At 39.3% G+C, this 72,089-nt stretch overlaps 2 protein-coding genes across 3 annotated transcripts; both read left to right on the top strand.

The window, feature by feature from the left end:
• The first annotated feature begins 16,675 nt into the window (after positions 1-16,675).
• Positions 16,676-60,183, top strand: Rip11 (Rab11 interacting protein). Of its 2 annotated transcripts, XM_071583997.1 has the most exons (13): positions 16,682-16,719; positions 16,787-16,849; positions 17,163-17,201; positions 17,320-17,428; positions 17,507-17,647; positions 31,293-31,459; positions 35,189-35,257; positions 35,959-36,140; positions 40,413-40,623; positions 44,914-45,168; positions 49,777-49,943; positions 52,339-52,505; positions 54,290-60,183. In XM_071583997.1, the coding sequence occupies exons 2-13, from the start codon at positions 16,819-16,821 to the stop codon at positions 54,300-54,302; spliced, it is 1,551 nt and encodes a 516-aa protein (XP_071440098.1). In that variant the 5' UTR covers positions 16,682-16,719; positions 16,787-16,818; the 3' UTR covers positions 54,303-60,183. The 2 variants fall into 2 exon arrangements, with proteins under 2 accessions (XP_071440097.1, XP_071440098.1); XM_071583996.1 differs by having other exon boundaries at positions 16,676-16,849.
• Positions 60,184-69,875: 9,692 nt separating this feature from the next.
• LOC139687043 (transmembrane protein 45B-like) lies at positions 69,876-70,721 on the top strand. The gene has a single exon (XM_071584148.1). The coding sequence runs from the start codon at positions 69,876-69,878 to the stop codon at positions 70,719-70,721; it is 846 nt and encodes a 281-aa protein (XP_071440249.1).
• Positions 70,722-72,089: the final 1,368 nt, after the last annotated feature.

Here is a 72,089-nt window from a genome sequence, read left to right as displayed (position 1 = left end):
GCGACACCACCGCCGAACAGACGACTCGTCCATTACATTGTCTCCATACACCTCCTTTAATTGGCGATGAATATCACATGGGCGAACGTTTCTTGCATTGAGGAATTTAATCACTGCCCTCACTTCACAACTGGCGGCGTTCTCAATTTTTTTAAACATTGTAAACAATCACAGAAACAACACAGGCAATGCTAGCGTCACGCAACTTGGCTCAGAGAAGGCAGACAAGCCACTGAAGCTATCTGACCTCGTCCAGCGGCTACTCGCGTCGTCAGCACTTCATGCGGCACGAACGGGTACTACTTTCCGGATGACCCTCGTATTTCTGAAAGATTACTTTAAAAATTTGTCGCTAACATATGTGCGTATTTTCCCCAACAAACGAATTCATGCACGTCTCCAGTCGTTACCGAGCCAACCCTATGGTGGTTTGAAATGAACTCGTGGCAATCATTCGTCACAGGATTTGGCGGCGATGACGTTAAAGATTGCTCTCGTAACAGCGCCTTAAGCCCAACTCGTTGGAAAAAATTAGCCCATCACCCGTAAAATTCAGGAGAACGTGAGCAGCGTGTTCGAGGTACTTCTCCCCGTACACATGCTGGAGGACAACGAGGAAAATGAGCTGTCTGGAGTTCACGTTTGACTGGCGAGACATCGTGGACGTGAAGCATATGTATGGGCAAACGCATCTCCCTCTTGAGAGACGAAGTTACCTTTTCGGAATTTAGAAATAAAGGCACCTAACATTTAGGGAGATTTAATGTGTCAATGGTGAAGCATTTAGAATTGGAGGGTGATATGCTGGGAGAGTAAGACGAAAGAGTCGTGCATTATAGGTGATGTGTGTGATATAACAGTCCCAGTTCCTCTCGTAAACTAAGAATTTATTACAAACAACAGATTGACACCACCCTCTTTCATCGAAGGAAGAGTTTCCAGCAATGGTAACAAAGCTGCTACAAAGCATACTGCATGACTGATTTTCCTGTATCTTTACCATGGAAAAGGAAAGGAGACTAGTTCTAGATTAACTAATTCACTAAATTAACTGGTTCACAGCAAATGAAAATAAAGAAATCTCAACAATTGTACCCTTACAGGCATGTACGTCAAACTGGGGAAGAAAACAAGATTTAACCATTTCACGACTAATTATACCTAAAATAAAGGTGTCTCAAGATTGGTCCACTTTTATACTCAATGATGTATCATCTAACATTACTTTATTTTGAATAAATATACTTCCACAAAACTTCAATCGTGTTTATTTACTCTACCCTGGGATAACGAGAGGAAGAAGGATGTGGTGGGATCTTTTTGTTAAATAAATAGAGATTTATACTCGGAGGATTTATTTTAATAATATATTGTCCAAACTGTATGTATGTTTATTTTATTTCAATCGATCAATCAGTTTTTGAAATTTTATTTCTTCAAAATATGATGTATGCAAAACACAATCACATAGTCACACAGCAATCAGCTATGACGATAAATATTGATAGAATTGAGCTCTTACGACTAGTAGTATATAATAAATGAAAAACTCCAATAGCCTTAAACAGTTTACCTTTCAAAATAAAGTACAAATGAGATTAGTTGGCAAACGCCACAAGTTAAAGGATGGGGTAAATGGTAAATAAGGAAAGGGATAAGAAACGTGAATACGTTCTTCAATACGTTTTAGGTGATTACCTTTCTTATCCCTTTCCTTATTTACCATTTACCCCATCCTTTAACTTGTGGCGTTAGCCAACTAATCTCATTTGTACTTTGTTTTGAAAGGTAAAATGTTTACGGCTATTGGAGTTTTTTATTTATTCAATGACGATTAATGTTTCCCATATTTTAGTTTGGAGAACCCAATCGGCCAGTATGTGACAAATTTTCTTGACACAATGAAAACCACTCTTCACATGCAGTTCTACCGAACCGTCATCTTGTGTTACCACTTTTGCAAATGATGCACGACCACACAATCGCCAAGAATATTCCTACAGGTAAGAGTCCACTTAGGACCGCAGATCTTTCCAATCACTCATTAAACGCATAGTTATACTTCTTCCCATATTGTCTCAGCATTGCCAGCGTCTCATCCCTGAGACTGGTAATGTGAGCATCAAAATGCGCATTACGTCACTCCTTTGAACGTCGATTATACGAGTAGAACAGCCAACATGCGAGAAAATCAATCCCGCGTCAGCGGCTGGACGTCATTCATATATACACACAAACACCCCTTTTCCCATTTACTCAATGAACGTTATATCACCCCTCTAAACATTAAAAAATGGACTTTCTATTGCTCAATCTGGTGATCTTATCCGACTTCCGTACATATTTTTCCGCCTGACCAATTACCTTTTCAAGTCACCGGAGACTACGAGTTAAGCATTTGGATATCCTAATGAGACAATTCCACTGTTGGTATTCAAGTTAACCGAGTACTTAGAAGTTTTGGAGTAACACATGATTTGGACCAAAATAACTGGCACATGAAATTGTTCATAGAGACAAGGAAATATTCACACCTACGGAAACATAGTTATTAACCAACCCTTTTTGATTACCAATATCATGCCTATGAGCGTTTTAAATTATAGCATAGATTTTACCTGCTAGACACAGTTGTGTGACTGCTTCAATGGCTGGCCGCAAAATGACTGCATCTGGATGAAGTCATAAACGTTTTATTTTTATAGCATTAAATGGCATGGCCCTTAAAACTTTGGCCTTGAGTAACACTGAACATATTCTAGAAACTGCATATATTTTATGCATTCAAAACCAATAGTTCTTCCCATGGGGAGCTATGCTTACACACGCCCATTTTGTGTCTGAGCCCAAACTTTAGTTACATCAAATTAAATTCATCGCTTTCGTTTCATATAGAGAAGAATATTATAAACTGAAGTATACGTACTGCAGATTTTGAATTGGATTTACTAATAAGAAATGAATTTCCTGATTAAGGTTATGTAGTCTTTAAAGGTAAATGGAGGCTCTCGCAGGTCGGGGGATGGCGAATACTCCCACTGTAACCCTTATCGCCGCAAGGGGCGTCTAAAAGTCCGGGGAGATGACCCCGAACTCTTTACTGTTGCTTTTGAGTGGTCATCCAGCTGGTTCACGACCCACCCGACTGTTTGCTGTGCCGTGGGATCCTAGTGGATGTGTTTTCTGGCACCCAACCTGGTTTCCGACGCTCCACATGAACAAGGGAACAGTCCTCACTTTGGCCCCGGATAATGCATAAACCGGCGGCCGGGAGCTGGGTAGCACTCCCGGTCAGTCGGCTCCCGCCTCGCCTCCCCTCTCCGTTTGGGGGGCGAGTGCTGGGGTGACTGATTACTGTGCCGGACGTCAAAGATGCAAAGCTTTTGAGGGCCTATTCAATGTAGGTCCAGTCCGAAACCGGTCTCCCAAATGATATTGCTCTATCCTTTGGGAAGCTTTGACGTCCATGCCGGTTTGCGATGTGGCATCCCGAATGTACTTATGACTCCGTGGCGGGCGAGAAGCCACGGGGGTGAGCTATAAAATATCATCAGTGAATAAAACCTTCCTCCATCAAGAATATCCCTCTCTGATACGGGCGGGATAGTTAATTGTAATGTCGTCTGCAACCGCTATCAGTTGATGACGTTGACAGAGGTAGGGAGAGGCACCGAAGATGGTGTTTCCTTTCCTCACTCGTTAACTTTTGTTTGCTGCTGTTCTGGGGGCTCTAAAGTCTGACTAGAAATTACGTGATGGCACACTGCTCATTGAAACTGCTAACAACGTACATATTGAAAAACTTCTTGGAATGGGAGTCATCGCGACATCACTGTATGGGAAGAGTCACCACTCCTTGAATAAATGTGTCGGGAAGTCAACAGCCATCACGACTTATTGCATGAGGAAGGTGAGGAAATAGAAGAAAAATGTCCCAAGACCCAAAGAATTGTCCTTGAGTCACTACTAGAGTGAACGGTGAGGTATCGCAATAAACACGACGGCCGTTATCGTGAGGTTCGCCCACGACTGACTCCTCGATAAGACGTTCTGTCACTCCCATTCGTTTTTTTTCAATGCCAGCACTTCCGCCACATTACAACCAGATCTGAGAACAATTCTACGTGCGCGCACTGTGGAAAGGACAAGTATGAATACAAAAGGTGCACAACCTGATGATTTTATGTTAAATGCAGGGAGACGCACTTTTGTGTTCTCTTGCAGCTGCCCAAAGTTTATGGAGGAGTGGAAGTTCACGGAGGAAAGGGCGCTTGACATTTACTTGGAACAAGGGATAAAAACCAAGAACTAATAACCTCTACATTTTATTAGTCATTTGCTACATTAGATTTTTACCCATCTAAAATCAACATTAACATTTCAAAAAGTCAGAGATACGGCTAGAGAAAAATGCCAAAGCAGACATAAATGATATCTCGAAAGAAAACAAGACCCAGTGTTCTACCAAGAGCCCATAAAAAGCCTCCAGGGCCGGAGTTTTAATCAACAATCACGAAAAGACTCCGGAAAGGGAAAATCCTTTGAATTGGAGTCAACAGAAGAAGAGTAGAGCCTTTAGGAGGCCAAAATCCTCCTTATAAGGAGTAAGGTGAATAAATTCCGCGTCAAACGGAAATAAACGCCCCTTTGGCAAGGAGTTCTCAAGTTTTTAAATCTTTTATTATCTCTTTTATGACTAATTTATTGCAATGGCTTTTATCGGCATGAGGATGAGCTGGCTATTTTATCAGTGATTTTCATCCTTATATCTGTCTGCAAGAGAGTCATCTTAAAAATAAAGATAAGGACAGTTATAATGTTTTTAAGATTGTTAGTTGAGGATGACACTGTTGCGAGCCCAGGGTCGTGTTGCTGTCGCCATTCGGGAAGTGTTTTACACCTACCAGGAGCACATCGACCTACCATGTCAAACGGTGGTGGTGGGCGGTCATTTTCCAAAGAGGATCACGCTTTGTATGATGTACTATAAGGAGGATGCACCGGTTTCTCAAGAGAGCTTGGAAGCAGTCGTCCACCAAATACCAAAGCTGTACACCTTAAAGGGATTTTAACGCCCACGACTCCCGATGGGGAAGTTCAAAGCTGTTAACAACAGGAGAGGACGAATTTTGCCTACAAGTAGTTTCATCGAAGATTCTAATAGTTTAACTGAAAGATAAGGGAAAACCCGGATCAATTCATCACGTCCACCAGCGGCTTTTCCGCCAATGACTTGCCATTTGTTCGAGCAATCTGGCTGTAAAAGTGGTCAGTCAGCCGACAGTGAATTTTATGGGAGCGATAGCCTCCCCCCGTCTTACTCGCGAATGAAGGAGGCTCCATGACTCATTGCTAACGTACAGGCTTCCCACCGAGAGGGCCTGGGTTCAAATCCTGGAGACAACTTATATTTTTCAGGGGCATCCCGATCCCTACTTGAGGTGCTTTGTGGAGAGCACTTTGAGTGATTACGCCGTCCGTCGGATGGGACGTTAAACTGCGGACTCCTTGGCGCCTTTCAACTAGAGTAGACTAATACTAACGCCGGGTTTCTCTCCACCCTTCCTTCCTCATCCATCCCTAATGGCGCAGATGACCTCAGCTGTCGGTCGCCTCCCGAAAACAAAACTACTAAAACTCCATGACTCATTTCATCCGAGCTGAAAATAGGGATGCTCGCAAAACCAATTGGCAGGATTTCAACGGCTGTTTTAATTTTAAACATGACAACAGCGGCAACGCCTTAAAGAATATGAAGGTACTTACAACATACATCGTATCTGCAGCTACTCAAAATGCACCGAGGGCAACCGGTTTCAACCCACGACCCAGTTCCATGGTGGAACCAAGATTGTGCAAGAGAGATTCGGCAACGTAAGAGGACATGATGTGTGCCTTTAAAAAGTTTCCTATCAATTTTGGCAGCCTTTCGAATTTTGAGAGCATAAGCTTGCCAAATAGTTAAAGAATCAAAAAAAGTGTCCGAGACGGCATATGCGAATGGCATTAGCCACAGAACTCCAGTGTTCGAGGTCTGGGAAAAAATAAAATGTATATCCGGTTCCCACAGATTCCGGGTTTTATATCGACCTTAAAAATAGGCGCATGTGTAGTAAAATCTAAGAGTGCCATATCAAAAATACTTGTTGAACAAAATCTTCGAAACTTGATCTCTACGGCTTCGTAAAATAACATGTTAAAGGCGAACTCTAGTAGCCGTAATACGTTGACTTATTAATTATTATAAGTTAACTTATTACGGCTATAGGAGCTTTCCTTTAAATTTTTTACTTGCTGTACATATTACTCAAATTTGTAGCTCAGCGAACTACCACCAAAGCTTCGTATCCAGGAAACTTTGCACAGAAATCATGCACGAAGTTCATCCAGCAAAATCACGCATTGATTTTGCTGAACGAACCAACACTTCTTCGTGCAGCGAAAACTTCCGTTGTGGGAGCTACAGGCATCCATCTGTGATGCCAAGAACACCGGCCCAGGAGCTATCAAGGTCCATAGAGCATTCCTACAGAAACTCTCACAATCCATTGTGTTGGATGCACTAAGAACAACTAACCAAATGTGGTCAGAAGGCACTTTCCCTGATGCTTGGAGAGAGTTCCTATCGCCAAGTCGGGAAATGATAGATAGCCGGGAAAGGAACAGTTGGAGAGAAATGGAGACGCAAGAAGAATCTATGTGGTAAATATATCAGGCCAACCATCTTAGATGTAGACAGAAAATATGACGTAGAAGGGGATAGCTTAGACCCAGGAATTCTTAACTACAAGATAGATAGGGTAATGTGGGAATTGAAATCAAATGAAGCCGCGCAGATAGATTGCATCCCTGCGTAAATTTTCAGGATTTAGAAAAATATGAAAAGAAAACTTTTTACGTTTCAATGCGTTGCATTTACGATTAGAATTAATTTGGGCTGGATTTTTCGTCGGATCGGTGTTGGTTCTAATCTAAAATAAGGGGGAAGCATCCTCGTGTGCGGAATATAGAAGAATAAGTTTCATTTTCCATAAAGCTGGAATGATACTTGGGATCTCTAATAAGAGGATTGAGTGGAGGGCAATTGATCACCTAAGGGATAATCAGATGATGTTAAAAAATGGGGATGGTGAGCTTGACAGCATAGCAGAAATGAATCAATTTTTGTAAGGAACATAGTATGTAATTGGGATTTATAGATTTCGAGTAACGTTTGATGGAGAAACTTGGGTAGAATGAGAAAAGGTGTAAAAAATGTAGGAGTATATTCTGGAGTCATAGGCGAAGTATCCATAACCTGTTCATTTCTCAGACAGCTTCGGTGCTTGTGATACACGGAGAGTCGGGATGGGCAGTGGTTAGACAGGGGGGTAAGGTAGGGTTTTTCATCATTACCAATGCTTTCCAAAGTATATATGCGGAGGGGATGTTAAAAGAGGCATGAGGACATCCTGTGACGGCATGAAAGTTGGTGAATAATTCATGAATTTAGTCAGGTTGCCCGATGACGAAGCGTTGGTAAGTCAGTCAGCTTTAGGGGTTGCAGTAACCTTAGTTGAACACCTCAAAAAATCTGTTTTATAGGATGAGATAAAATGATCAAACTAAACAAATAAAAATGTTTTGATTTGTTAGAGAAAGATGGCTAAGTTAAACGTTAAAATAGGGGAACAAAAAATAAGCAAGTGGAACAGTTCACCTGTCTTGGAAGATGAAAGAATAAGAAAAATTATTTTCTGCCAAAAAGCTTGCACAAGGAGGAGAATTCATGATGAAAGGAGAGCCGAGTAAGGATTTGAATACAATGATCGTGGAAACAGAAAATGTGGAATATGGTTTTGTACTGCGTTGATAAATAGTCTTCGAGTAACATGATAAGTTTATGTCGGATACTTATGAAATCTGGGCATGGAGAAGGATGGAAAAGATAAAATTCGAATGAAAAATAAACAAACGAACGAGTTTGTTTATTTATCGTTCGAATTCGAGTATTAGGCATGGTTGGCGCGAAGAGATTATAGTTGGAAGAGTTCAAAGGAGGAATTAGCGATGGGCACAGAGCATTTTGATTGGCGATGGAATTTTCTAGACTGTGACAGAGGGGAGGGAAAGAGGTGGAATGCTTGCGGCATTAAAGAACAGTTTATCGCAGTGTTGGGAGTAAGTTTTTATCTTTCTAGGCGAGGTTTATTTCACAAATATAGTCGGATTATCCTGAGTTCATCTAAAACCTGCATTAAACAGACGACTTACAAATTATTATAATAGTAATGCTTTCATAAATTCTGTAATACGCCTTGTCCAAATGTGTTTGGATAGAAAATCGAAACGTGGGGCCCAAGTCTGTAAAAAGTTTCCCTCGAGAAAATCACTTCACGAATCTCCTAAGAAGAGTCGACTCTCCCGCTCGAGTATGGAACTTGTTTCTCCCGAGAGAGGAGAAAGATATAACACCTGGAGTTTCTGAGCTGAAGTGTGTAGCTCAGGAGGCAACTTCCGGGGGACTGACGGGAAATTTTCTCATGCCAGTCCGAAGATGTCTTCTTAAAGTTCTTTTTGGAAAAAATGTGTATATTGAGACAGTGGTTTGCCGATAAATTTCCGCATTTTAGGTTTTTAGACGGTTTGATGTAATTCACCCTTCAGCGAAATTGGTATAGATATTCCATAAGTAGTTTGCCTTAGATTGCAAAGTGCACTTACCTCATCTCTCACAAGGGGAAAGTGTTTTGATTTCGTGCCAATCTTCAGCCTGTTTTTTTAAAGGATGTTGATAGAATTTCCTTTTTTTCGTGAGCGCTAATTATGATTCGAAATGCCGAGCAGGAGGTGATCATCTCGATTTATAGTTAGTTATTGCCAATGCCAGAAACGAACGACAGTCATAATACCTCCAGCTCAAACGAACAATGTTGCAGCAGATGTAGACAAAGTATGCTCTTTCAATGTGAAAATTGTTCTTCTTCTATGTAACCGGGTCTCAAACCTGGACGTCTTTTTTTAACATAGCTCCGTGCATGCACAAAAAATGAAATATCCGGCCGTTTAAAATTTATAGTTTATTTTGTGTAAACGTGTTTCAATAGGAATTAACCAAATTCTCCATAAAATATAAAAGGTCATTGGTTATTTGTTGCAAAAAAGCTCTAAAAATAATGCAATGCAATACCATTTGGTCGTTAAAAGAAGTTGAAATTCTTTAGTCCCATCGTAAAAAGTACACACATGTAGTAGACCTTCATTAATTGTACTGTGTGACTCTAATCCCAAATGGGATGGACACACGAAACAGTTACAGGAAATTGTCAAAATATAATTCATTTAAGTCTTTTGAGCATGTTATTTCACCTAAGTACATCTCTCTTCAATCAGATATGTACTCCACCACGAATGTAAATAGAATTGGAGTATTAGAGAGCATTATGTAACTCACAACTCGCGTATCTTTCAAACGCTTTTATATAATCAAAATATCATAAAATCCCACGTAAAAAATCAGAATGAACAAACGTTTATTAAATTCAGTTTTTACATTCTTGGGTTTCCATCGTAAGGTAGATAGATAGAACAACATAAAATATCGCAGATGCTTTCGTTACAGACGAGCAAATAACAAAAATATCGTAAGTGTTCTGATTTCCCTCGGTGGTTAAACAATGGAGTATTGTATTTATTTAGCTGGTTTAGGTCACTACTTCTACATCTACATTGTACCTCGCAAACCGCCGTAAGGGTGTGCGGCGGACGGTGTTGGGTCACCACCCGTAATAGAGAATAAAACCGCATGCAAAACCCACAAATTCATGTCAATCTACACACATAAATCATATATATTAATGTAAAAATCTTTATAACTTAGACATATGAAAATAAAAATATCATCAACAAACTTGCGCATGGACCTACGTATAAGTATACCTAATGGTTTATTACGCTACGTTTAATCTTGTCCTGGCTGGTAAATTAAATTACTTTAATATTTCTATAATGATTTTGGTTTATTACTATTATTATTCCTGATTGTCTAGGGAAAGAATTAGTATTTGCGTCTATCTGTATCTACCTAAGTAGATCAGATCACAAATAGAAGTCTTGTGGTCTGATCTACGAGGGTCATCCGGAAAGTAGTACCCGTTCGTGAAATAAAGACACAAAAGTAAATATTAACAAACATAAAAAATTTTATTTGAAAGAGGATACTTTAAACTACTTCTCAACATAATCTCCAAGCAAATTAAGGCATTTGTCATAACGTGTGACAAGTTTCTGTATTCCTGCTGCATAGTCCTTCGCCGCCAGCTCATTGAGATACGCGAGGGACCCATCTTGCACAAATTTTTGCATAATGCAGATGGTGTTTAACAATTTCATGAACAATTGTTCGAGAAACATTGGGAAAATGCTCACAGATGTCATCAATTGTGACGCGCCGATCGTTCCTCACGAATTCGTCAACTGAGCTCACCAGTTGGTCTGTAATGACAGACGGTCTCCCCGAACGCTCATCGTCGTGTGTGTTCCCCCTCCCCATGTTGAAGTTGCGACACCACCGCCGAACAGACGACTCGTCCATTACATTGTCTCCATACACCTCCTTTAATTGGCGATGAATATCACATGGGCGAACGTTTCTTGCATTGAGGAATTTAATCACTGCCCTCACTTCACAACTGGCGGCGTTCTCAATTTTTTTAAACATTGTAAACAATCACAGAAACAACACAGGCAATGCTAGCGTCACGCAACTTGGCTCAGAGAAGGCAGACAAGCCACTGAAGCTATCTGACCTCGTCCAGCGGCTACTCGCGTCGTCAGCACTTCATGCGGCACGAACGGGTACTACTTTCCGGATGACCCTCGTACTTAGATCGGACCACCAATCACCTACACCAAACCATCAGTCTACTTAAGTAGATCAGGCCACAAAGATAAGAGGTTCAATAGAACAGTGGTTTTTATTTGCAGGAACTTACATAAGAATGAAATTATAACTTTTGAATATGAATTAACGTATAGGAGTGTGTACATATATGTATCATGCATATAATGCAGTAATCAACCTGAAGGCAGATTTGGCAGGTGATGGCAGAGTTCACCCAATACTAAGTGGGACAACGGGTGAAATTCACGCATAGTAGGGGAAGGGGGGACAGTTACTTTTGCTATTTTGGGCTATCCTATAAATATGACTTTCTTATGGATTTCCCAGGATAATCTGGTACTCAAAAACTATGGAGCTTGATCGTGTCGAGGGCTGCCAAAAGAGGCATGCCCGGGAGTCAAACCCGGGCACTTCGGCTAGTAGTCCAACTCCTTGACTACAGCAACCCTTTTATAAAGCCCCCGCAGATTTCAACGTAAATTACGTTTCCATAAGAGTTACTGCATCGGCCCGGCAACTCAATAGATCCGTGGTTCAAGTCCTGGTCAAGGAAATATTTTTGCACTTTTGATCCGCTCGATTCCACCTTCCCCACCTCTCTTGTGTATGTCTTTCATGTGTGTTCCTATCCATTTTCCTTATGTCTATATCCATGTGAATGAATATATATATGTATATATATATATATATATATATATATATATATATATATATATATATATATATATATATATATATATATATATATATACGAGAGGAATATAGAACACAACCAGGAGGTATTTGCCTGTTTCGTAGATTTCGAAAAAGCTTTTGATAGAATGAATTGGGAAAAACTAATGAGTATTCTGCAGAAAATAGGAATAGATTGGAAGGAAAGGAGGCTAATCCGCAACCCGTACTTGTCTCAGACTGCTCAGGTACGAGTGGGGAACGGGGAGTCCGGTTGGGCAGTGTTAGGAAGAGGTGTAAGGCAGGGTTGCCCATTATCACTGTTGCTGTTCAACCTGTATGCAGAGGAAATGATCAAAGAGGCGTGGGAAGAACTGGAGGTAGGGAATCAGTTAGGTTTGCTGATGACCAAGCTTTAGTTTGTCAGTCAGCCAAGGGGTTGAAAGCCTTGCTGAGTGAATTGGAAATTCAGTGCGATAGATATGGGATGAGAATCAATATAAATGAAATATAAGTTATGTGATTTACCGGAAAGACAAGGGCTAAGCTTAAAATTAAAATGGGAGGGCAAAAACTAGAACAGGTGGAAGAGTTTACGTATATCGGAAGTGTTTTGGAACAAAATAGTCCAATTGGTAGGGACATACGGAGAAGAATTGTGTAAGGCAAAGACGCTTTCTCAAGGACGAGGGAATTGATGACAGGGACGTTGAGTAAGTATGTTAGGAAAAGGCATGTTTTATTAATATTGATTCTCATCCCATACCGGTCGCACTGAATTTCCAATTCACTAAGCAATGCTTGCAGCCCCTTGGCTGACTGACAAACTAAAGCTTGGTCATCAGCAAACCTAACTGATTCCCTACCTCCAGTTCTTCCCACGCCTCTTTGATCATTTCCTCTGCATACAGGTTGAACAGCAACAGTGATAATGGGCAACCCTGCCTTACACCTCTTCCTAACACTGCCCAACCGGACTCCCCGTTCCCCACTCGTACCTGAGCAGTCTGAGACAAGTACGGGTTGCGGATTAGCCTCCTTTCCTTCCAATCTATTCCTATTTTCTGCAGAATACTCATTAGTTTTTCCCTATTCACTCTATCAAAAGCTTTTTCGAAATCTACGAAACAGGCAAATACCTCCTGGTTGTGTTCTATATTCCTCTCGTATATATATATATATAAAAAACCTAACTGATTTTACGAGTTCCCTACCGAATTTCATTCCTACCTCTAATTCTTCTCATGCCAAATGAATCAGTTCCTCCACATAAACGTTGAACAGCAGAGGTGATAATGAGCAATCCTGCCTAACTCCTCTGGCGTTGCCTTTATAAAGCTTCAACACTGCCCAACCCGGACTGTCCATCCCCCACTCGCACCTGCGCAGTCTGAGACATGTACAGGTTGCGGATTAGTCTCCTACCATTCCAATCTATTCCTATTTTCTGCAAAATATTCATTATTTTTTCCTAAGTCACTCTATAAAACGGCTTTTCGAAATTAACTAAACAGGCAAATACTTCCTGATTATATGCTATCGTATATTCCTCTTGATTAATTACTACAATGGCATCCATCACACGTGCCTCTCACCTACCTGAACCCAAACTGGTCATCCCCAAAATAATAATTTGCTTTGATCTCCATCCTGTTGTTGATTATCCTCAAAACCACTGTATCTGCGTGCAAAATCAAACCTATTGTTGCGTTGTTCTCACATGATGTAGCCTTTACCTTTTTCGGAATAGGAACTATCACTAATCTCACGAAGTCTTCCGGCCAGATTCCTTCCTCATAGATGCTGAGAATCAGTTCATGTAGACTCTTCCACCTACATCTTTCTAAACCTTTTAGAAGTTCCTCAGGAATGTTGTCGACTAAGTGGGCCTTTTTTGATTTTATTTCCCTTAATGCCCTTTCCGTCTCACCGTCGAGTATGCCTGGACCAAAGCTATCTTCATCTACGTCATATTCTCTTCCTAAGTTCCTTTTCATACAGTTCTTCTAAATATTTCTTCCATCTCTCTCTAGGATCTCTTCTGTTTTAATATTACTAAACCCAACTTCTCTCCAACTCTTTTAACATAGATTTTCCCTTCTTGCTTCCCATTAGGGTTTCAACCTTCTTGTATAGCGCACCAATTTTACCCTTTCTCTGCAAACTTTCCACATCTTCGCATTGCGGCTTCCACCGCGCTTCCTTTGCTCAATTTCTTGCCCGTCTCAATTTATTATTTAACTCTTTGTGCTTCCTTCTACCTAGCTCTGCATTTACATTTTCCATTTCCTTTTCTCAACCATCTTTCTAATCATCTCATCCGAAATCTTTGATCTCCTTGTTCTTTTCCTATTAACAGTCCCTTTAATTTATTTTGAAGCTTTCGAAATCATTTTTTGATATTTTTTATTTTGCGATTGTTCTCAGCTTCTAATCCTCACTCATGAATTTCATCTTGAGCTTGCTGATGCTCCTTCCTTCTCAGTCCAGTTATTGCTTCCAATTCAATTCCCTAACCAGCCCCCTTGGCTTTATCTTTTTGAATCGGACGCTCCACTTCATGAGTGCTAAATTGTGATTAGAGTCCACATCCGCACCCGGAAAACTACGAATTTTCCACGCTGTTCCTCTATCTCTGAGTAACCTGGAATTTTCCAAGTATACCTTTGCCTTTTTTGGTGCCTAAACCCAGTGTTGGTGATGATTAATATCTGTCTCCTAAAGAATTCAATTGCTTTCTCCCCGCGGTCATTCTTCGTACCTTGACTACTAGATCCAGCCTCATCACCATCTCTTCCTTCGCCTACCGTCGTATTCCCATCTCCCATCACTATCAAATGTTTCCCTGAAGCGCGATTATATCCTCCACCTAATCGTATACCCTATGGACTTGTTCCTCGTTATGATTACTGTGTGGCATGTATACCTGAACATTGACCAAGTACGTCGGTTCTGCTTTTACCTCTCTTAGAAATATTCTATCAATTGCTCGCTCTATGTTGACTACGCGTCTTCCTACCATTTTATTCAATATTATGGCAACCCCTTTTTGGGTCTATTCCCCTACGCGGTATTTTACTACATAATCATGTTTCAAGAAGAGAAGATCTGTGTTAACAGTTAGAGATAAGACGGGTAAGACAATAGTGGAAACTGAATATATCTAAGAGAGATGGAAGGAATATTTAGGAGAACTCTATGATAAGGCTAATAAGCTTAGATATTGAGAGAGAATATGACGTGATGAGGATAGCTTAGATCCAGGCTTACTCGACAGTAGGATAGAAAGGTTATTATGGGAAATTAAAATAAATAAGGACGTAAGGGTAGATATAATTCTTGCGAAACCATTAAAAGACTTGGGAAAATGTTGAAGGAAGAGTTTGTATGGACTAAGTGGTGGCATGTAGTAGAAGTAGTATTTAGGGGAGGCGACCAACAGCTAAAGCCTTTCGCGCCATTAGGGATAGACAGGAAATGATGAAGAGTGGAGAGAAACCTGGCGTCGGCATTGGCCTACTCTTCGCGAAAGGCGCCAAGGGGTCCGCAACTTAACGTCCCATCCGACGGACGGCGTGCTCACTCAATGCGCCCTTTACAAAGCACCTTCAGTAGGGAAGCCAGTGCGAAATCCACTGCACCATCTCGATCCATTGATAGCATTCAAGAGAGAGAAATTGGCCGGAAGGCTGTCAGATCAGTGTTAGTATCTATTCCCAAAAAAGTAAAGGCTACATTATTTGAGGACTACTGGATAATGACTTTGATTTTGTTTGCAGTGGTTCTCAGGATCATCAAAAAGAGGAGGGAGAGCAGGGAAAATGATTACTATGGGGTAATCAGTTTGGCTTTAGGTAGGGGAAAGGCACGCTCAATTCCAAAGCATTAATGAGATCACTAACCGAGAGGAATATACGAGAATATAATACGATCAGGTCGTATTTACCTGTATCATAGATTTCGAAAAGGCTATTGATACAGTGAATTGGGAGTATACTGCAGAATACGTATAAGAATGAATTGGAGGGAGAAAGGCTATTCCGCAACATGTCTCAGACTGCTCAGGTGCGAGTGGAGGACGAAGAGACCGGATGGGCAGAGTTAGCAGAGGTGTATGGCAGGGTTGCCCATTATCACCGATGCTGTTCAACGTACATGTGGCTCGTATATGTGGAGGAAATGGTAAAAGAGGCATAGGAAACCTGGAGGTAGGAATGAAATTTGGCGGGGAATAAATAAAATAAGTTGGGTGTGCTGGTGACAAGCTCTAGTTTGTCGGTCAGCCAAGATGTAGCAAGCATCGCTGAGTGCATTGGAAATTCAGTGCGATAGAATTAGGATGAGAATAAATATAAATACAACAAAGGTAATGTGGTTTTTCAGGAAGAGAAAGTCTAAGCTTAATGTAAAATAGGAGGGCATAAATGAAAGAACTACAAAAGTGTTCGGATTCGGTGTTAAGTCGTAAGTGTTTTGGATCAATGTGGCCAAAGTATGAGGGACATAAGAAGAAGAATTGCGTTAGGCAATGAAGCTTTCACAAGGAGAATATTGAAGAGAGGGGCGTTAAGTAGGAATGATAAGAAAAGGCTTGTTTAAACTTTCATACGGAGCGTAGTTATGTACGACGCGGAAACATGGCCATTGAAGGAGGATGATAGATCGGAGGTTTTTGAAATGTGGGGGTGAAGAAGGACGGAGTAGGTGAATTAACTAGAAAGGAAAACGAATGAGGAAGTGCTAGGTGAGGTGGGGGAGTCAAGAGAATTGTTGGGAAAAGGATAGGGTTTTGGATGGAATGAAGAGAAGAAGAAAGTGTACAGACTTGAAGAGGGGCTTATTGTAACATAGGATGTTGAGTTCGTTAATAGGAGAGAAAAGGGAATAGCCGCTGTACCCTTTGGTATTGGGTCCATCCAAAGCATACCTTAACCCATAGCGTATCTATTACAATTATATATACGATACATATGCACACACAGACATTTACACCCTGCGCTACCTTGCGGCTGCTGTTGGAAATATTTGCTGTCACCCATCTATCGGCGAATATAACGGGATACAGAGGCTTTCGTTCATGACTTGCACGACATCTATAATATATTTTGATAATTACGTGTAGTTGTTCGCGAAACCGTTCAGCTGTAATGATTGGAATGCAGCAGGTATTTCGGGGAAATTAATTAGTAATGATAATTTTAACACTTGGAATTTTAAGTTATTTTGTGTGAGGTTTCCTTTTATACACGCGGCGTTAGTCCAATATGTGGAGTCCAACGCATGTACAAGTAACAGGTAAATATTTATCCTGCAAACGTGGTAAAGTCTTATGACATATCAGCCGTAATCTTTAATATAACGTTTCCTGGTTTGCCTTTTTTCTCATCTGCAATGATTTGAAGAAATTAACTTTCTGCCTTTTGTTCCCGGTCGGAAGTCAATTTGAAGCACCGTGATTTTATTATTACTAACAAATATCTGTCGGTGTGCGATATCTTCTGACGATGTTATCTGTAGACAATAGCTGAATGTTTCGTGGTTAAAGCATCGTAAATTTTTTAATATATTCATTATTTTCCTCATCCATGTTTCTCTTTAATCATTTCAGTCCATCGGGCCCGAGGCCTGATCTCTAAAGGAAAGAATGGTACGATGAAGAATGACTATAAACAATGACCTACAGTAGAGCTAAGTCTAGTTGTGCAGCTTTTAGTTTATATCATGTAATGAATTTAATCATTGCTGACCTGCGTCATATATTTCAGGAACAAACGACGCATTTGTGACGATTGCGCTAGGGAAGTCTAAGTACAGGACGTCAGTAAAGGACAAGAGCTCGGACATGGTAGTGGAATGGCACGAAGAATGCGAACTGTAATTATATATGTATTTTATGAAAGGTGAACATCGCATGTTAAGTGCATTTCCGTAATGTAACTAATCTTTTTTTAGGCCGATTCCAAAACAGGGCAACACGGCACAAATAATCCTCACTGCCTTGCATCGGAATTTAATAGGCGTGGCAGATGAATTTCTGGGAGTCGTTAGTATTCAGTTGTCTGACTTGGACGTCTATGAGAGACCAAAAAACAGGTGAGACCTTTTATCTACTCACATTATTACATTATGGCTTAGATGCATTACTGTATATTCATTATTCCACTTCTTCATTTAAAAAAATCATTAACCAGGCTCACTCTTAGTTCTCTTGTATAATAATTTCGTTAGTCACCCGCATTGATACCTTATCACCTCATAAGTTGATGGTATGCCATTAAAATGCTTAAATGAAGTCCCCTTGAAAAACTCGAATTTTTTCCTACATGAATTTAATGGTTTCTCTGAAATGAGCCTCTTAAGCAATTTTAAATCCAAAGTAAGCCACAGGCCATAAAATATATTGTGCAAAAATTGTGGAACCTTAGGAAAATGAATCGCTTTGATGATGCACAATGCTAGCGGTCATGAAGGTGTGAGGTACATTTTTATTTCCTCATTATTATTTAATTTCTCTTTGCTACAACCCATACTCTTTTTGAATTTGAGTGTCTGTGCACTTTTTTTTAGCAATTATCTCTACTTAGGTAGAATCCCAAAATATGCTCAGTCTATAATGATATCTTTTGTTCTCAACTTCCTCCTAGTAGAGGAGAGTCTGACGATGATACATCAAAGAGGATGGTGGTGACAAAGAGCACAATTTCATTGGGGGAATATTAATTGAAAAAATTCGGGGAAAATATCATGAGGGGAAAACTTACAATTTGCTATTCGCTTCCAACATGCTATTAGCGACTAGGCCTTGCCCGCTTCAGTGACCTTGGGTCAGCTCGCAGCCCATCCATAGGCCCTTAAGTGGAAACGGCATTGCATTAATCAGGATATCCTATAAGTTTTTTTCATTTCAATGAAGGTAGTTCACCTATAATTGTAATTGCTTCCGCTCAAAAATTCCCAACATTTACCATGGCTAGTGACAGTAGCACACTGTATTATATCACTACTGGATCAATATGTATGATAGTTTTACAAAGTAAAACTTATCATATTTATCTTAATCTGTCACCTACTATGACACTATGCCTCCAGTTTTTTCCTCTAATATTTATCTCACATGGATGATCATTTTCCCATTCTGCTGAAGGGGTTTTCAGAGCTGTGATGCTTGAATGTCCTAAGTCTTTCTTCATCTTTGGTCCATCATTCCTGCTGTTGACGTTTCATTCATGCTGCAGGATGTATTTTAGGCTCAGAAATATGTTTTAAGTGTATTCATGCATTCATTCATTTACTTATCTGAAAATAAGGAGGAGTTCATATTTCAATGAATGATTGCTTGATTAGGGATCAAGGTGCTACGGTGGCTAATGCGCTGGCTTCCCACCCCGAGGGCTTGGGTTCCAATCCTGGTGGTGGCCAGATTTTTCAGTGGTATTCTGATCCCTGCTTGGGGTGTTCCGTGGCGAGCACTTTGAGTTCACTATCTGCCGGATGGGATGTTCAGTCGTGGACCCCTCGACACCTTTTGTTAAGAGTGGGCCAGTGCCGATGCCAGGTTTCCCTCTACCCTCCCATCCATTCCTGTAACATCCTACCACCACTAGATTACTCACACATTCCTTCTTACACAAATGACCCCTTCTGTTGGCCACCTGCCCCTACTGACTACTACCAATTATTGCATAATCCATTATGGTATGCATGACAAGGAGACCACAAAAGTTTCCAGTTCAACGAAAGCAATAGCTAGACTCTTGCTCACACTAGCGTAGCATTTTTTTTGTCACAGATTTTCAGCTCAGCCTTAAACACTTGGTGAGAAAACAACAAAAAAGAATCTAAACCATAAATGAAAAATTTTAAATTGTGCTGTGAAGTGTCAAACAAAAAATTGGATTAGAACAGTAGCAATTGTTAGAAGAAGGTTAACTGTACAAATGTCGGTATAGTAAACCAGTTCTGGGGTCACTGACATTGCATTTTCAAGGATGAAACCAAGAACGAAGGGTAAAAGTGATGAAGATAATTTCAGCAAGTACATGACCATTGCAGCTCTAGCATGGGAGCTCTGTGTAATCTCCAAATGTTGTACCACTTGGAGATTGAATGCTTTCAGTTGAACATTAATACCCGGGCCCAAGCATGCACTACCACCGTACACTGACCTTATAGCATACTTCAATTTGTGTTTCATTCCCATGCTCTGGGGTTTACTTTCATAGGAAACTAATTGTTATACTCTGCAGTATGTAGTTGCCTGTGAAGATACATCTCCAAAATCAGTATGGGAATTTTTAGCACTGTCATTACCCAAGATGTAAGTGTTGATTGTTGTTTTATGAGTCCTTGGGAAAAAATTGGAAAACAAAATAATTTGGGTGCATTTTTTTTTTTAACATGATCTCCTCATAGCTCGATATGCTTCCCAGTGTTTCGCCAACTTTTTTAAGCTGTCCCAAAAGTGCTATTTTGGAAGGTCGTCAAAATAGGCTTTATGTCGGTGATGTTTTGTGAATAATTTTTCACTTGAGCCATTTTTTAAAATTTGGAAATAAGAAAAGTCACTGAAGCCAAATCTAGTGAGTATGGTAATAATTTGAACTTTAATATCATAATTTAACGCCATGAAAACTGCTAGTGTGCACCTGTGCATTGTCTTGATGGAAGAGAATTTTTTCCATGCCAAATGAGGATATATTTCTTTTGATGTCTTCATGCAATCAGCGCAATAACAATATATAATAATCTCCATTTATCGTTTGTCCTTTTCCCAGTAATCAATGTAGATGATTCTGTGTGGCAAAAGACATGGGGCCACAACTATTTTGGGAACTGATTTGTCATTCCCTTTAAACCATATTATGGATTTTGTCAATCATTTTGCAAAAGTCACTTCCTCTGGACATCTCAAACGATGGTTCTCATTCGTTTATGTATAGCCACGTTTAAACTCATTTACCAAATTGTAAACAGTTGGCTTGAGCACACGGTATCATGAAAACTCAGTGAGGAAGGCTTGAGCATGGTGTATCTCAGCATGCCAGGCAGATCAAAAGCTGGTTTCTGGTGGCTGTTGTCACAAGGCTGAAATCAGTTCTAAATGATTATTTTTCTATAAAATCACAATATGGGATGCACAACCTCGTATGTAGAGGCTTACAAAACATGATAAAATTCACTTTTAAATTTAAGATATTTTCCACAGAAATTCTATGTTGACCATTTAATGCAATATTAGTTTTATTAGATGAAGTAAAATATGAAATGTTACTCTTTGTTCTGAAAAAAAATTTTTAATTGTAAAATAGTAATTGTTTGAATTTATAACTCTCCAGCAATTGGGTTCTTTTTCAACGTATTGTTCAAGTGATTTCAAAATTATACAATTAGTATACTTTGGGTAAATAAAAAAAACAGAAAGTGGATTTTAAAAGCATGATATTGCTACCCCTTTTTTATAAGGTCGATCGCTTTTAATTGATATACCCTTGGAATTTCTTGTTAATACTGCAGGTTGTGGCATAATAATAATCTATGTTTATATTTATGATCGTACATTGACGTAGGATAAGTCAAGATATTTGTTCAAATGCATGCGAGGTCTTATTATTTTCTTGTTAAAAGTTTTGTTTTGTGCATATTTTATAAAATTTGTATCATCATCATACATGACGGGCTAAGTGTTCGGAGATATATTTGTATGTATAGATGAATAATTTCTGAATATAAGTTACAAAACTGGTCTCGGTACTAACCCATTGGAGTACACCACTAATCATCGTGGAACCACCTGTTAGGGCAATCTTCATCATAAATAAATGTATTGCTACTCACCCCTACTCTGTCACCCTACCTGATTTAATGCCTTCCATTCCTACTTGAGCAAAACACTATGGCCACCGTTGCTTTTGATGTACCCTCAAGTTAATCTCTGGTACTTCCCTCTGCATGAGATATTTTTATCTTTAATTGCCATACGAATTATGCCACTTCCAATCAAGAGAGCATGTAGTCTTTCTTGCTACAAGATCATAAAGCCATTGCAGTTAAAGGAAGAACATTAGGGAAGAGCATTTATGTTTGTGATTGAGTCATTTTGGTGCATTTCATTTTGGCATAAGTCTTCTGAATTTGGCGAGTGAAAGGAAAGAATTTGATGTTGGCTTCCTTACATTTTATGCATTAATATTTGTCTTGGAAAAGCACCTAATTCATTGCACATAGTATGCGGTGATGATCTTTATATTTTGTTGTATGCATACTTATTTAGTTTGTTTACATTATCTCTGCAAAAGGAAGTTGATTTTTATTGAGGTTTTCTTGAAAATGAATACTCAGAGATGTAAAATTGCTTCATATTTTATTCATTCTTTTAGCAGAGGGTAAAAAATTAGCCATATGTTACATTTCAGTGTAATTTCAAGAATTCATTTAATGTAATCTAATCAAGTCGAATGTTTTTTTTAAAGTAAATTCTTAAGTTGCAAATTCATATCAAGCACTAATGCAGACTTTCTCTGCATTTATTTGCTGTTTGCAGAAAGTGTGAAACTTAGCTATCGGATGACTAAGGTTGGTTCCAAATTTCTCTTATTGAAATATTTTTTTTGGATAATTCTTCTCACAGAGCCTGCAGTAGTGACATGTTACATTGTTTTTGTTTGTTCTCCATAGTTAAATAATTTTCTTTGCTTGCTTCATGCTGTAGTGCACTCACTTAGGGACCTGTTTTGGACTAGTTGAAAAAATTTTGCCATAATTCAAAAAGGGAGAAGTATAAAACTCATCTTTGCAAAATCTATCAAATTGTGGTGACACCAGTATTGCATAATCATTATGGAGTTGAGAAAAAGCCTGCAATGTGTGTTTGTAGGGTTTCTAGATTTCAGTGGACATGCTGAATGAGGCATTTCCTTGATGAGACTTCATCTCCAACAGAGATGTCAGGCCCCCAGTATGAACTTTGCATTGCCACGGACACACTCAGTCAAATATTTTTGCACAGTGATTGTGCTTAAGCCACTAAATAATCGTGCAAAAGTGAAATTTTATCTCCCTCCCCGGCAAGTTTAGTATAAATTATTCTGTTGGCAAAAATTCCTCCATTAATTGCATGCTGTTGACTGTGGGGATCTCCGGAGGAGACAATGGCTATTGTTCCGTACAACCTGAGAAGACTTCGCTACAGTGAATTAGGGTTTTTGTTTTGTTTACCTTTTTTGCCTTGAACATTACACTTTATGAAGTAGTTGCTGTGTAGTCATGGTACTGTTTTACCATAGTCCATATTTCTCTGCGGTTAATTCTTATTTGGTAGCCTACCATTTAAGGTAGATTTAGGTTGGGCACAGATTGAACATTGCCACATTTATTGACTTCATCTAATGAAACAAAACCCAGCCCCCGCACTGCATTAAACCGTTCATCAATTCTGCTTATGTATTTCCTTTCTCCCAACATGATGTCCAGGATACCAGTTCTTTGCCTACCCCTTCCTTGCTTGCCTAACATTCTCCCCCCCCCCCTAATGGCAGTCTTCAACAGCCCATTGTTAATCAAAGAACTCTGCATCCAACTTTCCTGCTTCCTTTTCACTTCTCCCAACAAAGCCCTCTCCTCCTCCATCCCTAGCACTTCCTCATTGGTTTTCCTTTCTGTCCACTTTGCCTTTTCTGTTTTATTTCATCACCACTTTTTCCATTTCACCTTTTTCAGAAAACAAATTTCAAAAGCCTTCAAACTAAGTCTTTTATTGTGCTTCAGCAACCATGTTTCCATGCTATATATGCTGCATAAAACCATGTTCCTTATCAATATTTTAAGGAGGCTTTTCTCAGCATCCTCACTCAATATCCCTGTCGTCAATTCCCATGCCCTTGTGAATGCTTCTTGGCCTAAATAGATTTTTCTTCCTTGAAGATAGGTGAACTTTTCCACCTGCGCTAGTTTTTGTCAAATTTTAATGCCTTAACATTTTGCCCTTTGTCTTGCCGTCAAGTTTACTTGTATCTAAATTATTAATATCCAGGTGGTATTCTCTTTCTAGGTCAAAGCCTGCTGGCCTTATGTCTTTACCATACAAATCTTCTATATATTCTTTCCATCTCTCTTGAATTTTTCCTGGTTCTGTCAATAAGGTTGCTGACTTATCTTTGATTGTTTGCACCTTATTTCACACTGCCTTTGTAAAATTTGCACATCCTCTCACCGTGCCTTCCACTGCTTTTCTTTTGCCCCACTAGTTTCTCACGCGAGTTTATTATTTAACTCATGGTACTTCCCTCTACCTTCCTCTTGTGTTTACATTCCTCCATTTCCTTCTCTCAACTATCCTTCGAGTCATCTCGTTCATAATCAAAGGTTTCCTTTACCTTTTCCTATGTACTCTTCTAATAGTTTCATTTCCATCTTTAAAAATCCTTTTGGATATCTTCTCTACCTTTCTTCTCCTCTTCTCTCCTCGTCTCCTTGTTCTTTATCGTTAATTTTTCCAAAGACTTCTGGTAGTTGTTTCTTTTCTTTTCAGTTACCGCCTTTTACATTACATTTCTTGATCCCTCTTCTCTATTTTACTCTCTTGAATATGATGTCACACTGCATCAGTGCCAAAGTTTGATGTGGATGACCATCAGGGAAACCGCAAATTAACTATGATATTCCTAAATCTGTGCCTAATCATAATATAGTCTAACTGAGAGACATGTAGTCCTGAATCCCCCAGGGATTATCCATGCATACCTATGCCTAATTTGCCTAATTGCCGTTATATATTTCCTCTCAAGGACATCGAATTATGTCCTACAATTGATCGTAGAACCCTGCTATTCCTACCTCCCTATGGTTATTTATCCTCATTTAGACCCAAAAAAATATGAAGATTGTTAGTTTTGTTTTTACCAATTCTAATAGGATTCTATCTTGCAAATGCGCAATGTTTGCTATGTTCTTTCATCCATTTTGCTCAAGACTATTGCCACCTGTTGCTGGCTCTCTTCCCCTCTGCTGTAAATAACTCGGTGAGAAATTAAGTAACTAAACCACACTCTGAGCCTCTATCTTCTCCAGACTATGAGTTACTTCAATCTATGGCTTCCTGAAACAAAACAAATCAACATTAATATCTATAATTTACAACATTTTGTGTAGAAAAAATGTTATCAGGATATTCCAGTTATTTCTTAGTAATAGTTGCTTAAAAAAACTACTCCCATGCAGGTATTCTCTTTTGAGCTAATATCTTATGCATTTTTGTAATCACTTTTCTTCTTGAAAACATTCATAATCTTATATTACATCCTTGTGTGTTTGAAATTAAGTGCGATCACTGGCATAATGGCTAATTTTTTTCCGTCTTAATAAATCTTCATTGGAAAAAGTTTGCTTGTGTGCCAGCAGATCCATTCCATTCGGGGTGCTTTGATTTACTGAAATGTTGACTGAATCACTTTGCACCCATGCTATCCCCTTAATTGGACCTAACTGAAAGGCAATCTTGCAAGAGAAGGTTTTTACTTTCTAATTTCAGGTGCGAGATTTAATTTTTTCTTTCCATAGGGTAAATAGCCTTCATATGGTAGTGACCTTGTATACTATGTGGTAAGCTGTGTGCAGAGGCATATATAGGCCCCAGTTGGTGAACTACTTCTCCATAAGTGCTTTGCATGGCATTTTCTTCAAAAACTTGCATGTAATGAGCATGTTGTCAACAAATCATACCTATATATATTTTTTTAAATATGATTAAAATTATGGGTTGTTTTAAATAATAATAAACAATGTGGAAACAAATGGTAGAATGGCAGGTGTATCTTGCGTGAATTCTTGCTGTTTGAAAGTGAGTTGATCTTCAAATACTCGTGCCATTGGCACACATCTGATTGAAAATGAGGGTTATCTCTCTGATGTGAAATACCTTGGTGGATTTGCTTTTATCAAATCAGTTAATGAATGAAAGCAAGGAATCAGTTAAAAAACCATGAGAAACCTGCATGATGTTTCCATTTACCAGCTGGTGCGGAAAGGGCATATAATTTCAATAGCTGTTGAACATGAGGCAATTGTTATTTAATGTTAGTATTTAACTCGATTAATTAATCCCGAATTTTCTTGAAATTTCCTCTTCACACTAAGTTTCCTCTCTGTTCATTGGGACCCTCATTTCCTGTTTTGTCTAGGGATCATCATCCAACGTATAAAGGCATGATCACTAAGGGGAAAGATACTGGCTATAAGAATTTTGTCGGATTACTTCCTGGCTAGAGTTCAACTGCAAACCTTATGCTCGTCTATAATTCTCATAATAAGTCCTGCCCTTGAAGAACAAAAGAGTGATTCAATCTAGCATGATAAGAACATTGCATCACCCAGAGAATACCAACTTTTGATACTTGTTGTTCCAAGCAGAATAATTGCACGCCTACCAAAAATGCTACTGGGCAGTGATGACATTCAGAATTTAATTTCTGAAATTTCATTGGGCCAAGAATTGCATCAAAAGATAATAGTTATTTTTCATAAAATTGAAAAAGTTGCCATAGATTTCATTTGTCAAATTTTGTTTACACTTTTATATTCAACTCCTAGGTTCTCATAACATCTGGTTTTTTTAATTAATCCGATGTTTGCTTATAATTAGGTGGTGGATTTTGATGATGAAATGTTAGTATTCAAGTAGAATCTAAATAAAGACTTATTCTCTGATGGTTTGGCCAACAAATCAAAATGTAACTCTTCTGTAGAGGAACAGAAAGAAACTGCATGCAATGTTCATAGTTGATTATTAAACGTGAGTATTTGCAGCTGATTCAGGCGAGATGTAGAGGAAGTTTGTCTTTATGAGAAAAACAAAGTTTGCATCATAATTTGCCATAAATATGTAGAAAAGTGCAATTTTTTTTTCTCGTTGTGAGTATTTGCGTTAGGGTTCCCTTGCATCCTGAGTCACTCTGGGGAAAGTGAAACAAAGGAAGGGGGAGCACACATAATGGGATGCGAGCTGCCCTAGAGGTGTGGGAGGCTTGCTATGAGTGCTGTATTCTATAATTATGAGGATTCATAGAAAAAGGTAATGAGAAAGCCACTTTTGGAAGACAAAGAGTGTTCATGATGCAATTGTTTAATTTAGAGAACCAATCCTTATCGTCGGATATGGCAGGTGTGGAAATTCAGTGAATGGAAAGAGAACATACCGCAAAGAATGGCACCCAGTATTTTACCTATGGAGGGTTGCTATAAGAAGGGGTGTTTTCAAAGAAATGGAATGATAATGCCAAATTAAAGTCAAGGTGGCAAAAGGAAATCATGGATCATCATCCACCATACTCCCTAGGTATTGAACCCCTCTGCTTTTCAAGTGATTCCATGAAAAAAATTATCACTCTGGAGACGAGGGTTTCAGAAGGTGGCTCAAGTGTTGTTCATGGTATTATTGAAATCAAGTCCATTTCAGTATTATTGAAAACAAATTGGCTTATATTATTTTCTCAGTCTCACTAGTTTTGGTGGATTATGGGGAGAATATGGACTGATAAAAATCTATTGAAGTTTCTTTATTCATGTAGTTAGGACTAATTGTCATGTTACCCATTGTAATAGTGCAATGTGTAATGTATTTTTGGTTGCTCGTGCATGACCAGATTGCTTATGTGCAAAATCTTAAAAAAAGATACTTTTTTCCTAAATATGTTTGCAGTTTTTGGGGGTCATCTTATATTTGGGTGGGTATGGTAAATTTGCCTAACATTTTCTAGCACTGTAATTCCAAAATATTTAATAAAACCCAAAATTTATGAAATAACATTCTCCCTGGGCCATTTCTTTTTGATTCCTTTAAAATTTCAAAATTTAGGATGAAGGCATTAGGGGCTAATATTTGATAGTAAAAGAAAGACGCAAGGACGATGCTCACTCTCTTTGAAAACTATTGTTTGTTTAGGAAAATTGAGTCGAAATGATATTTTGTTGCATTTTAAAATAAAATATTCATTGTTTTTGCATTGGTCTGTGCCTATTTTCCAATATTTGGTCTCCTTTGTTCTTTGACCCAATTTCACTTTAATTGTGATACTGATTTCATCATTTTGATTCAAGCTCACCTCCAAGCATTATCAGCAGCCTGTTAGATTGAATCTTTGCTCAAAGTATTCCTTCTAGGAACATCCATGAATGTCGCAAGTCCTTATTGTGCAATTCAAGGGTATTTTTGAAAATGTGTGCTTTCAATTTCCTTACATTGGGTACTAATTTCCAAGGGTCAAAGACACTATCGAGGGAAGCAAAAGGAAACCACCTGATTAATTATCCCATGCAGCAATGATTGACATAGACTCAGTATGAACCCTGTCAACTACAGGATCAAGTCCCCTTGGCTGTGTTCTTTTTCTGGCCATGGGAGAGGCATAAATTCTTCGGTCTTCATCTCACAATACCCTTGAAAAGTGAAATCAACAGCAGTAGCATAGGAGATGTAGAGGAAAAGGACTGAACCAGTTACCGTAGGGTCATGCAATATTAGAATAATTTGGAGGATAGAGACATTAGAAAATATAAAGTGTGCAGTAGAAAGAGGAAGTGTGTATAGATATTTTAAGGCTGTGTGAGATGAGATGGAAAGAGAGCTAGGAGTAATAGAGCAATATTAATGGAGTAATAGGTGATGGAGGGGAAGAGAGCTAGTGAGGTTTGGAAATAATATTGAATAACAAGTTATGTGAGAAGATTAGTAAACAGAAAGTGGGTTGAGTGATAAGTAAGTAAGTAAGTAAGTAAGTAATTTTATTTGCCCAGCAGATTTGTACAATTGTAAAAAACAAGCACAGATATAGGACACGTCAATGTTATATAAAGAAATGATAAATACTAAGTACATGTTTAAATACAAAGAAACTCATGGGACAAGAAGTTCATTAATAGAATAAAACATTTTACAGAGTAAATATTTCTGAAGGTTGAGCTTAAATATAGGCAGCTTATGTTGTGCTTTCAGTTCTTTAGGAAGTTTATTAAAAATCCTGAGGCCCATATGTTTAGGTCCATGGGCGGTGGTACAGGTTCTGACAAAGTTTTGGTGGAGGTCAGCAGAATGCCTTGTGTTATAATTGTGAACGTTGGCATTGGAAAGATAACTAGAGAAGTTGCTTTTGACATACAAAGATGCGCAATACATATACACGCAGGGAATGGGTAAAATTTTCAATTTTTTAAAGAGGGGACGACAGGATGCTGCATGAGTAGCAAGGCAAATAAGTCGGATGATCCGTTTTTGAATTTTAAATATAATATTTGCATTAGGTGTAGGGCCCCATAAAAGAATACTATAAACAACATGAGAGTAAAATTCACTATAATAAAGAGACAATAAGACCTCAGTATTGACGGTATGCCTAATGAATCTGATAAGATGACAGAGTGAACTCAACTTATTACGAAGTTTGAGAATATGGTCATCCCAAGACAGACGACTGTCAATAGAGATGCCTAGAAAACATGATTTACTTTTTTGTACAATAAGTTCGTTATCAATATTTACAGTTATGCAAGCAGCTGATTTATTCTTATTAGCAAAGTAAATTAAAGAAGATTTACTAACATTGAGGAGGAGGGAATTGAGGAGACACCACTCATGTAACAGCTGGGTAACGGAAACAGAGGTTAATATTAGTGTGTCTACAGAGGAGGCAGACACGAGGACATTTGTGTCATCAGCATAGACGACAGGCAGCACGCCTGGTACAGAGTTCAGTAATGTTGGTAGATCATTTACGTACATAAGGAACAAGATTGGGCCCAGGACAGATCCCTGGGGTACACCACATAGAACACTTTTTACTGGAGAAAGGAACTCTCTTCCTTGTTTACTTAAGGCTACACATTGTTTTCTGTCCAGGAGATAGGATCTAACCCAGTCTAGGGAAGTCCCTCTTATTCCCAGGCATTCAATTTTTCGAAGTAAGAGGTTGTGATTGACAGCATCAAACGCCTTTGAAAAATCGAAAAATAAGGCAAGAGATTCAGATCTATTGTCAAGATCAGAAGTTATTTTGTTAACTGCTTGATATATAGCTGTGGATGTAGACCTGAGTTTCCTGAAACCATGTTGGTTGGGAGAAAGTAAGTTATGGGATTCCAGAAATAATATTAAGCGATTGTAAAAGATTAATTCAAATATTTTACCGAATTGGTTGAGCAATGAAATGGGCCGATAAGAATTCATATCGTCTTTAGGTCCTTTGCCCTTGTAGAGGGGCAAGACTTTCGCTACTTTCAAGGTGGCAGGGAATTTCCTTACCTTTAGAGATTTGTTAATTAAAAATAATAATGGATGCTTAATTGCCTCGTAAGATTTCTTAAAAATAGTGGCTGGTATTCCATCAAGACCTGCAGAGTATTTATTACTAATTTTGGACATTGCCTTAGTTAATTCATGTTCCGAACAGGGATATAAGAATAGCGAGTTACAAGAGTTGGAAATAAGGGGATATTTGCCACTGTTACACTGATTTGTAGGAGTTATCTGAGATAGGTAATGTTCATTGAGGGAGGATGCCATCTGTATAGTATTTTGATTGAGCTTTCCAGAAGTATTACGAAGTACAATGTCAGAGTTGACATTTGAGATAGATTTGGATTCATTAATTATTTTCCAGGCTTCCCTAGATTTGTTAGAGGCATTAGTAATTCGAGAATTGTTATATGATCGTTTGGCATTGTAAAGAATAGTCCTGTATTCCTTTTTCAAAGTGGAGTATTCGTGTTGACTGGAGGAGTCAGTTTTATTTCTAAAATATGCTGCTAAATCTTTCATGTACCTTGCAAGATTACGAATTTCATCGGTAACCCAGGGTTTCTTATTATGATATAAAACTGAGGTTTTGAACCTAATTGGCCCAATGGGAAAACAAAAATTGAAGTATTCAAGGTAAGTAGAATAGAAGTAAAGAAAGTTGTCGTCAAAACAGTGATGTGATATTATTAGTTGAAGTAAAAGCTGACCCAGAGAAAATTGGGCATGGTTCAAGTCTACATGCTGCCTAGCCGCCGTGAGAAGGAATAATTTAATAGAGTACATGATCGATAAATGGAAACAGTTGCAAATGTTCCTGTAAGCAAATTTAATAGCAATTGGAATACAAAAGTAGGTGAAGGAAGAGATGGTGTTCGTTTAAGAAAGTATGGTTTAGGAATAACACTGGAGGGAAAGAATTATAGATCTTTAGGAGACAGGGTTTATTTACAATGGAAACTTGGTTCTAACTCCAAAATAGGCATACATATTCACGGAAAATCCCCAGGGTTTCAGAACTACATGTCTCTCAGTTAGACTATATCATGATGAGGTGCAGATTTAAGAATAGTATAGTAAAATTGAAGTTTCCGTGGGGAGGAAGGCGATTCTGAGCATACAAGTTACATCACGTGTAAAGAAATGCTGGGTTAATTGTTTGGAGAAGACCCTGATGCATTCCCATTTCAGAGGCTTTTATCTTAGAGGCTCTAAGATTATTGAAGATAGGGACTGGGAAAGGACTAATTATAGGATAATAAATCTTTCAAATTTAAATGCATTAAGAATGTATGTGAAAATTGAGAACACAACATTGCAGTTGCACGTTCTTGATGTGCTGAGGTGGCCTGGGTCCGCATAGCCTCAGTGAAATGAGTTGGTCTGAATTGAATGTGATTCTTTTGATGAGGTCCATAGTTGGTGCGTGAGTGTCGTAATAGTCTCTCTATCTTGCAGATGGTACAAATTAGGGAGCAAACCGGGGAAGGAGAATACAAAGGAAAGGGGAGAGCTTGAGGTGAAAGTGGCTTTTGTGGTCAAGTCGGGCATGCTCGAAGAGAGCTCAAAGAAGGAGAAGCACAAAGCATCACTGGGACAGCTGAGTCACATGGCCCAGTCCGTGGGTAAGTGGTATTTTTCTGAATAAACAATCCTGGCTGAGTGCATCTGTCTAAAATACCTGTGGTAGCTGTGTTAGCTCACGGACTCCTCCAGAAATGTGAAAGTTGCCACTCAGAAGTGGAATTTGAGGGTGCTTCCTCTTGGGCTGTTCTCACTTTCTATTCCCATGAATCTCTATGGTCTTTGGTGAAGTCCTTGTTTTCATAACCACATTGAAAGATGATGACCTGTCCTAATAAGTAATTCTAATATTTATTGGTTATTTAGTATAAAAAATGTGGTGGACCTTGTGAAGGCAATTCAAACAAGAGGTATATAATAGATGCATGAAAAGACGTTTAGTTACATCATCGTCTTGGGCTGTACTGCTGTACAGCAGATTTTCTCATTGTTGACTGCCATGATTTCCTGTCTTGAGCCATCCTTTGCATTTCTTCATATTTTCTTTCACTCTTAATCATGTTCAACTCATGTAACTTTTTAATATATGAGGGTCATAGGGTTAGGTGGAAGAAAGGACTATTCAGTCTCAATTTCATCTCAATAAAGTCGTCAAATGAATAAAATCCCTCTAACGCAGTCTTCCGCAAGCAACCCTTCCTCATACAATGCCCGAACCAACTAACCTTTCTTTCCTTCATTACCAATTTTCTCTCATTTCCTTCATGGCACCACCTCAATCTTTACTCTACCCTCCCATGAAACTTTCCATCCTTCTTCAGATCCACGTATCGAAGGCCTCGGTTCTATTTACTTAATCTTTTTGCAGAGACTATGTCTCCGCTCCATGCAACATCTTGTTGGGAAACCTTGGACAGCACGGGGAAAGGAGCTAGCCCCCCTACCCTGATGTGTGTAATTCATGGGTTAAATGGAAGAAGGGACCATTTGGTCTCAATTTCGCCCAAATAAAGACCTCTATGTATCTATCTATGTGTGTAATTCACGCATTGTCGGGCTCAGTATTGGGTGAACTCTACCATCACTTATGAAACCAATCTTTGGATTGATAACTGAGGTTTTTTATTGATTTTTCAAAGTGGAAATGGGATATTTCCTCCTTAAGATTGGGATAATTCCTTTCCTTATGAAGGGAACTAATTTTTATTGATATTTCTTGAATATTAAGGCTCTTAACATGTGCCTAAATCCATTGTGCTATAAGCCAATGGTCAAGCAATGTGTTTGATCTCGGGGGAGGGGTCTGTTTAGGTTGTATACATTCCAGTTCAAACAAAAACATCATAATATTGAGCCATAAGTACCACTGATACCTGTCGTAATACTTTTTTTGAAGTAAAAGTGAACAAGCTTTCCAATCACAAAATATACCTAATGAGTTTAATGAGCCCTGCAATCCTAATATTTAGGGGCTAAACTAATGATTTTCTCTTGAGATTCAACTTTTTTAATTTTTTTAAAATGGCTAATCAGGTTCAATGGTTTTAATATATTTTACAGCAGCATTTTGCCATATCATGGAAAAACTTACTTGCATAGATATTCTTGTTGCACCCTTTGAAGCTTCTATCTCCTTAATTTTGTTCTCGTTCCTGAGGATAGTGCAAATCACTGATGTAGACCAATTGTAAGTGCATGCTATATCAGCCATGTTTGCGTCTCATTCTTGCTTTGCAATGATTTTAATTTTGATTATTAATGTTATTTTTATTCCCTTATGGCTATATTCTTGTAGATTTTTTTGGGGGGCAAATTTTTAAAACTATTCACAGAATATCATTAAACATGGCACAAGAAAATCACTAATAATATGCCTGAACACAAGTTTGGAAAAATGTGTGATCATTGGCAAAGCTAAGATGCTAGAGGAAGGAGTTATAGACGCAAACTGACCTAGCATGCTTGTAGTCATTCCAGGAATTCCGCTCTCCTCGTCACTCATTATGAGAAAAGTTGCTTGTTTAGCCATTTTTGGGCAAAATGTCTTTGCTTGTTATGCGAATTACTTTCTATGTGAGGTGCTCGCTAAGCTAAGGTCCACTGTAAATTAATAATATCTATATCAGCATTGGCAATTGACTCTGGGGAGTAAAATACATAAGCCTTAAATCTTGGGTTGACCTGATAGCAACTGTATGAAAGTGGCAGTTTTCTATATTTAAGAAGTTCAAGTTTACATTTAAGGGTTGACTGAATTGTTTCAATTGAGATTTATTGTTTTCAAACAGCATTTATTTTTGCTGTCACATTTTTCCATGGCATGACCCTGACAATTCGGATCAGGAGTCTTTCTCACTCATTTCGTGAGTGTACAGATCTGAATTATTTTGCATTTTCTTAACATTTTTAAGCAGCGGGAAAAAAAGTCTCTAGACAGCTTTTTAGTAAAAAAGTATTAGGAATGTGTCATAATAATGAACTAATGATTTCAAATCTTATATTTTACTAAATGAGTTTGTATTCCACATTGGGTCATTCCGAAATAATCGAACGATTGTAAACAATGTATATACAATTTCCTTTGAATAAACCTTTTGAATAATTCATTTTTTGTGGCATGCAACATGTTATTGTATTTTGCATTAACTTATTTGGGGCAAATTGCTTCCCTGAACAGGTATTTATTGTCATGAGAAAGATCCTTGAGTGAATTATGCATGTTGTATGAGGTTCCACTTTCCTTAAAGATTCTTGCAAGGGAAAGAGTCCCAGTTCGTCTATTTGAAAGCTTAAAGAAATAATTGCAAATACGAGAGTTTGTACAGCATTTTTCTTCCTTAGACTAACATTTCCCTGTAATTTCGAGAGGATTACTTCTGAGTATGCCCTAAGAGAATCTTTATTGTCTATTGGGGAACGCCCTCTTATTCATTGGAAAAGTTGCAATTATATGCATTCCTTTTGGAAGTATCAAAACGATTTTTTTGGCTGCACATTTGAGGTCTGTTCCATGGGAAAAATTCTTTAGCATTTAAAATATAGTTTCTTCAAAGGCAAGGGGAACAACGAATGCAATTAAAATAAAAGCGCTTTCTTATCCAAGATTTACATTGGTATGGAAATGTTCTCTTGCTAGTTTTAATTGGCATTCTAATTATATCGGCCAAATAAATGCTCTAAATGCAGTTTCTTGTTTTTTTCAGTAGTTATTACATTTTTCAATAATTTTTGGATTTAATTTATCAAGAATTTCACAATCAATTGATGTTTTTGTGTTTATTACCAAGTGCTGTCTTGTGGCATCTGAAAACTCTACTCCATCAATTCATACAATATGCCAGAATATTGGAGCAAAATATTGGTTATCATTTATCTGGAGATTGTTATTATTGGCCCTCCCCTACCTTTTAATGTGGTTTTTACAATGAGGGTGTAATATTGATTATCAATCATTATTGTGCTCATTGAGCAAAATGATAGGGCATTATATCAATCAGAAAAAAGAGCCCCACTAATATGCAACTGAATCCCAGGAAATGGGCAGTTATAAGTCCTGCACTCAATAGCTTACTAATTTGATCCCTCTACTAATCTCCAGAAGCCCGATAATAATGAACAAAGAGCATGTCAGCCCAAAAGAATGAGTTCCTTCATCTTTCCCCGACATTCACTCGAGATGTTCTCCCATGGGGTATCATAAATATTATCTTACAGTAAAGGTTAATGTTAATGTACTCATGGGTGTATGTACAGGCTGTATGAACCTTATGTGCAATATGTTCTCCTTCTTTCCTAAAATTTCTGATGGAATGTTGCATTTTTTATTACAGGAGGAAGTTTGCTTAGTATTGGGAGCTTAGAGAAGAGGAAAAGTTTAAAGACATTTGCCAAGTCCATTGGTAAGAATCATTTTGATCAAGTCAACATATGCGCTTGGTGTGATGGTATGCAGAGAAATATAAATAATGTGGTGTGAGGCCTCCGATTTATGTACCTGTAACTTCCATTGCTGTTTTATTAATCTAAAATTATGGTCCAGACAGCTCTCCATCAATACAGTAGGAGCATCTAATTTATGTTTCTGAACCCAGAAATAATACTAAATCATGCCATTGTTGTGTGTGAGACAACAATTGCTTTTTTGGAACATATTGTCCCAGGTTATTTCATAATTGTTACTTTTGCAAGTAATATTTTGCACATTGATTCATTAAAACTATTTTATGGCAATATGTAAATTTCTAAGGTATTTATTAATCATTTGTGAAAATTATCATTGGAGAAGTTGCCTACCAGCACAATAATTTTAGACTGCCGGATAAATAATGATTTAGGTTTTTCCATTGGAAGTGGTGTTTTTGAAAATCACATTATATTGTCAATGCCTTATGGAAAATGAAAAGTTAAATTATAGATTTTCTAAGGAAGGTTTAAAATAAAGGCTCACTTCCAAAAATAGCTTTAAACCGAGTTATTATTCAAAGTTGCCACCTTACGAAAGTTGTGTGGGTTGGGTGTGATCGAGGTACGAGCTCCTCATTTCTCTCTCTCTGCCCTCCCCAAGAAGGGCCCTTTGATTGAGCCATTGTCGTCTTTGCAGGGCACAAGGTGGTGAAGGGCAAGAAGAAGCTGACTGGTGGCAAGGGAAGCAGTGTAGATGGCTCCATGGAGGGCAGTCAGGACTGGAGTCCGCAGGAGGTGGTGGGCATGAAGTCAGGTCAGGTGCTAGGGGAAGCAGACCCCGGGGTGATCAGCGAGGGGGAGAGTGATGATGACTTTGCTGTAAGTTTCGCCTTTAGGTTTTCACTTCTATAAATCTCACAATGACATAATTTGAGATGCTCCAATTGCTTACCCATCTTAATTGAGGTGACTCCATAATAGCTTTGCACATATGTGAGATTTAGAAAGAGGAGCAATTCATATGAGCTCCTCTTTTGGTTGTCTTCATTTTTTAGCATCTGCTTAATTAGAGAATAGGCATTTCATCATGATGTAACCTGTTTTCCGGCCTGTGAGACATATCAGCCCATAAGTTGCACTGTGATTTATCAGGGTAGAGTTTGCAAAAAATATTTAGATTAGACGGTAAACGATCAAGGTATTTTAATGTTAAAACATGATAGAGAAAATGGAATTGTTACCCTAACAAATTAGGTGCTCTATCAATATTTATTGATCATGGAATCCCAGAACTTTGACACCACTGCTGCTGAGTCTTTTCTACAGTTATTTTCACTATGGTTTGTCACTTTCCTCATAGGCAATGTTGGATTCACTTCCATCTAATGCATTGTTAATTTCTCATTTTTTAAAATACATTATAATTGTCTTACTTTTAACTTTTTGTCAGGGCTTTTTCAATCATTCACAAACACTAGAACTCTGGCTGTTTCATTATTTTTCCTGTCCGTGTGGCATCATGAGTTGGTCCCTAAAACCTTTATTTCATATTCAAGTGACAGTTATGATACTATTGTAAATCTACTACACATGCAAAACCTTTTCTCATCACAAATATCTAGCACCATGGCGTTTTCCTGGAACAATCCGTGATAGACATAGTTATCACTAATTTTCTCCCATCAATTAAAATCATTTTTGTTGAAACAGTAAGCCCATTCATTTTGTGATTTATTGTTCAGTTCTTAACATATTCATCCAGGAATGGCCATTTAGGAGCCCACGAATGCAAAGATTTGACTCATAACTGTATTTACTTAACCCATCTTCAACTTCCTCTATTCTTGTGTCATATCAGTCAGAGGTTGATCGAATGCCTTTCAGCTGGCCCGCTTCCATATTCTGAATCATAATTCACAATTTAAAGTTAAAATTCAGTACCGGCATTCTTCTCTCTTCATATTCCATGAGTTTATACTAATTTTAACTTCTTTGGCGACACTTAGTTTTTGGGGAGAGATAAAATGTATCAAGAGAGGGGCAACTTCCCCATTAGCCCAGTGCGTATAAGCTTCCCCGCAGGATCACGTTCGGGATGTAACTAAGTGCACCACCTTGTACACATTAACAATTTAAGGAGGAATTTCTTAAGGAAGTACATTGAAGGAAATGTTAAAACTCCAATGCTTATTACTGGCTCAAAACAGGTTGAGAATTGAAATATGTATTAAATACAACCATTTTCTATGCCTTATGTTGGAAAAAATACGAAAGAGTAAGTATTTTTCCGATGAATCAGCCTGCATTTCATAGGTCAAAGCTGTACCTGTATATCCTTGGCCGATAAAATGAATTTTTGATTCAAATATGTGCATTTTATGGGCTAGGAAGTATGGTAATTCATTATGTATGTGTGAATGAAGTGATTGCATGAATGAGCAATGCGCTAATGGCTTGTCTCTCTTGACTATTGGAACATGGTGAAACTGAAGAAATTTCAAAATCAAGAATTTTTATGACTCTAGTGCCAAAATAATGGAATATTTAGTTGTGATGGGTGCATAGAATAGTGTCTTATTGTGCAAAAACCACTTAGAGTTTTGTATTACTATATGCTACAGGTAGCAAATTGATTTCCTGGGAAATCCTGGGGAAGAAGTAAAAGTGCTGTTTTACAAGTACCAGGAACAAGTACAAATCCTAGATAATGCATTACCATGAAAAATGTTATATTGAAGATATTCTCTTAAATATTTTTACATTGTAATTGCTTTTCATTTATCCATATGAGAGACAACTGTTCAGCATCAGAAAATACATGTGCAACGGTTGACTTTCTTGTCACCACCTTTGAAGCATCTATCTCCTTAATTTTGTCCATGCACTTGAGGAGAGTGCAAGATAACTATGAACTCCAAACAGCAGAAGGATCAAAAAATAAACAATATTTACAAGCCAACGCAATATGCCACCTTATTGCTTTTTCCCTATGATTCGTCAGTCGAAACAAGACTTAGGTTTGTGTGCCCTTTTATTTGCTATGTAAGGTAACTTTCAGCTAATCAATTATTAAAAAATTAGAGAATGAATGGAATGTTATTTTCTTGTTTTGTCTCATAAACTTTGCTTTGTTAGTATCGGCACTCAGCTGTTCTAGACACCGTCCAAGTTCTATGAAAGTGCCGCCTACATAATGATTGTTTCTAACCTGAATTAAGCTTTTGTAATTTAAAATTTTTTCAAGAAAATTACCCGTGGAGAAGAAAATCGTATACAACAATGTTTAAGCTAGAAGTCATCTATTTTGGGAAAGAAAAAGGAAATCGCGAGGCTGCTAGGATTTATCCATTAATAAATCGTTGAAATCAAAGTTACTTTCTAGTTGTGAAAAGGGGATGATTTGTGGTATGAAAGACTACATAGAATCGGAAAGGATTAAAAGAGTGTCTTATGAAGAAATAAGCCAGTGGATCCGGGAAAGTTGACCGGGTGTCAGAGGAACCTGTGTAAAAAATGGATTTGAAAAAGCTTGAGGCAATATTTTAATGCCATTGCTAGAAGATGAGGAAGAGTTAACTTCGGAGAGTGAACTCGGTGATGTGCCTGAAGAGATAATAAATGCACTTAATTCATTTAATTGTGATTCAGGTGACGAATTGCTTGTATTCGTGTGATCAACCTATCCTATTATATATTTATACATACGTGTATATAATACAACGTACTCTGCCCATACATGAAGTACTATGTATTAGAATAAATGAAGTATAGAAATTACATGTTTCTTCTTTTTCTCATGGATTTATGTGGTAGATGTGTACAAAATAGAATGCAATTAGAAAGGCATGCTTACAGACTAATTTATTTTTCCGAAACTCTTCTATAAATTGTTGTGTACATAGGTCTGTAAATGTTTGGATTTTTTTAGTTTTCATGTTGCATTTTCAAAAGGGTTAATAAAAACAATTGTCTCTAGATAGGTTTCTGTAAACGTAAATTAAGAATGTATCATGAACAGAGCGATTATTTCTAATCTTTTTTATTCGCATCCTACAATAGAAGAAAAGGTGAACATGACCCACGATCCTAAATAATGTCTGCAAAGTTTTCTTTGAATGTACTCTGCACAAAAGATATTTATTTTGGCATGGAAGGCATTATTTTATTTTGCATTACTTTGTATGGAAAAAAATGATTCACTAAATGAGTGTTTCGTTTTGCGAGAAAGGTCATTGAATGGATCATGCTCATATTTGGAGGTTCCTTGGTATCTACAACTGATAGAAGGGTGTTTAGAAAGCAAATTTGGCTGGGACAAAGCATAAACTTATCCCAGAATTGGACAAAAATCCTCCAATGAAATGTATTGACAGCGCAGTAGATTACTAGCTCTTCCAACTAGTATAAAATTTTGTATATTTTTTTCGCATTATGAAATGTTTATTTTGAATGCAAATGCAAATTAGCAGGAAGTTCCATTGCTTCTTAGAAGTGTCTGTGAATGCTGAGTGCATGCCGCAGAGTGAATTGAATTTGCTCATGTTTTCCAGACATTTTTCAATGTTGGAATTTTTTCTTTAATATTATGAGCTATATAATAGTAAATTATGTAAATCTATAGATCAATCTTTATCGTATTTTACCATGAAATTTTATTTTATTGGTACAATTATAATGTTCATGGGAGTATAGAATTGGAAAGATGGTAATATTTAAAGTGGTATAATTTAACTCTTATTCATACATCTTCTAATATTTTTGTAAAGAAAATAGCTAATGAGGTTTGACTTTGAATGTTGGGTATGAACAACTTAGTAGTTTCTTGACTGTCAAAATTTGCAAATATATAGAGGAAGCAGATGAAGGCACCGCAGTTGAATTCACTTCTTAATTAATGTGAAGAATGTGCAGAGCAGTGTCCTCAAAATGGAGTTGGTTGCAGTGTACTGGGGCATTATGGTAGGGAATGGTCCTGTGAAATTGTGGACTTATTGGAGGTGGGCTTCACAAATCTTCGAGTGTGATTTTGTTGAATCAATATATTAGAGACATTGTTGATACCTATATTGTTAACTGCATACTCATATTTTTCCCCTAGAGACTTTTGGAAAGTATTAATTTCATTTAATCTGTTTGCAATCTCCCTGTCAGTTGGATGACCTGTCACACAAAAGCTCTGCCAGCTCACTGAATGCCAGTCAAGGAGGGACAGGGGGACAGCCAGCCAACATGCTCGAAAATCTGGCCGGAGGGGAATTCCTTCGGAGAAACTCAAATGTGCCACCTTCAAAACCTCCGAGGACCTCGAATGTGCCGGAGAAGGATGAGTGGCAGGAGAAACTGTTTGGTCGGCATGGCAAAGGTGTGTGTCATACCCTTCCCACTTGGAATTTGAAAGGAGAAATCATTTGTTTAATGGAGAAGTGAAGTGATAAGTTTGGTCATTCCAGTTGCAAAATTCTAAGGTTTGAATTCATTCTAGACATCATGCAGAAAACCACATTTTTAGTAAAGACTGGTTTGCAAAAAGAAAAACTTCTATTGTATTTCACTCTTCTAACTATCTGACTCAAAAGGATACGCTTTATATGTCCACATAAATTATATATTTAGACCGCCTAGGTTTCAATGCATAGCTTCGTCATCGGGTGATGGTGACGCATGATAAGAATGCAGCACATTGACACCTTGTTCATCTACGTATATAATTGTATAATTTATGTGGAAAAAGAAGAGTATTCTTTTGAGTCATGATCGCTTCCACTAGTAAATCTGAAAACTTCATCAATCTGAATTTTAAGGCAGTATGTTTTGGCCACTCTCATGAATGCCTGGTTAGGATTTTGCTTGTAGTTAATTTGTCTACATTCCAATGTTTGTGTAGGGAGTGGTGGAGGCATTCTGTTTATTTCTGTATAGAGGGGTCATTATTACATATGCGGTGACCACAAATGGAGAGGAGAAATGGTATGGAGCAGTTAGCATGGGAATGGTGACAACTGCGGGAATAGAGGTATGAGTGACAGACCACCCTGTTAGTCTGAACCTTGACACCACCTATTTTCATGGTAATCACAAAAACCAAAAAGTCCCAAAGGAAAATTATCCCATGATAGGGAATGAACTCTACATCCCTCCTCTTACCGGCATAACCCCCAATTTATTGAAAATAACAAAATTGCCTGTCATATCAAAATCCGCAAGACCTGAAATTCACCCCTCTTCCCTTCCTCCTCTGCAGTCCTCACCCTGCAAACTCACATGGTGTGAATGCTGCCCCATTTTTCCACGCCACAGTTTCTTCTTCCCAACAGATGGCTCAATGGCTCCAGTATTTTGAAAAATATCATTTAGCACTTCTCTTGTGTCTTCCCGCCCTTCTTCTTTCATTGTGGAATGCACTACCAACCTCTCTTTTCATGTCGCCAGTCACCACCACTCTACAAAATCTCCCAAATACCTCATCCACCCCATTCCTTAACACACTGCTTCCCACAATAAATCATTTGATAACTGCTTCACCATCACTATGATGGAAGCTCTCCCAGAATTGGCTGGTAGCATTGAGGTGAAAACCAGAGAGATGGCACGTGTTTGACTTTAAGTGACTTTGAACTACCAATCGAAATAACAGCCAATAGTCACCATTTCTCAACCACCCCGACCGAGACAGTCTTGGCAACGGTGGAACTTGTCCAACTGAGTGGTGTGTCATCCCTGATAGCTGGTGAGACAAGGCTTCCTCAGTCATAATTGCACCAAGTTCTTTCAAAGCATAATTGAGAGCAGCAAGGAAGAGGTTCAAAGCCATTACAATTGGGGAATTGGAAAATTAGGAAGATTTTGAGCAAAATAAAATGGAAAAGGAAACTAAAATATATTAATCAGGAGTTATAGAGAGGACATACATATTTCAGGATTGTGTGTGGGGAGAGAGAAGCATAGCAGGAATTACTGGGGTGGAAAAAATATGTCAAGATGCAGCAGAGGGGAAGAGAGCCAGCGTAAAGTATTGAAAGATGATAGGTAATAAATTCAAAGAGAAATTTATAAGAAGAAAGTTCCATGAGGGAACTCCAAACGTCTCACCTATGATTTAGCCGGCCAATACCCTAACCAATAGGCTAAAACAATGTTTGAATGAAGGGCTGACCGATAAGGCAGTTATATAGGAGTTAAATTTCAAAGCATTGGTTATATAATTGAGAAATTGGAGTGATTAGTGAATAGTTATTCAAAAGCTGTCTACCTGCTGATTTTCAGGAAATTCTGAAACCCAGTTGACCGACACTCGTAAGGGGAGTAATTTACTGATAGGTATAACCTTATTATAAGTCACTCCCCTTGTTAATGCAAGTTACTATGGGAATGGAAGGGCCTGCATTTCCCTTGGGGACAAAGATTACTGGGAGGGGAAGGGGCTGCATATCTCGCCAATTGCCAAAATATATTTTAAAAAAGTACAGTGAACTCTTGATTATCTGTGTTAATGGATACCTGATGAAGCCTGGGCAATCGAAAAATGTGGATAACTGCAATGTTTAGATAATGTGGTTGTGATATAATGAGGATGTATGCATAAAATCTCCATTTTTTCATTCCTTGTCATTAAGTTGCATTAATTAGCGATGGAGAGTACACTTTTTGGTTTTTAAGTCATTTAAATAATGACACGATTGTTTTACAAGAACACAGAACTGTCATCAAGTGAATATTTCCCCTAGATATCTAAACCAGGAACTCATAGCCAGGAAAAAACAGATGATTTGTGGAGGACAAATATTGGTTAAAGTTCGTGGATTTGGAATCAAATTCATAGTATATGATATTGATTAAAATAGTGCAGTGTCTATAGTAAATGAATTATTTGTTGCATATTAAAAATATCTATTTGTTCGCCTTAAATTAGAATTCTCAGGGCTAATGAATGTGGGGGGGGGGGGAATGATAATGGAAAGTACAAAACTGTACAAAGCATTAAAAACCATTGACATCTTTTGATTTGGTGAAATGAAAAACTTTTAAGAAAGCTGAGGTATTTCAAACTTAGATATTTTTTAAGTATACAAAAGTCTCTGAACCTTTAATTATCTTCTTGATTGTTACTTTATTAAAATTTGTTAGTGCTGGGAAGAGAATTATCCACCAAACAGATAATCTACACACAGATGATCAATAGTTTACTGCAGTTTGGAGATTTTATGCTGAAGCACTAGGCATGCATTTGCAAATTATGAAACCTTATACTTTGCATTTTTTCATGAGCAACATTGGAAATTGTGGCAATAATAAGGGTTATGGGCACACCTTTTATGTTGAGGCACCTTTTTTAAACATGCATTTATCTTCCCTTACTTTCCTTGTAATCACCTAAACCAGTCTTAAGTCAGCAGATAATGTTTCCCAATTCATTTATAATAATGATAATGCCAATTGCCACCATATTACACAGCACTTCAGCCATCCAGCTTCTTGAGACCACTGTCCCCATGTTTTCATATGTAATGTAGAGTCAGGTGTGCAGTGGATACTTCACATAATCCCATTCCCGCCTTGATTTTAATTTGGCAAAGTCGTTTTATTCTATTATGCCCTTGCATGGTTAAAATGATGAATGCCATTACTTTATGTTGCCTTCCTATTCCATGTCACTGCAATTATTCCATATCTACATTAAATCCCATGATAGAAATTAGTTCTTTGAGCTACGTATAACTCAAACAAATTCACCATAGAGTGGTCTGCTCTTTCGAAAGTAATTTTATTATCACTCCTCAGTCATCACTCATATTGAGCTATTAACCTTGCCTGCAGTGTTTTTCCATTCGTTTTTTCAGGTAAGTTACAAGTTGTGTAATTGGTCAAATCATTGGACAAGAATCATTTAAAATTTTTGGAATTCAAAATCTTTAGTGATGGAATCCATCCTCTCATTGTTAGTAAAACAGCTCTGTTTCAAATAGAATAGAACTGATAATTTGAGACAAACGAAAAAAATTGTTATATATTGAAAATTAATGTATTTTATTTCATTTAGGTGTGTTATAGAATGCAAACTTCTGTTCTAAATTTTTCATAACCCTGAGAAATTAAAGAATAATTTTTATTATGTTCAAACATAAGTCTGTGGGTGATTTTTACATTATGAATGGTGATGAAGTACACCCTCTCTATATTTGGGGCAGATATGGTACTTGACTTGTTGGCACAAGCTGATTGTATTCCCGGCAGTTGGCAGTCTTTGAAACCTGCAGGAAGTGCGCTTTCCCTGTATTCCTCATCCCTCCTTCCTACCGTGCCCAGTTGTGTTTTGGGGTCTATGTTTGGATGGAGAAGAGGTTAATGTAATTAACCGAGCATGTAATGTTCATGTGTGGAAACTATAGTGATGGTTGAATGGGCATCACATAATGGCCCAGGCTACTCGACTCTGAATGAATAACTGATCAAAGCACTTTTCCACTTGATACGATATTTTTTTACTTTACGACCGGGTTTGATGTGCACCTGATGATGATGTAATGCATCGAAACCCGGTTTTAAAATGAAAAAAATGTTATCAATTGGAAAAGTGCAATTCATTATGTTCGACTTCCACCACATCATGCCTGAAGATACTCATTTTGTACTTGACTCTTGTTTATGTGTGCAGATCACGTGATGGACCCGCTAAAGAGGCGGTCATGGGACAGCCCCAAGTCCACATTGTTGAGCCAGCCAGAGGAGGAGGAAGCACCCAAAGGGCATAAGGTGGAAGAGGTGGGTGTTGGGCAGGAGGTGTTGAGCCCACCAAAGACGGCCGCCTCACCTCTGAAGCCACCCGAGGACGTTGTGGAGATCTTGGGGAAGAGGGAAGATGAGAAGGAAATTTCAAAATTTGCGAGGAAGTTTAAGAACTTCAGGCGAGGTGAGTCATTCTGCATCCCCTAGGGTGTGCAGCTCCCTGATTTCCTGGGTGACTCAGTGTTCAAGGTTTAATTAGCCCTTAGAGTGATCTCCCTTTCTGCTAATGCTCTGAAAGACCTTAGTTAACCTTCATGTGGCCCATCGTGCTCTGCATCTTTGAATCCTGAATCATGTTTAAACCTTTTATGTTTAAACTCCCATGTGCCTGCATTGTAAGTGAACCACCTATGAAAGCCAGGAAAGCTCATTTGCTTCATTTCGTAGAGAAGTACTGAATCTCATTTATTTAAAGAAATATAGATTTGCATGATTATACAGGGTGCAGTGATTATCTCCGAACAAATTTCAATTTGAACTTCCTGCCATATTGTAGTTCCACTGGAGGTTGTGATTGGTGTTCTTGAAAGCTATAGGTATCTAGTAAACAGCCATAACCTTAAAATGGCCAAGATGTTAGGTACAAGTGCGGAGTACAATCGAAGAGCCACTATTACGAAAGTGTTTGTGCTGGGCATTTGCCCAGTGAAATAGTTCAATTTTTCAGGTACCCTAGATCCACTGTGTACGGTGTTGTGGCTAATTATAATGCTGTGGAGAAGTATGGGGAAGGTTTCGCGAACCTGGCAAGGAAACCTCATTCAAGGAAACGCTCAGGCGCTGATTTCAGAGGAATTTTGAAAATTTTTGCAAATTTGCAAAATTTGAAGAATGTCATGAAACTGTGGTTGGTAACTGTGGCCTCAGGGAGACAATATGTCTTTCAACAGGACAGTGCTCTAGCTCGTACGAGTCATTTAGTCCAAAACTGGCTCTCAGATGACATTGACATGCTCTGACCAAAGGAGTTCTGGCCCCCGAATAGCCCAGACTTGAACCCCCTTGACTAATATGTTTGTAGTATAGTCAAAACAGTTACCAATAAGACGAGGCTCACTAATGTCACATCTCTATGCACTGCTATCGTAGCAGCATTCACGAATATGGACTGCGTTGTTTTAAAGAGTGCGTGCCATCGATTCAGGACAAGATTGCAGGTGGTCATTTCAGCTGAAGGGGCTTACATTGACTAATGCTACTCTTGGCAAATAGCACTACTTGTATGTAAAACGATTTTCATTTTAATTTGTTGTTTTTTAAATACATTTGCTTTTAAACAAAATTTTCCATTGTCCGGATTTAACTGCTGTACAATTGCATTGCCTTGATTAATGATCATTTTTTCCTCTGGTATGAATCAAGTCATGTCCAAAGCATAAATTCACTTACTTACTCTTTATTGTTATGTTATATGGTTAAAAAAGATTTACATGATTTTGCTCCTCGTAGAAACATTAGCCACAGTAGTCAACATGAAGGTTGGTTTGATAGGTGAGAGTCGAGGTGCACTTGATGCTAATGCCTGTATGCCATTTGAAATTCAAACATCAGGGTGAGGGGGCCATTCCTTTCCCTGTGCTGCCCACCATTTCCCTGGAAACTCTGATGCTCAAAATAATTCACCAAAATTGGGTGAAGGTTCTTAGCGTGTCCAAATGAGTCGCCTAGAATCAACTGCTGGTCTTGAAGTCAGCAGCCCAATTCCCTGCACACTCACTAGACCACTGTGACCCAATGTGGAATCTATGTATATGGTCTTCGTTTGCATGTTTTTGAAGGGACGTGGAATTCTAAGCATACTAATTAGTAAAACTTGTAATTCAGGGTTGTCCTATGTCAAGGTGCGATTGAGATATGGGTAATATAAATTAAAAAGTACGTAATTTATGATGTAATAATTAATTTCTATTCATTCCATAGCTCATTAGTGATAGCATACGACAAAGATTTTCATTTCATTATTACCATGAATTATATACTACCTTGATCAAAAATTTCCCGGAATTTATTCAGAAAATTAAAAATACAAGTTTATTCATCTAAATCTATATTGTCCCCTTCAAAGTAATCCCCATCGACTGCAACACACTTATGCCAGCGCTTGATCCAATCCTCGAAACATTTTTTATATTCGGTTTTCGGTATGTCCATCAGTGCTTCCTGCGATTTTTCCATTACTTCCTCTCGGCTGCTAAAACGCGTTCCCCGTAATGGTTTTTTAACTCGATTGAACAGAAAGAAGTCACAGGGAGCCAAATCAGGTGAATTCGGTGGCTGTTGGATGGTATTTGTTGCATTTTTCGTCAAAAAATTACGAATAATGATAGCACTGTGCGACGGTGCGTTATCATGGTGCAAAATCCACGAGTTTTCTGCCCACATTTCTGGTCTCTTTCGGCGAATTGCTTCACGCAAACGTCTCATAACGCCCAAATAATACTCTTTGTTTACTGTCTGGCCTTCTGGCAAAAATTCATGATGCACTACACCGTTGTAATCCATGAAAACCGTCAGCATTGCCTTCTTTTTTGACTGAAAACGACGTGGTTTTTTTGGTCTCGGCTCATTTGGTGAACGCCATTCACTTGCCTGATGTCTGGATTGCGTGTCGTACTCATAAACCCACGTCTCGTCTCCAGTAATGATCCTTTTGATGAATGTGGGATCGGATTCAGCCTCGCAAATCATGTCTTTTCCGACGTCAACACGGTCTCTTTTTTGCATGAAATTGAGGTTTTTTGGCACCAACTTTGCTGCTACACGACGGAAACCCAAATCATTAACCACAATGTCTTGGGCGGATCCATAGGCAATGTTCAAGTCCTCCGCTATTTCTCTGATGGTTAATTTGCGGTTATTGACCAACATTTCTTTTACTTTATCAATTTTTTCACCGACTTTCGATGTCGATGGTCTGCCACTGCGTTCATCATCTTCGATTGACTCACGACCACTTCTGAACCGCTCGTGCCACTGGTAAACGACCGTTTTTTTTAGAGAATCGTTGCCGAAACACTTTTCCAACATTTCCAACGTCCGTGCGCCACTAAATCCGTTTTTTACGCAAAATTTAATACAAGTTCGTTGTTGCAAATTTAGATCCATTTCTGCAATTGTAAAAAATCGCCAACACACACAGAGATAGATGTACTCTTGGCTACGTAACTTTTGCAAATGTCAAGTTATGACACTAAGATTTAAAGGGAATATCAAAAACAGATGTACCAATTTAACAAAAAAAACAGAACTCAAATCGGAACGATGGGAGCGCCACACGGTGGTTATTCCGGGAACTTTTTGATCCAGGTAGTATAATGCATTGTGTGCAAGCACTTCCTCGGTACCTTGGCCATTGATATTTTATGTATCAATGTTTAATGACTTAGCAGCATGTTCCATGTATACATACATTCTATTTCTTTAAATAAGTCCTGCACAGTAATGACCTGAGCCACGTAGCAGTTTAGCTGGCCTCGGTAGTGGCAGGGTAATGTCCTTGTTTGCCAATCCAAGGGCCGTGGGTTCGATTCCCACCTGGGCGGGTTTTCCTCCACCTAGGGCTTGGGTGTTTTTAATCATCTCCATTGTTTTCACTGTTAATATTCCGATGTTAAGGCCAAAAAGTGCTTAATTTGCACTAAGGATTAATAAATAAATAATTTATACTAGTAACTCTATAAGTATTAGCCTTAAATAAATCCACAATGTGTAGGCTGTCCTCATGTCTTGGAAGTACATGTATGTGTGACTTCACATGAACAATCTAATCATGTTCATAGCAATAAAACTGCATGGAAAAATACAATTCTTATGAAATAGAAAGACTTTTGTTTCCTATTGTACTATTCAAAATCGTCAATAAGTAATTATAAAACTGGCAGATGTCTGGAAAAATTACTGAATACAATACTTTGTAGTTTACATTCAGCATTGACATTAACTTTCCAGGTGATGGAACTTCCCCCAATTCTTGCATTTTTATTTGAAATAATGATGAAAGAATTTCTCATTTTGCAACATACAAGTGCATTGCCACCAATTAGAAGTATAAGTTTACGTTGACCAGGCATTGGCATTCTTTATTCATTGTTAGGAGTCCAGTTTTTGTGTATTGTGTGCATTCCGTTTTGTTCTTTTCTTGGATATATTACATTTGTCTTGGGTATAAATACTTTCAATGGCCAAAATAGCATTCTCATCATCTTGCGGAACTGAGTTATTTATATATGATCATAACACCAGCTAGTATTATCGACGATGCAAAGGCTCTTGTGGCATGAGGATTGTGAGTGGTGCATGCTTCTTCATTTCACTGCATTTGTTGCTTTCTGCTGACAACAGTCCAGCCAACTTAATAGCTGGCAGCTTGAGGCTGAAGTGAAGATGCCATTGGTAACATTGGTGAAAGTGTTGTCAGCAGGAAGCAGCTTGGCACAGGCAATGAAACCTTGAAGCATGCAGCCTTCACTAGTATGATAATACTTTTAAAAAATTCAGTATGGTGCACTCCCTGTGGTACTGAAAGTGTATTTTTAGAGAATGTATATTAATTGATTTCCCATTTATATTTTACTTTTATCACTTTAAAATATAACCAATGAATCAATCAATCAACCATTTATTAATTCTATGTTTAAACTGTTTGCATTGTGTGGCTGATTTTATATTTTGCTTGCGTGTTGATGTCTCCATTCGGCTGTGTAACCAGTTGATATTCTCATTCATTTAACAGAATCAAAATTTACTGATTTGTTCTCTGAAAACAAGCCGCCTGTGGACCACAATGATACCCCAGCAGAACGAATAATAATTGGCGATGAAGCGAAAGGAGTCTCTCCAAAGTCAAATCACAGACTCCCGCTTGAAATCCTTCAGAAGTATGAAGGGAAGTCGAGAGAGGTAATAATTTTTAGTGAATTTCCCACCTAAGTTTGAAAATTTTTGTGAATTTCCCACCTAAGTTTGAAAATTTATGCTTCTCCTAGCCTTAGTGGAAATTCTCTCCTATGTCTGCTATAGTGAGTGCAATTCCAAGCATGAATGTGGCAATTTGTCTGCATTCTTTTCTTTATTTTACTGTACTTCATTTGGCATGGAAGAATTGGCATGACAACGCCTTGGCTTTGGGGTTTGGCATCCTCTGCTCAAGGCTCTGCCTCTAGATTCATTCGTATTTATGGTGCCCACTGTCACTCTCAAATCCTATTTTTATATCAGATCCACTGAAATGTGGTGAAGAATAAGAAAGGAGTTGCTTGTACACCATTTGTATCAAATTGACATTCAAAATGGTGGGTATGCTGAAATATGATCAGTGAGGTGAGAAATACAGTTACAACTCTTCATTTTGAAATTCAAAAGACTAAAAATGTTAGGCTTCAGAATGTACGGCTTCAAAATAAACATTGAAAAATCCCTTAAAATTCCCCATTTTCAATACTTGGCATATACTTTTCATTAGTTATTACACTTTGAAATGATCAAAATAAATGTTACAGTGTCTCTTTATATTTATCTATATTTTCATGCATTCATAGTAATATTCCATGAACTATGGCTGTATGAAATTGGGAAGCATTATCAGAGTCTCTGTAAAAATATAAGATTCTCATTGAGAAAATACTTGCAGCTTGTATAATCTACCATGAAGCAAACAAAAATCATTGGATGAAATTAAATTTTTCATAAATATTAAGTTTAAAAATGCAAATTTCTACTTAATTGGCATATTAATCTAATGCTTTAGTCACAGCTTTGATATTTGCCTGCATTTCCCAGTAAAGTGTCAATGAGTAGGTATCCCACCGAGGACATTGAACTGTAATTGAACTCTTACATAGTTTTGTGGTATTAGTTAAGGGCGCAGTATGACTGACTCTAAAACTCAAACTATTACTCAAGTGTACGGGGTTTTCAAATTTCTTGCCATAGTATCTTTTTGGCTTGCAGTGGTATGTCCTTGTAGTTCCTCTTATCTCCTTCAACCTTGGCAGCATTTTGGTAGTGATCTCAAAAGAGCTTTGAGGAAACTTGACCTCATGAACCGATTCCTTCCTTTACTTGTTTACTTGATGCAATAAAATACTCTATCCCACAACAGAGTACAGGGTTTCCCTTGAGTCGCTGGCGGTGGTATCATTTGCAAACTGAATAGACCGTCAAATTTTCCTCTTTTTCGTCATAATTAATTATTTAAATACTGTGTTAGTACAAAAGTTTGTGAAGTCCTTGAATTAATTCAGTGCTCAATGGTGGATGCTTTTAAATTGTCTTACTGTGTCCTTCCGTTCCCATGCTCAGAAGTGTATCTTCCTCCTCTTGGTTATAAGTCCTCCTGAGGAAAGTGGTTACTCTGGAGCTGTTTCCCGTTTCAAAGCTCTGTGTCAATTTTTGCCACTAATCCATGCTCTTTGAGTTCCTTGTGTATTCAGCCTGCCATTTCACTTTTGCTCTGGGGTTTGGAACATATAGGAGACAACATTAAATCTGAAATTTTTATGCAAGTATTAGACCTTATTGATTCCATATCTGTGAAAAACCAGTCGTTGCAGCCAATTTTATCCTTAATTGGGGATTTTTTGGGAAATATTAAGTCATCTCCTTAACAAGCCAGTATGACAGAGCCCAGGCCTATGTTTTTATTGGTAAAAGTAATTTATCTGCTAGATTATCACAAAAAAACTATACCTATCACTATTTTATCACGAAGTCCTTGTTTTTTGTAATAATTTTACCATTTTCTTCGAATAAAGAATGAATAAATGCATCCAGAATAGATAATCATTTAACAGAGTCTTTTTTTCAATTGTGTAATGATCATGGTTAAAAATGTGGTGTCCCAATGCTCCACCCACATGTCTCCCTCCCATTGGAGGCATGTGACGCTGGTTGGCCATCATTGGCATCTCGTCACCAAAGGGCTTATTGCCTGGCAAGAGTATGAATGAGAGCAATGTATGCTTTAAAGAGAGTAGCTAGCTGTTTTTGTTAAAGATGTGAAGGGATATCGGTTTTCATTAAACTAATTAAAGATGAATAATAACTGTTGAAATCAAAATGACTTGTTTCACCTTTGAAACCTGCATGTTGGGAAAGAAATCTGTGGCTGTTCTAAAGTTATGGCTGTTTGGGTCTGGAAATTTGGAGTTTGGGAAATGCTTGCTCGTGTGCATTGCATCCTTGCATGGCAATAGGCCTGACTGCCCCTTGTCGTGGATTTGATTGTCATGCCTCCACTCTAATGTCATGATTGTCTTCATCCTCTTGGGAGTTTCAATGAAATCTGATTTTCCAGGACTTGATTGAGATGATTATGAATCTGCAATCCAGTTTGAGCAGGCAAGAATTAAGAATGCATGACCTAGAAGATTACCTTGACAACTTATTGGTTAGAGTGATGGAAACCACACCCCGAATACTTCAGACTCCATATCTGACGAACCTGAAAGCTGCTACTTGGAGGTAAGTCCTCAAACCATCTCTCAAATGTACCGAGTATCTTGAATGAGGGAATCAAAGACTCGAGTGGCCTTCTTTTTCTGGGCTGATTAATTGTGGCCTGGAACACATTTCTCTAACCCGGAAGTTAATTTATGAGTTTTAGGAGATTGTTTTCGCAGGAGTATCCATGATAAATCGTGTTACAATCCTTGCACTGGTTAATATTTCACAGGATATTGTTTGGAAAACTTTTTCTTTCATTCATGATCATTTTAACAGGTTTCATAAATTTATTATTTGTTAACTCTGAGAAATGAGCATTTAGGCATATTCAAGTAATAGAATTTTTCTTTAATTAAAATTGAGTGAAATGGAATCCATTGCTGGTGTAAGTTCCAATATAATCTTTGAGCCAAAGGATATTTGGTGTAAAATTTGATAATGTGGCATTTATTTTATTATGACCAATAAAACTTTCACTTGTTCATTAAGCCTTTGAAAAGAAATAGAGCAAAAAATTAAATTAGTTAATTTTTTTTTATTTTTCAATATAATCTCCTTTGAGCTGAATACCCTTGTCCCAGTGTTTCTCCAAATTTTTCAAGCCGTCCAAGAAGTAGGATTTCGAAAGGTGCTCAAAATGGGGGCACTTGTTGGCGATTACCTCCTTGTTCCAAGTGAATCATTTTTAAGCCAAGCCATTTTTCTTTAAGTTTGGAATTTAAAAAAGTCACTCGAGGCAAATCTGGCAAATGAGGTGGTTGTTTTAATAATTCGAACTTCAATTCCATAATTTCCACCATTGAAATTGTACAGGTGTGCCCCTGTGCATTTTCTTGATATTTTCTTCATTTATCCGTTGTGCAAGTAATCGATGTATGCATGCATCACAAAAAATCATGGCCATCACCTTGTCTGCTCATTTTACCATCTTACCTTCTTTGGAGCCGGATTGTCTTTAGAAACACACTTTTTTCCACACTTCCATCATGCTAAGAAATGCCCTCTTCATATCTCTTTGAAATTGAAAAACAATATGATTCGGATGACAGTTGCAATGTTAATAAAAAACAGTTAAAACATCTCCTTTGAATGAGTTCGATATCTCATAGATGACCCTCTGTGAGAATTTAATCTGTGATACATGAATTTGGCAAGAAGCAGACACGGCCACAGGAGATGGGATGACATAAGGAAGAAATGGTAATTCTCCCTTTCCATTCGCAGGCCTAGACCGTTTGACTAGAATCTTTATGGGCCACAGTGCATACTCTGTTCAATCTGTATGGTGCTTCGTGGTGAGCATGTTTTATTCTTTAATGGATGGTTATTTGTAATGAGTATGGCTGTATGGCTCTGTAAATTGATCCCAGGCATTGACGCATGCCCAGGCGTAATGTATTGCATCGCAGAGAAGAAAAATTGTGTCCACTGAATTGATTCCTTCTGATTACTGGTGAACTTTTGATAGCAAATTTTTCTATTGTTAACTTTAAATTGAGCACATTGGCGGTGGAATGCCATAATTCCATCATGAGCAAATTTTGGAAGCAAATGGGAGATAGTCCAAGACAGGTTTGTACTGATATTCACATTAGTTCTTGTAGACACGTAGCTAAACATCCAGACATGATAATTTCATTATTAGAATAAAAACGTCCATGAAATAATGAGCCTCTTTGAGCATCCAAGTGTGGCTCACCCTTTCTGCTTATTCAATGTTTTTGAAATTTAAATGAAGTCTGCATTGTTGATAATTGATGAAAATGGATTTGATAATATCAGGGAGTAATTTCTTTTTGCAGGGGTTTCCGGTGAGAGGGGGACTTCAGAAATGACTGACTGGCTGTGCTGAGGTTTGGCAGTATCTCATAGGCTGTGTTTGGTGGCTTATTTATATAAATTACTGTTAGAATTTCAGAAACATACAGGTAGTAATTACCTACATTCCAATCATTAAGTGGCCTTTACTATAAAATTTGAATGATTTATAGGTTTGGTCGAAAATTTTGCTGTATTAAGAAAAAACAGTTTGTGATATTTAATAAACTTTGGGGAGAGATGTGTTTTAGGCTTTTACTCTGTCATTACAATAGCCTCTCAGCCATGATAACACGAAGAGTCAGTTCTACTCTGTTGTACATTACGAAATAGTTTAAGAGCTGAAAAATTCTTGAAGTTCTGTTAGTTTTATTTAATGATATTCTGTTGTTGATCACTTTATTAAAAATATTTTATTATATATTTGCTGATGGTGAAGTGTAACCATAGCTAGGTGGTACAAAAACAAATATTTCCTGTGATTATTACAGACAGAAATGGATTACAGTTGATTTTTGCGATGATTTTCATAAGTCATGGTTCATCACTTATACTGGAATGAAGCAATGATTGATGAGGGTTGTATTTTCTCTCCCATTTTTGTTATAATTGGATTCATACTTGTGTTTCTGAAGGTTTTTTTGATAGCTCAAAAATTAAATCCATCTTTTTTAACTGTATTACCTCATACTTTGATTTAGAAATGGGTATTTCATACTAATCTAAATTTCATGCTACCAAAGCAAACATTTTTTGATTCACATATGCCCATAAAAATCAGTGAATTTTTGGCTATGTTTATTAGGAATCCTTAAAACTTTCTCTTAATTGTTTGAATAATATGAATAATATATTAATTTAACCACCTGAGTCAGGGAATAGTATAAAAAAATAGGTCCATTTGTTTTATGTGGTGTAGCTGTTACTCATCATAGTAAGTTTGTGAAATGATGACCATTTGGAGTGAACAAACAGAAAAATTTACTTCAACTGGTCCTTTGGTTAGTGTTGGCATTTGTATATTACCATGTTACTTTAATTGCATATAATATGTAAGTAATTAATGGCAGCAGTGTATGTTGGAACCTCTTCATTGTCATATCAATTCATAATTCACAGTAAACCCTCGTTATTTTGATTCAATCAAATCTGAACTAATGTGTCATTCAAACTGGGAGCACTTCATTGTCAAAGTGGCAGGATCATGCGTAGGAGGGCCATCTTAAAATGCATATCAAGTGAAATTTGAAGTCAGCTTGCTCACTAACTTGTTTAGGGTATAAATATTTCTAAAAATTTACTATTTCTATTCATTTTTATGCATGTAGAAAAGTTTGCATGCACACATGAAAAAGACATCAATTTTTTCACGTACTCATTCAGACAAATGTGCTGATTCCTCATCTGGTAACGTCTTTTGGCATAATTAATTCATAATTTAAAATTCACTAAGTGATGATTAAAATGTAAGCAGAATCTCTCATGCATGACTTAAATGATTATGAGGTTGCATCAATGATTTTCTGTGCATAATACAAGAGAAAATTGTTGCTGTGGATATTCAAAATGTTTTCTCATGCAGAGCTGAATCGGGATTCCCAGTGGACATATGTCATAATAACTCACACTCCAAACTCCCGCATTGCTATGGATTCCTCATTGTGGGGCCCACCTTATTTAAGTTTCTGTGGCGGAGATTAGCTTATGGGGTGGATGTAGAAAATGTTAACTGAGCCACAAGAATAATTTTGCACTGGTAGTAGTTATTGCTCTCTCTATAACTAATCTATGAGCTTAACTTTTGAGGTGTGAGTTTGGTGATAACAGAATTTGATTCTGGCGAATGCAAATTCATTTAGTTCAAAGTGGATCGGGCTGCTCAAGGAAGAGAGAGCGATTGTGAATGATTCTTTTGGGTTGTTCACTGCTTGGCTGTGGGAGGGAGGGTGGAGATGGCATCCTTTTGGGGGGTTCACATAGGACCACGTGGAAATTAACCTGCATCTGACAAGAAGCGGAAGTGCCTTTTCCACCCATGTGTCTCTCTAGGCGTCGTCCGTCCCTGCACTCGGGTCTCCCAGTGGTGTGCCTTATTGATGGACCATGGGTGTCAGTAGTGCATTGATTGAAATCCCCTCACTATCAGACTCACCAGGAGAATATTTTGAATAGAATTCATGAGTGATGTTGAAGATATCCTTTTACAACAAAAACAAATACTTAATTTTACAGCTGTCTTGTGCAGTAAAACTTGTTCGCAAAGAACCAGCTTTAGAAAAAATTGCCTACTAGTGGCAATCAAAAATGTTAATGGATCAAGTTTTTGGATGATTGTGTTACCGTCTGAGCCTTTGATGTAACTAACGATGCAGCGTTGCTGAATTAAGAGAGTGATCCATGGTTCAGGTAATATTCTGGGTGGATCATGGCCCAGCTGACCAAGAGAGGAATGCTTATTCCCTGGGAATATTTTAATGAAATCAGGAGATGGATGATGAAAAAGACACTTTAACAATATTTGCCCTCCACTCCAACTAACCCCATTGTAGTTTGTGAATTGAGTTGACAAACAGCAAGCAAGCAATATGCTGCTTTGCCATATCATACTCCAGGGATAACTTAAGGCTATGGTTTTAGGTATCTAGTTTTGTAAATTTTATGCCAAAGTACTTCTTGCTCAAAATTTTCTTACGAGACATACTAAAATTTTGGCTTATTAAGTTTTCTCACATGTGTAATTAATAGATGAGATCCTGAGCAAGATATGTTCTTAAGTTTTGTTTCAAAAAATAAATTATCAAATTGTTATTAATACTATTCTTAAACTTTGACGATAATGCTTCATATTTTTGGTCTATTCACCTTCAAAATGACGAGGCTTTACTGGAATCACATATCGAGTTTTGGCGACTATATTTTTGATAGCCTTATAAAAGACTTTTTAGAGAAATTATGTATGTTAAGTGATAATTGGACTATGGTCATGTCAACTGTATGACTTACTGATATTTCCATGACCTGTGACCTCCATAAAATGTGTGTCCCCTCATTTGAAGAGTCAGTGCAGTGATCAGAAATTGGATGCAGTGATTGAGTTTATCAAAAGAAATGTTTTTTTACTGCATGCAGTAATTGATAATGTTTTTAATTCCTTCATGTGAATCCCATTCTTGTGTTCTGGAATGAGTACCATCAGGTTATCATGTAAGGAATCTATTTCCTGTCACAAGTGTCCATATTGAGTGGGGAAATGCCCCTCTTAAAACTCCAAGTGTAATGTATAACATTTCCCCAAGGTAGCCTTCAAGTCCAACCCACTGAGTCTATTTTTCTTCAATCTGCGTGTATCATATCCAACTAATCTCTCCCATCACCACCAAGAAATGACCACCGGAACGCTAGATCTCTTGTCACTCCAATTTGCACAAATCTCTTTCAGGCATGTCATTTCACCCAATGGGAATGACTTAAGAATGAGAAATGGGAAATTGTGCCTCTGGAACAAATTATAGGCATTCCTGTGGAGGGGCATTAGTTGAGGTAGTCAAAAATGTAATGTAGGTGCTCTTGCATGTGCGATATCCACTTCTGAATTGTAGCAAACTGAGTCGAGTGATATTTTGCAGAGTATTTCCAGTTGGGGGGGGGTGTGGAAGTGATGACAGCTAGTGAAGGAGGCAGTGGACAGTAGGATGGAGTGAGTTGGAGGTCATCACCATCGCGGGGGATGTATAGCAGTCCAATGCATCACATGATGACAGGTGGCAAAGGTTTCAGAAAACAGCACCCGCCTCCAAATGTTCATCAGGCATGAGTCTTGAACATTGTGGAATTCCAATTTAGTTGTGGCCACTTGATAAGATTTTGTCCCACTCCAAAGGTTATATGTTATGAATAATTGCATTGCATCATTAAGTATTTTCAATTTTGTGAATTAATTTTGCTTGTGGTATATGGAGGAATGATTTTCCATAGCTGCATTCACTCCATAGTCCCCTTGGCCGCCCTCTCTGTTTTCTCACAACTCCGTACCATTGGGTTTCCTTTGAACGTATGTCATAGGTGTCGGCAATTGCTCACTGCTGCAGTTCTGCTCTTACTTTTGCATAAAAATAATGAAGGGTACTCACTTTACTGATTGTTTTTTCCTAGTGAGTACTTGATGTTTTTTTCTTGTTCTCACCTAGCCAAACATTGGCTAAGTTAATGGCACATTTTCAATGTAGGCTCTCTGGAAAAAAATCGTGATAGGTGGATTCGAGAAATTTAGCCTAGGTGAAGGGAGGGAGTAGGATTGGCAGTAGTGTGCAATTGTAGCAGTGACTGAATGGAGTGAGTAGGTGCTGGGGGTGTTGTCCCAGAGGCAAGGAGAGTAAATTTGTTTTTGTCTTTCATGGGTGCCACCCAAGGAAATATGCTCATGAAATAATCTGTAAAAATTGTGTTGTATTGATGATATTTTGAAATAATTGCCATATTATTGGTATATATTTGATTCTTATCTATACTTCCCCCTTTGAAGATTTATTAAATGTGGTAGTAAAATAGAAAACGGCAATAAAGCTTAGGACGAGATACTCATGAAACTAGGTTTTTCATATTAAATGTTGTTTTAATGCCAAATGAGACTAGGTACTTATTTCTTAATTATTTATTTTTTAGCATTATATTGACGGATCCCATTCCATGGATAGCTTAAGAATTTGATTCTTTCCAAACATGTTGAAATTGGTGCAAGGGCATGCGTTTGCATGTAGTTGAAATCTACCATTCATATTATGATGTGTGTCCGTGATCACATGGCATCTCCTCATGGGAGCTGTGAAATCAATGATTATAAGCAACATTTGCTTGGTGTTCATCAAGTATTCAGCAGTATTGTGCACTGGATTGCTTCTTATTCATTATAAGTTTTTAATGTTCTTTCATGCTGTTCTGAGAAAGTTTTTTTGAGTGTGTGCATGAGATTGGCTGTCCGTTGCAAAGGTGCTTATGGAGTAAGAACTTAAAATGTAGAAACTGAAGTATGACTGGGCCCTTTTCTTCCATAGGATAAGTTGATATATATCTTAGGTTTTGTTAAATGGGAACCAATCCCCTCTGGTAAGCATTCCAGAGTTCATGCATCAATGGAAAGTGGCGACGCCTTTGAAAAAATAAACATTAATTGTGGGTGTAATATAACTTATGACTGGTGGGTGTAAATGAGAATCTCAGCATTGGGTTTCAAGGGGGGGTGTGTATAGGCGGTATGAATTAGGTGTAGGGAGTCAAGTGGATGGACAAAGGAGGGAATGAAGTAAATTGTGATAGTTATTCACAATTTTTATTTGATGATTTTAAAAAAATCAATATCATTTAAAGGCAACTAACCATATTTAACAGTACATATAAGATACTCTTTTCAGTCGTAATAATTTTTTACTTTGTGAAGGAATGAGATGATGGTGTATCCAAAGTTGCTCATTGCTAATATTTTTGGAATGGGGGACAATGTTTTTCCTGCCTTGTAATCAGCTGCCCCATAAAGTCAGAATCATAATCCTTAATGTAAGTGGTGAAGAGCAGGTACTAACATAATGGTTGGAGGCTCCTGGGGCTCCCCTTTTTGCTAGTGAAGGGGCTCGCTATGAAGAAAATCCGTCTCATCCCTCGGGATGAACACAGTTTCAGTGGATGGGCCATGTTTCTCCCTCGCCTCATTGTTGAGGGGAGCAATGTATGTGCCTTGAGGTCACATTTCCAATGCAATAAAAGGGGCAAAAGGTTAAAATGTGTGTGTGTACAGTGTTTTTCATTATGTATTTGTTAGAAACGATGGACGAATGAAATTTGTTAACAATATTTATGAGGAATAAATAAGATTTAAAACATTTGAGCCAGTTTGTTGTCATTCTTTGGGCATGTGATGAATAACCGTGGACTGTAGATTGATGTGAGGATGTCAATTCTCAATTCTTCCCGGCTAAACTTGGTGGCAGTTCATGTTCATTAAATGAAGAACATAATGTATCTTTCCACTGTTCTTTATTTTTGTACAACTAGTTTCAATGCTTACGTGTCATCATCAGGTAAAAATCAATCAAGTCGCAGTCCATTTATATACCATTCATGAGGGAGGGGGAGAAGGAGGGGTTGCAATTGTCATTGATGGGGAGAGGGGTGTTAAGCCTCAGGAAAAGTGATTGGTGGGTTCACAGTGAAGGGGGGATTGTTGGGTCTTTCTGTGAAGGAAAGGGGTACTTCCAGGATTGGGGAGAGGTATTCAAACAATAAATCGTTAACCAAATGACCCCTTTTTAAATTCTTCCTGATTTCCAGCTCTTCCCACCTGTCCATCCTTGTGAGACGCACTCAAATTAGGGTCAGAGGCAATGATACCGTATCTGCGCACCATTTTTAACATTACGTTAAATAATCATCAAATCCCCGATGATTGGAGGAAGGCTTATGTAATACCAATTTTTAAGGGTGGGACCAATAGCAGTGTAGAGAACTATCGCCCGATTAGCCTAACGTCTGTAACCTGTAAACTAATGGAGAAGAAGGTCGCAAAATATCTACGTGACTTCTGGGAGGATAAGGACTGGCTATTTAAATACCAACATGGCTTTCGCAAAGGGTACTCATGCGAAACCCAACTACTTGGACTCTGCCAGGAAATATCAGACTGCTTAGACAAAGGTAAAGAAATAGATGCAGTTATACTCGACTTCTCAAAAGCCTTCGACAGGGTTCCCCATGACAGATTGTTAGATAAAATTGGAAAACTAAATATTGATAAAAGAGTACTACTATGGACGAAGGCCTTCCTACAAGATAGAACCCAGCAGGTTCGTGTTGGGCACAAAATCTCAGAAGAAACTCGCGTCACATCCGGAGTACCTCAGGGTAGCGTGCTTGGTCCTCCTCTGTTTCTTTGTTACGTGAATGACCTTGCGGAATGTGTCAATTCCAAAATACGATTGTTCGCTGATGACTGTATACTCTATAGGGAAATCAGCAGCAGCAGTGATCGCGACGTTCTGCAGGGTGACATAGATAACGTGGCTAATTGGATCAAAATCAACAAAATGGAGATAAACATTGCAAAAACTATCCACATCTCATTCTCCAAAAGGAAGGCAGGTGAGGGAAGGGTATATAAAATAATGGGAGAAACGATTGTAACAAAAGATAATTGTAAATATCTAGGGGTACACCTAAGTAAAGACTTAGGGTGGGGACTTCACACAGATTATGTGGTAGGCAAGGCCTTTAAATCGCTCCACTGGGTCATGCGGAGCCTCAAAGGAAGCACTAAATCAACTAAAGAATTGGCCTACAAAACAATTGTAAGGCCTATTGTCGAATATGCGACCACAGTATGGGATCCCTTTGAAATAGGGCATGTGAAAAAATTAGAAGCAGTGCAAAGGAAGGCTGCCAGGTACGTTTTAGGGCGACATAGGCAGACCGACAGTGTAAGTGACATGCTAGGCTCACCAGGATGGGGGTCACTAAAGAACAGACGGAAGCTGAATAGACTGTGTGCCATTTTTAAAATATTGAAAGCTGACGGAGGCTGGAAAGAACTGAACGAGAGTGTAAATAAGCCATGTTATCTCGGCAGGAATGATCACCCGCTTAAAATCAAATACATGCCCCAAAGGACAAACACCGCCAAGTTTTCGTTCCTAAATATGGGAATCAAAGAGTGGAACCAGCTGCCTGATGAACTCTTTAAGCCCTTACCCAAAAGCATTAAATCATTTAGGCGTGAATGCAAAAGGTATACATGATGGGATTGTTAAATGACACCATTTAATGGCGACTATTTAATGACACTGTGATACGTTTTAAGAATGACTACTGTTTGTTATATCATGTCATTGCCACCCGGCTTATCGCCTAACAGCAATGTATCCCAAATAAATAAATAAATAAATTCCTTTTTCCATCTGGAGTAAGAGTTCCGGTTTGAAATCACTCCCATGATTTTCTTCCCATAGATGTTTGGCAAAGTGAGATTGCGTGAGGTCACAGTTTCTAAAGCATCGTTTATGTTCCTCCACCCATGTTTTTAATTATCTCCCCATTTGGCCTATATATATAGCACTACAGTCCTTACAAGTTAACTCATAAATGCCACTTATTTTGTGTACCTATTTTGTCTTTTGTAGTATTCAGGAATGATTTTAAGTTATTCGTATAGTAAAAAGCTATTCAAAAGTTTTCCATAGGAAAGAGGTTGGCTAACTTTGTGAAATCTATCCACAATAAGGAAGCCACCATTTTTAACCTATTTCCTCCACATTAATTGGTTTGAACAAAAGATTGTATGCTTTAAAGGAACGTTTTCTTTGTAGTATTTTTTCAATTAAATTTTCTTTGTAGTCATTTTTCATTGCTAAATCTTTAATCGTTTTGAGTTCTTGAACAAAATTACTTTTGGAAAGAGGAATGGCCAACAGTCTATTTAGTAGGAAATGAAAAGTGGAAAGCTTGTGCGATATGTGATAGGGGGAGTTGAAGGGGATGATGTGGTCTGTGGTGGTACTATTCCGCAAAATTTCCAATTCAAAGTCCTGTCCCTTTCTCGACACTGTGATATCTAGAAATTTTAGTTGATTATTTTGTGCTTTCTCACAAGTGAAACTGATACTTCTGATACATTTTGTTCTTCATTTAATGATGTCAATTCTCCTTGAGGAGTTGAGATTCAGATGGAAGAGTCATTGGATTCAATGATTGGCGTTGTTTGCGCGTGGAAGCAGGCTCCTTGATGTTGAAGGTGTGGAAAGGGAAGGTTTGGGGGTGGTTTCATCCATAAGGTAGAAATCTGACTTAGCAGTCATACTCAAAGATGCCATAGGGAGGAAGGCTTTGCATGGGGAGGCAATGAGACCAATGATCAATTTTTAAGTGGCTTGCTCTTTGTGATTATTGACCACTTTGGAAAAACTACCGTTTTCTTTTGACAGAAATAAATGCACATTATTTCAGTAAAAGTCTGGTGAAAAAAGGAACTGAGGAGGAGGTTTCGGGAGGAGAGGACATGTGCCATCCACCCTTCAGGTTTCAGGCTGATTTCACCATCCAAGAGTAGTTAAATACCAAGTCGATGATCTCGGAATTCCATAGGGTAAGTTGAAAGCGCTTTTAATTTTGGCCAATATCCAACCCCGACATAGACAATTTGCGCAGTGGAAATGATAAGATATAGGTGACTCGTAGCGAATGACTAGCAGAGTTTTTCAGCCGCCACTGTTGATGTTTAATTCGGGTAGGTCAGCTATCCATCTTGGGAAGTGCAATGAGGCGGAGGGGGGGGCGGTCAAAGAGAAGGGCGGGGAAGGGAAGAGGAGAGAGATTGCCAGGCTCGTCTTTAGAAATTTGATTGGGGTCAATTTGTTGGATAGGTCAGCGGATTTAGACCGCCAAACGAGTGTTCTCGAACGTAGCACCATCTTCTGTCAGAAAATGTTCAGAACTGGCCCGTTTCCCTTAACCACGAGCGCTCTTATGGCTGGTTACATAATGGTAGCACTAAAGCCATTCTGTTACAATCTCATTTTTTGAAAAATTTGGGAATACCAGAGTTGTTTCTTCTTATATTTTTTTAATAATAGGTAAATCCATCTTTAGTGTTTAACTTTGGCGTAAGCTAAATTCGACTTGCTGTGGTACACAAAAAAATTATTCCTTATTTTGGCGTAAATAGATAACGCTTAAATAAAATATTCCAGCCCTCTGAGTTTTGTCCTTTCTGAAGTCAAGTGCTGATTTCCAACATACTAAAGAATCATTAAGTAGTAAATGTTAATATTAAGTTGGTCATTGATACTGTATATCTATACTTGATATTAAACTGACTGCGGCTCACGTTTCCAGAGATAATGCATGAGAAAATCTCGATCGAAAGACCATTACGGCCGTTTTATCAATTATAGAAGAAATGACTATGAAGGCATTTTTGATGAACATTTTCTCAGAACTACACTACAGTGATAAATACAAAAAGTGATGGGGATCGGGATGAAGCGGTCGCTAACGTACTGGCTTCCCACCCAGAAAGCCCGGGTACGAAAAAATATATTTTTCAGTGGTATCCCGATTCCTACTTGAGGTGCTTTGCGGAGGGCACTTAAAGTAAGTACGCCGTCCGTCGGATGGGACGTTAAGCTGGGGACCCCTTGGCGCATTTCGTAAAGAGTAGGATAAAGCCGACGCTGGGTTTCTCTCCACCCTTCATCCTTCCCTGATGACGCAAATGACCAGCTGTCGGTCGCCTCCTCTAAAACTACTACTGCTATAAACAGTGATTAATTGCAAACCATCGTGCAATTAATAATAATTGCATGCTCATTCACGTTCAAAAAATATTAATGGGACTATAAATGCGGTTATTCCAAATGAAATGTTTTTTTTTAGATATCACTTGTTCGCTATATTTTCATCGCATTTAGGGGTCGAACCAAATGATTTCACCTATTTATTTGTTATGAATTTTTGAAAAGACGTGAGCTCTTCACTTATTCCTTGAAAAATCCAAGAGGTGGCACTCGTAGTATCGGAAGAGGTTTGCTTTTACGGAGTAAGCCTCTTTTGTAGAGAGACTGCTGTTCAAGAATCAGCTGGTTTAACAATCACTTGGTTTCTTTTTCATAGCCATCGAAGCAACAAAACTTTGTTTATTTAGTTAAATGGAAAGAATAAGTTTCGTGTTATGATAAAATACTCCTGTTTAAAATGCTTAACATCGAAGGAGGTCGGAGCCGAGTTGCATGGAGTTAATGGCTCATCTGCTCCTGTGTTTGAGACTATTTACAATAGGCAAATGAGTTGAAACGTGGCTGTACATTCACAAGTGATGAACATCGTTCGGGACGTCCGGTGGAAGTAACTTCCTCCGAAATGTTTGATAAAAAAGCCACGATATGGTTTTGAGTGATCGACGAATCAGTTCGAAAAAAAGTTGAGGGCACAAGCATACCACAAAGTAGTACAGTGCACATTCAATTTTTCTCGAATAATTTGGTTTCAAAACAATCTCGGCCAGATGGGTGCCGCATTTGCTCTTAGTGGAGAATAAACGCATTGTGTGGTCGATTCGGAGGCTGGTTTGGCGTTTTTCCGTCGCAATCCTGACGAGTTTCTGCGTTGATACATCACTGTGGAGCAAAGGTTCAAAGTACATGTGTCCCCATCCGAACTGTACACCTGTTCACTTTGTTTAGCAATAAATTATAGAAATAAATTCCGTTAGTACAACATCCACCGTATTCGCTATATTTGGCAGTGATTTTTAATTGCAAACTTGAAAGAATGGCTTGGCGAAAAACGATTTATGTCGAACGAGGAAATCATCACCAACACTGTATATTTGGAGGATCCTCGGAAATCTTAATTTTAGGACGGCTGAAAGAAGTTGGAGAAACGATGGGAAAAGTGTATCGAGCAGAGGAAAATAAAAATTCGAGCATTGGGAAATAAAAATAAACGTCCCCAAAATAATTTTTTTAAATTTTTTCCCAAGGAATTGTTGAACGACCCACGAATGTCTCTTCAACCATTCTAACAACTATTGATCTCCAGTGATCCTATTCAAATTCAAAGTGATAGGCTGTCACTTTGCTTGAAAATTCTCGCAATATATCAGAATCGTTTCTTAAAAGAATGTATAACAAGTATACGACAAAACGATGGATTTGAAATATCCAGAAAATGGATATATCACTACGAGTATATTATCTATTTTATAAATCTCAATTCCTTACTTCTCTTTTGCTGCCAGACTCTACACCCCTTCGGTTTCAAGTTTTTAATTGTTCCTACTTTAAGCCTCTTTTGACTTAAAACCCTGCCAAATAGATGCATGCAATTCTCATGTGAAGATTTTTTTAATGTCGCTTGTAGAGATTCTTACGTTCGGTTGTCCCAGAAGGTGAAAAAGCCACGAGGGTAATGTCAAAATTGAGGTTTCCATTTTTTTAGAATTAGAAAAAAACTTTATTTTCAAAGTTGATGCATCATTTTAAAGCTTAAACATGCCTTTATTTTTTTACAGGATCACCATTCCGGTTGATTCAATTTTGTAGGCCCTGGGGCTGTTTTTGATTGCCCATGTCATACCAGCTCGCCCCCATGTCGTCGAGGAAGCGTCGAAAACTCATCTTTTAAGCCTTTGGTTAAAAAAAGACTTAGGAATTGAAATCGAAGATGCTTTTAAATAGGTGAATGCCAACTAACCTGCTGCATGTCATTCTTTTACCCATCTCTATCGAAATCATTATCAAATTACAATCACTGAACAATCGAAACCATATTCAAACTAAGTTAGGAAATTCAATCGGTCATAAGATGAACTTTCTGAAAGATCAAGAGCATTATAAATTACAGATTCAGATGTGAAATGTTGGAACTGTTCCATAATAATAGTGACGATAACTATTACAATTTTCCACAAAATAATAAGTGGAAAACATTAAACAACATATTTCACTTAATATTAAGTGAAACATTTTTATTAAGTGGAAAATTGTAATAGTTTTTGGCACTGTTATTAAGGAAGAGCATTGCTGAGTAGCGTCAGCATTACCTATTACTACGAAATGCAACTTTAAAAAATATCGATAAGATTATCAAAGAGCTTATGGGATTTTCAGAGGTAACCTTTGGAAACTTGCCCACGGAATGAATTGTCCTCATTAGACTAAATTTTCTCCCAAAGTAAAACAAGGAATTTTTCTGGAGAATAATTTTCTAAATTAATTCTGGTATCGTTTGGGGAAAAAACCTTTACATTTCCGATTCTACGTGTCCATTTCGTTCGTGTATCGTTCCAAAAAACGAAAAGCGTCCACGTCATTGCGCTAGGATAGTGCCTTTTTGTTTTCGTTTATCTCTAACGGTTCGTAAAAATCTTTAAATTTTATTCGAGAATAATTCGTATATCCATCAAAGGATACCAAGAACTAATTTCTATATTCCTGGACGAAATTCTTAGATTGAGGTCACTTTGGTGCTTTTCCATTTGTCCAACTACTTCTCGAAGCCGAGTTTCCTGGACGTAGCTGTATTTTCAATTCATCAAAAATATTTCAGCTAGTATCTACCAAATATTTTTTACTTAAATGTTAAATTGTCCTCTGCGTTGAATAAATAATAATCTCTCGATTAAAATGTTTAATTTCGGCGAAACAAAAATACATTCTCGTTTTATTTTCATGTTGTTTTTTTATAAAATTGTTCAAACCGTCTCCAGTTTTTATTATTTGGTATTTATTGTGAAAAAAATAATGCAGCGTAAGTTATCCAAGGGTGAAAGTTTTTTTCTCCGAACTGAGAATCATTCCAATCAGAAAAATCAATCAAATTTTAATTTTCCCAAGAGTATATAGAACTATATTTTCTTGCATTTGATACCCAGCAGGAACTCAAACGCAGGGATAGAGGGATTCGGTGCCGAGCGCGACCACTCCCTGGACCAGCTATAAATTCTGGGTCAGAAAAATGAACTCGTCGCCCAACTATGAGCCGATTTGCTTAAACACAGCTCTCGGCGAGATAAATGTCAGGGTAAATGGAAAGAGATGGAAATTTAACGCTCGTAGGGACAATCACTGATTAAATCGAAGCATATGTGCTGAAAAACCAACAAATGTTTATCACGGTTAACTGCTAGAGGCATACTCATCGATGACGACGAGTTGACATTTATTGGGTGGAGCTAATTATAACCGACCATTTTCCGCAGTGGAAAACACGCACCTCGACCCTCGCAACCCACTGACCCACCGTCGCACCATGCCCCCACGGCGAACTACGCCGCCTCGTACGACACGCCCGCCTCACAGTCCACAGTACTAGTGACACCCCCTCTAGAATATCCAGCCCCCCAATACCAGAGACCCGCCGCTCCCCTCCTCACTAATCAACCCGCACCGCGTCGCTCCACGCCCAACGTCGGCTCCGAATAATCGCCGCCACGCACTCACCCTCCGCGCTCTTGCCGCCGACACCTCTCCAACGCCCCCACCGACCCTCCCCGTCCACCTCCCCCTGGCTTCCCCCTCGCATCTCAAACTCCCCCCATCCTGCCAGCCTCCTCCTCCCCTCCCTGGACACTCCTCCCCCTCGCCATCCCTCCTCCTCCAAGCCCATTCCCCGACCACCCGCCCCTGTTCGCCCTGCCCGTACCAAAGCGCCCCCTCGATACCCATCTCACCCCTTTTGCCGCCGTCCACCGCCTATTGCCCTCCCGTCGCCCCCCGCCCTCCTTCCCGCAGCCGCACCCTTCGCTCCCGCCGCCACTCCCCACCGCCCTCTCGCCGCGGTCTCTTCGCCGCCGGCGAGGGCGTAGCACCCGCCGGCGGGGGAGGTTTCAATTGTTAAGAATAAAAGAAATTAGGGTGATGCGGTCATTTTGTCTCTAAATGAAAGAGAAATTGGAATGACAGCAAAGCGGAAAAAATTGAATTTTATGAAGGCTATGAGTAAAACCTTTCCTACTGGATACTTCGAGAATTTCATATGCATCATCTCTTTAGTCTCGCCCATTTTCCCTGAACAAAACGTGGGCATTTCAATAGGGTATCCGCTTTATATGAATCACTCTTGTACCGCATTCGCAATCGATTTGGCGATTTGGCTTTTCGCCCGTGTAAAGCGCGGGATGGCTGCACCCGTCCAGCTGTGGCGCCCACCTTCGGAAGGTCGGGGTCCATCGCCGCTGTGTCGGGCGCGGGGCCTTTGACGTCGGCAGCGGTCAGTCGGGAGCGGATCGAGCTTTGCGCGAATAAATTAATTGAAGGAAAATCTCATTCCAAGGAAAATGTTTTCCTGGCTCCATAAAAAATAAAGAGCACACTTATTGTTTAGAAAACAAGGTACCGAGTGAGTTTCATGTTGGTAAGAGTCATGGAAAAAATATCTTCCCTAAATGTACACGTGAGAGTGTCATTATATCCCGTACGTATGGCACTTCAGTTAATAATATGCCTTACGTTCACCTGAAACAAGTACTAACGAAGATGGAGTATTTATCATTAAGCAGGAAATATTTCAAAGAAAGGCTGTAGCTTATCAAATATTCCTGGACGGCGAGGCAATACAAGCGGCGGTGCCAAGACCAAGTATATACCCGTATACTTAGAAGGGTGTTTTCGTGTCGGGGAAGGGAAGATCGCTCGTCTTCGTGGCGTGAATTCGGCCGACAGCTCATGTCCATTCGGGTGGGGGACATCTCTCCCTTCCATCCCTAGGGTGCAACCCCCTTCTCCCCCCCCACTCCAGCGGCGGCATCACTCGACAACACCCGTGCCCGCGCGTTTCCCGGTTCCCGCCGGGGTCGTTCGGTGTGTGTACGCGGCCGCATCAGCAGATCCTGCGTCCCCAGACGCTGGGGGCTCGGGTTCACGCCCCGGCAAGCCCACCGTTTGCCACCGATCGGTATTCGATCACGAAGGGAGGGGGAGGGGCGGGAGTGCGCCTGCGACGCGGGGCGTGTCTCGGCGGCAACAGGTCCCGCCCCCCACCGCCGCGTGGCCCCGCCGTTGCCAGCCTCGCCTCCGCCGCCACCCGGTGAACATGAACCGCCTGGCGGGATACGCCCTTCCGGGGGCACTCATGGTGCTCTTCGGCGCCAAGTGGTCGTGGTCGGCGGCAGGCGAGGCCGGCGGCCAACGAAAGCGCCCCTGTGCCCCCTCTTGCCCCCTGGAAGGCCTGGTCAAGGTATGTGCGGGTGGCGCGGGCGTGGTGACCACTCTCGCGGCGGCCGCGGTGGCGTCACACACCAATCCCGACGTCACCGCCGATGCCGACGAGGGCGGCGGGAGGGACGCAACCGCCTCCGCCCTCTCCACCGCCACCATCTACCTCTTCTTCGCGCTCTCCGGGCTTGCGGACGTAGCCTCGGCGGCGGCCTCCACTCCGCCGCCCCGACGCGCCGCCCGCCTTGCCTTCCCGCTCGCCTTTGCAGCGGAGGGCGCCCTGGTGCTGCTCGCCCTCCCGCCCGAACCTTCCCCCCTCCGTCGTCCCTTGCAGATAATCGCGGCGGCCGCCTGGGGCTGCGCCGCCTCGGTGACCGCGCACGCCGCGCGCCCCGCACTCGCACCCGCTCGAGCCGCCGCGGCTCTCGCCCACGGCACATGGCTGGTGCACGCCGGGCTAGTGGCCTCCGGCCGCGGCGCGCCGTACCGGCGTCTGGTCTCGGAGGATGGCAGTACCATTGACGTAGACGCATGGGCCGCCGTGGCATTCGCGTGGCACGTGGCCGCCGCAGTGGCCGCCCTGGTGGTGCTTTCATCGGTGCGCCGATGGTGCTCGAGCACCCCGCCCGCCCCGCCCGAGTTTGACGCCGGCCCCCCGCGGCCCCCGCACGGCCCCTGCCCCTTCTGCGACGGCCTCGGCGGGCACCACCAGGGGCCGTGCTGAACGCCGAGGTGGCACCGTCCCCACCACTCCTGTGATATGCACCGGTGGCGCCCGCGAGGTCTCCCGCCCACGCTCGGAGGACCCTCCAGCCCCCCCCGCAACCCCCGCCCTGCTGCTGCTGCCGACGCATCGCCTATTTCTCATCGCCCCCACCCCGACACGCATACCGCTGCACGCTCCCGCGACCCTCCCCCGCCCTTCGTTGATCCGCCGTGGTGCTAGTGTTGGCGGCGGCTCCAAATAGTGCGCACCAGTCCCTCCAAAGTGTCTCTCAAGTGACTCCAATGGACTGCTTTTCCCGCTCTTGTCGTAGTTGGGTCGTGTTTTTTGTCACCATTGCTGTAATGTTCACCACCCGTTCTTTTAAAGAAAGAGATTTGTACGCATTTTCAACGCGCCTTTCATTTTTCGAATACATCTGGGCACCCCTCCCTTCCCCCGCTCCCACCTCCTTCCCCGATTGCCTTTCCGGCGCACGCAGCCACGGCACGGGTCGTGAGCATCGATCGAGAGACGCGTGCGGAGGGCGCGCGGCTGCACGAGGTCACGCTTGCACTCTCTGGGCTCACCAACACGCACCACACCCAAAGCGTCAACGCCCAGCCGCGCTGCCGGGAAGTGTGCCACGGAGGAAGGCCTCATCTCCCCCCCATCCACTGGGTTGCATGGTAGACACCATGAGCATTCAGCGTTCACAGGGTGGCGCCAAGAGGGGCGAGGGACAGTCCTCCTCGAAGGCCGTTTGGATGCTGGTGCATCCCCACCCTTTCCCTTCGCACCCCCTATCTCCACCCCACCCCCGCTGGTGGCGCCGCGCATCGATCGCTCGACGCATCGCCGATGGGCCTCGGTTCGCCACCTGGGCGCTGGTGGAGCCACTCGCAGTCCGCCATTCCGACGATCGATGGGCGAGTGATGCCTTCCCTCCCTCCTACCTCTCCGCCTCCCCCTTCTCTTCCTTCCTCTCTCTCTCTCTCTTTCCACCTCTCCCTCTCATTTTCTCTAGTTTCCTCCTCCTACTCTCCCCAATCATCTTTCTCTCATCACTCTTTCTTTCTATATCTCTCCCTCCCTTAATTGCCCCTTTCTCTCCACCTCATACTCTGCCTCTCAATCTATCTCTTTCTATCTCTCTCTCCGTCTCTCTTTCTCTCCACCTCACTCCTCACTCTCTCTTGCTATCCCTATCTCACTCTCCTTCCCCCTCTTTTTCAATCTCTCTTTTCTTCATCCATCCTTCAACATATCTCATTATCTCTCATTTCCCTCTTTCAATCTGTTATCTCTCTCTTTTCTCACTTTTTGTTTAATTTCTTTCTCTCTCTCTCCCCCACTCTGAAGCTTTGTCTCCTTTCCTTCCCTTTCACT

This window comes from Hetaerina americana, unplaced genomic scaffold (genome assembly GCF_022747635.1).
Source record: "Hetaerina americana unplaced genomic scaffold, ioHetAmer1.1.p SCAF_16, whole genome shotgun sequence".
Classification (NCBI taxonomy): Eukaryota; Metazoa; Arthropoda; class Insecta; order Odonata; family Calopterygidae; genus Hetaerina; species Hetaerina americana.
Note: the sequence above shows the minus strand (reverse complement) of the source record. Positions and strands in the feature narration are given on the sequence as shown.

What these genes read in the sequence shown, in the direction of transcription:
- Rip11 (XM_071583996.1), top strand. Translation starts at nt 16,819, where the DNA reads ATGTGGAGTCCAACGCATGTACAAGTAACAG. An exon ending in GATCTCTAAAGGAAAGAATG is followed by an intron (nt 17,202 to 17,319) that starts GTACGATGAAGA and finishes CATATATTTCAG; the next exon opens with GAACAAACGACGCATTTGTG. An exon ending in GTTTAAGAACTTCAGGCGAG is followed by an intron (nt 45,169 to 49,776) that starts GTGAGTCATTCT and finishes TTCATTTAACAG; the next exon opens with AATCAAAATTTACTGATTTG.
- LOC139687043 (XM_071584148.1), top strand. Translation starts at nt 69,876, where the DNA reads ATGAACCGCCTGGCGGGATACGCCCTTCCGGGGGCACTCATGGTGCTC.